Source organism: Myotis daubentonii, chromosome X (assembly GCF_963259705.1).
Source record: "Myotis daubentonii chromosome X, mMyoDau2.1, whole genome shotgun sequence".
NCBI lineage: Eukaryota > Metazoa > Chordata > Mammalia > Chiroptera > Vespertilionidae > Myotis > Myotis daubentonii.
Genome location: NC_081861.1, coordinates 86,413,924 through 86,485,362, shown reverse-complemented (window position 1 = coordinate 86,485,362; position 71,439 = coordinate 86,413,924). Strand labels below are relative to the sequence as shown.

At 44.7% G+C, this 71,439-nt stretch overlaps 3 protein-coding genes and 1 pseudogene across 3 annotated transcripts; 1 reads left to right on the top strand and 3 right to left on the bottom strand.

The window, feature by feature from the left end:
* Nucleotides 1-26,847: 26,847 nt before the first annotated feature.
* On the bottom strand, nucleotides 26,848-27,374 carry LOC132225090 (succinate dehydrogenase cytochrome b560 subunit, mitochondrial-like). The gene has a single exon (XM_059680303.1). The coding sequence runs from the start codon at nucleotides 27,264-27,266 to the stop codon at nucleotides 26,892-26,894; it is 375 nt and encodes a 124-aa protein (XP_059536286.1). The 5' UTR covers nucleotides 27,267-27,374; the 3' UTR covers nucleotides 26,848-26,891.
* Nucleotides 27,375-32,810: 5,436 nt separating this feature from the next.
* LOC132223545 (receptor-type tyrosine-protein phosphatase S-like) lies at nucleotides 32,811-41,991 on the top strand. The gene is given in 8 exon segments (XM_059678671.1): nucleotides 32,811-32,902; nucleotides 36,477-36,778; nucleotides 36,781-38,010; nucleotides 38,557-38,712; nucleotides 38,715-39,533; nucleotides 39,536-40,341; nucleotides 40,343-41,249; nucleotides 41,252-41,991. Coding segments are annotated over 8 exon segments (4,533 nt in total). The 3' UTR covers nucleotides 41,473-41,991.
* A 3,275-nt stretch (nucleotides 41,992-45,266) lies between these two features.
* On the bottom strand, nucleotides 45,267-46,032 carry LOC132223363 (ferritin heavy chain-like; annotated as a pseudogene).
* Nucleotides 46,033-50,568: 4,536 nt separating this feature from the next.
* On the bottom strand, nucleotides 50,569-56,200 carry LOC132223544 (lactosylceramide 4-alpha-galactosyltransferase-like). Its single transcript, XM_059678670.1, has 3 exons — nucleotides 56,182-56,200; nucleotides 55,103-55,514; nucleotides 50,569-52,303 (listed from the first exon to the last, which is right to left on the bottom strand). The coding sequence occupies exons 1-3, from the start codon at nucleotides 56,198-56,200 to the stop codon at nucleotides 51,292-51,294; spliced, it is 1,443 nt and encodes a 480-aa protein (XP_059534653.1). The 3' UTR covers nucleotides 50,569-51,291.
* Nucleotides 56,201-71,439: the final 15,239 nt, after the last annotated feature.

Below are 71,439 nucleotides of genomic sequence, written 5' to 3'. Positions count from 1 at the left end.
TGTAATCTATAGTAACATAAAGATAGTAGTAGCAGTTAAGAACATTAACTGCCCCAAGGAGTCTGTTTTAATGCAAACTGAGGATCCCTGGGTTCCAAAGTAAGATAAGAACAGTAGTGGCATATAAGCACATTAACTGTCTGAAGAATCCTCTGTGGTAATGCAGTTAGGAAGGGGAAAGAGGTTAACAGAAGGGAGTTATTGGGGATTGTAATTTTGCACATGATTGCAAATGCAAGTATGGATAATATATTAACTAAAAAGAAGAACCCTTGAGTAATGGGACCACGTTATACCTACCAAATGAGATACCCTGGACTTTTTTATTTTTTTAAAATATATTTTATTGATTTTTTTTTTTTTTTTTTTTTTTTTTTTTTTACAGAGAGGATGGGAGAGGGATAGAGAGCTAGAAACATCGATGAGAGAGAAACATCGATCAGCTACCTCCTGCACACCCCCGACTGGGGATGTACCCGGAACCAAGGTACATGCCCTTGACCGGAATCGAACCTGGGACCCTTCAGTCCGCAGGCCGACGCTCTCCACTGAGCCAAACCGGTTAGGGCTACCCTGGACCTTTTAAATGGACAGTACTCCAGGTAACTATGACTGTGCAAATTGTCCCAGAGCTGAGTTCTTGAACAATATTCACTCCTAGACAGTGTGATGGGGTAGGATTCCTTTTTGTTTTGTTTGTTTTGTTGTTGTTTTTTGTACAGGACTAAAATATTTGGGTTTTTTCTGCATCCACGATTAATGCAAAGGTGTTTTTGCCTGGAATATAATATGATGGGCAGAATTATGGATAATCAAAATTTCACTCAGTGCAAAGACTTTAGGTGGTCAGCACGGTATACGATTTAGGGAGCAGGGCTGAAGGGGATAGCTGGGGCTGGGGCTGGGGCTGGGGCTGGGGCTGGGGCTGGGGCTGGGGTTTGGGCAGGGCTGGCAGGTAAGGGGTAAGGGCTGGGGCTAGATGTAGGGGTTGTGAGAGCAGGGGTGGGGAGGAACTGGGGACTGTGGAGGCAGAGCACCACAATATTTGTTATGTGTGCATTTAGTACTCCAAGATAAGTTTGAATAGAGGAAACAAGTCCACAGCAAGTCATGTTATCTGTCTGATAGGTTAGACAGTCAATTAGTGCAGCATTAAAGATGGGAACAAAGCAAGGCCTGAAGTGGAATGGACCTTCAAATATTTTTTATATTCAGTCATAAAGTTAACTTTTTAATTAACTTTTTATATGCTAGAAGACTTGAAAAATCCAAGCTGAAGTAGGTTATTAAGTCAATCTCAAAGTAAAAAAGATTAATGAAAAATGTTATCGCCAAATTATTTGACTTTGGATATGAATAAGTATGCCATTTTTATAAAAAAGCAATTGAAAACTTTAAGGGCCCCCAAAAGAAGCTCATTAAATCTAATTGAAATGAAGTCTACAAACAATGCCATAATAGTCATTTGAGGCTTAAATATCACCCTAGCAAACTACATAATTGAACTATTTATGGCTGACATCCAAGAAATAAGTAGAAATCAAAATCCAACCCCAGCATTAGCCACAGGGTAGGTGTTCCTCTTGAAGAAGGGAGGGATTCCTCTTCTGCCACCTGTTGGCCAAAGATCCATTTTGGTCCTTGCCACGACTCACCGCCATGTTGAACTCACCGCCATATTTACACGTGGCAGGCATGGAGCCCTGGCGCGGCGGGAGAGCAAAGAGGCAATGCTGGAGGGGAGGGAGCAGGTTAGAGGGGAGGGAGCTGGAAAGGCCAAATGACCTTGGAAAGACCTTGAGCACCGCCGACTGGGAGCAGCTGTTATGTAAGTGGCCCCTCAGCTTCTTCCTCCTGAAAAGATGGCAGCCAGGAGCCATGCTAGATTGGTCTAATTCTATACTCCATTAATTGGCTGCACCCAATTGTACCACCCTGTCTGATTGGGTGGGTCGGGCGGCAAAGATCACGCCATGTTTCACTTTTTGCAGCAAGCCGGAAGTGTGCGCCATATTTAACAATGCGGCAGCCCCACCAGGAGCAAAGCCCGCGCAAACACCAGGATGTCCTCAACCACAAGAGAAGTCCTCCCTTATATGCCCCTGCGGCAAAACCTGTCCGGAAATGCTTGCTGCGAAGACAAAGGCCCGCCATGACCGGTCCGGCAATACTTGCCGCAAACACAAAAGTCCGCCATGTTTAACACTGCGTCAGGTCCTTGAGCCGCCATCTTACACCATGTAATAGAATATTTCCAACGCCATGCTGTGCATTAGAACAAAGACACTACCATGATGTGGCCTTCCGCAAAATTGGAGCCGCCATCTTGGACACTAACAAAGCAGACAGCCATGCTGAGCAATACCGAAAGTCAAGCCGCCATTTTGACCCCTCCCTGTAAGTCTTCTCGATCTCATTTTCAACTAGCCTCCGGTAATGCGGCACAGGATAATCCTATTCTTCTACCTCCGGAGACCACAATGCATGCAAATTAGGTCATTCAAAATACTTAGCTCAAGCCTCTTGCCTTTCTATACCAAGCACAACCAACTACCATCAGCTGAACTCCGAAGCAAACCTCGAGTCGTCCGGCCGCCATAGCCGCCATAGCCGCCATATTTCCTCCCCAGCCGAACAAACCCCTTAGCCTAACTGCAGTCATCTGCCAGCCAAAGCTGTAGGTTCACTCACACAACACCAAAGATTAGCAGCAAAAATTTGTAGACATTCCAGATAGTATAACAAACCCCAGAAAACAACAAAATTTCGAGCGATTAAAAAAAAAAATCTAAGCAGGTATCCGCGGCCCCGATGGACAAGAAAAAAATTAAAGCAGGTATCCGAAGCCCCGATGGGCAATAAAAAGAAGAAGAAGAAAAAAAAAAAAAAAAAGCAGGTATCCTAGGCCCCGGTGGGCCAGTGGTTTGGGGAAAAGGAGGACACAGCAGGTATCCGAGGCCCCGATGGGCTAAGGGGGTGGGGGAAATTAAAAGCAGGTATCCGCGGCCCCGATGGGCACATTTTTTAAAGTAAATAAATAAAATCAGGTATCCGCAACCCTGATGGGCAAAATATAGAAAAGTGGAGGAAATAGAGAACTAAATCATAAAACAGAGGACTCGACCAAAAATTGTTGCAAACAAAAATTTTTTCAAAATGAAAAATGTCGTAAAAATATCCCAAATACCTAAAAAATATGGAGGTCTCAATAAAATGCTGGAAGAAAGTTTAGAATTTTCAAAATATTTTATAGAATTTTGGTGAGTATTCTAAAAGAAATGCGCCATAAAGAGTGGTTGAGAGCTGGAAAATGTTCCAGAAAGAACCACATGGCTGAAGACATCTTCATTAGCAAGACTCCATTCCACCTCAGGAGAAGAAGAAATATGGCGGTGGCAGCAAATTGCAGGGCTTTAAAAAGCAAGGGGGTGGAGACTGGCTGCAGAGGGAGTGGAAAAGGCGTGTCTTAAAAGATTGAAAGCTAGACATCTTTGTGGTTTAGCTGGCTTAAAATTTAGAAAAAGGAGATTTCAAGAAAATAGCAACATATCTGAAAGTATACTGGACTGTAAATAGGCTTCATTTCTAGTCCAGGAACCATAACTTCAATGGGTCTCCATGGGTTATCTAAAATGGGGACCTTAAGTAAATAAAATTACTGATGCTAAAATTCTCCACAAACAACATAACAAAAGAAAACAATTTAGTTTAGTTTGGTTTTGAAAAGGGAGGAAGGACAGGTAGAGCTTTGATATGTTAATAAAGTATCCAAATGTATATAACTCCCCGATCAAACTTTTGAACCAAAGAAGGTAGGAAGGATCTCTAAGGTCAGAACCTTCTTCAAGGGACTTTCTCTTCAATTATCTTATAAGTCAGATGGTGAGCAACAGAGAGAAAGGAAAAAAAGAAATTATTTGACCCCTAAATAATCATGGAGCACTATTTGTAACCTGTATTTCACAACTCCTAGAAAGTCAAAAGATACATTGCCCTACTACTGTCAACTGCAAAGTAATACTATCAGACAAGCATACCCTCCAGTCTCCAGATAAACAAGTATGCAAATTTTCATCCTTAAAAGATACATTCCATCTTATATATGCTCTTCATTCACACACAAAAAAGTAATCTTCCTTATTCCAAATGAGGAATATTTTGTTACAAAGTGATACCCTGGAGAAGACGATGCTTAACACAAAGATAATTTAATAGTAAGATTTCATTCTGAAAGATAATTTTCCCTAGGAGCCTTCCTGGACACCCCCAAAATTAAACTATATGAGCAGAAGCCTACAAATAAGGACTACTATAAGATCTCACCCTAATTTAAGTTTTCACAAAGTCCTATGAAATGAATGCGGGGGGGGGGGGCATTCGTTCATTGTATAGATTGGTACATTGAGATTGAGGGATGTTGACTTCAATTTGGTTTAAAAACCTAATAGCAACACGAGGATCCCAGGATAGAGATCCTTGGACTCAGAAAACTTTGGTTGCACTTTAGTGAAATAACTCTGTTGATGAGACTACCTTGTGTGTCAGATCTCTCTAGTGAGAATTCTGGGATTTGTGTGGAGTTTAAAATTACTGTAATAATCATGGTATATTTGAATGGTACCTATGAAAGGTAGTAGCTACAACAACTTTGATATCACTCAGTCATCAGGAAAGAAAAGGATTATAAATAAGTAGTATTCCCTTAACATCTGGAATCTCAGTCTGGACTAACCGGGAGGACCTAGAAAGCAAACCAACTACCACCAGCAGCAATACTATCAGGCCACCTGACAAATCTTAAACTCCTTCTCTATAGGCCATGAAATAATGGTATCATTAGGAATCTGTCTCCATTACAGAATTTAACCTTTTTCAGCTTATTGTGTCTTTAACGCAAGCTATCAATTGTTAAAGTAACTAGGTCTGTCAAATACAGTTCTGTCCAAAACAATTTTCTACAATTGTGGAAATATCCCGTATTTTTTAGACCTTGACTTATGGAAATTTTCTTACCACTCAAAATGCATCAACTACAAAAAGGTGACTTTAAACTAAAATATTTTGTTCCATAAAAACACCCTAAAAGGTGAAAAGACAAGCTATATACTAGTTGCCCTGGGGTTCAGCATCCAGGCCCTGGTTCTGGGAGAGTGGTCTGGCTAGCAGACCATTTCCATTGATTGTCACAGTAATTTCTTTCATGAGATTCAGTGAGATCAAGCTGCCGAAATGGTGATATCGTGATGATTTTGGGTGACTCTCGCTCACGTCGGACACAGACTCTACCAGTAGTCAGCAAACTCGTTAGTCAACAGAGCCAAATATCAACAGTACAACGACTGAAATTTCTTTTGAGAGCCAAATTTTTTAAACTTAAACTATATAGGTAGGTACATTGTTATTAACTTAATTAGGGTACTCCTAAGGCTCAAGGGGCCAAAGAGCCGCATGTGACTCCCGAGCCTCAGTTTGCCGACCACAGCCGAGTCTAGGCTATCAAGGTCTACTGCAGATACCTAGGCTAAAACAACTGCAGAGGCAAGAAAGCTAAAGTTTTTAGATACAAACAGGTTCCAAAGAGTAGTTGCATTGGAAGTAGCAACAGTGTTGCTACCTTTTATATTAGTCAGGTAGGGTTCATTTGACAAAAATCAAAACAAAACAAAACACGAAAACATAAACAAATGTTTTTTGGACCTGAAAAGGGACATTATGAAGAATTTTCACAAGAACTGCTGAATAAACAAATATGTAAATACCTCTTCTGTTCCCTTTATTGCTACATTACTATACCTTACATGAGCCCATGAATTTTGTAATATATTTAAATCAGATTACTTAAATAAAAAGGGACTCCAAAAAATATTTGCCTAGTACCCTGCATCATACCTTGGAGCATCCCTGCTCTTTCCTGCCATTTATCACCTTCAGGCTTTACTTAACCTAAACGCAATGCATGACATATAGCAGGAACTATATGGGAGGAAGAAATCATGTTCTCTTTTATTTTACTTACAGGTTGATAAATTTGTTAAACTATGCTTCCTCTCCAAAAAAAAAAAAAAAAAAAAAAAAAAAAAAAAAAAAAAAAGCAGAAATGAACTGATTTAACCACCAGATGGCAGCATGAAATTATCAAAGAAACAGCCAGCCTGCAGGGAAGAAGCCAAGATCGTACAGGAAGAAAACCCAATCAGGGTCTTAGTTGAAGGGGAAAATGCCTCATTTATACCAGTTCAGTATCAGAAGGAAGAAATAAGGAAAAGTACTCAACTTCCTTTAATTTGAACACCCCCCACCCCTGTGGAAGTTTGACCTTGGCTTTTATGAATGCCATTTAAAGAGGGCTTTGATAAAGCATTCAAAATCAAATTAGCAGGTTAATGGGGGCAATTATCAGTGAAAAGCAGTTAAAGTAACAAAGACATATTATAGAAAAAGAATACTTGGGGAAGGGCTCTTTACAAACATAAGAACAGCTTGCAGTGGGAGAAAGAGCCTTATTGTGTGTAACTTGATATAAATATCTATATAAATAAGGGTGCCTGAATACTCTAAGTTGTCCAAAGATGGAACAGACTGCTTCCAAAACTGGTGAGATGCCAATCACTGAAGGTATGTAAGCCCATAGTGGATTTTGTGAGGATAATATGGAGATAATGGATGAGTCATGGCAATACGTTTCCTTGCATGAATTCAACAAAACCAGTTTCCAATTGTGGTTCTATTAACCAAGACTTTTACTGGAATGTCATGTCTGAGAGAGACATGCCCAGACTCTGGATGTCACCAGAAAGCTTTAAGGAATAAAAACTGACTTTGAAGGCAATGTAAGGGCCTTGGAGAAATACCCTGATACCTTGCTTGGTCACATGGTTCATGGCAGTCTTTCCAGGTAAGGAACGAAGGTTGCTTTCCTGAGAGATGGCAAGGAAAGAAACTCAAGACATCATTGGGGACCTCACCCAACTCTACAGGTATTGTAGGCAAACCTGATGGCAACTAGGTGGCTCAGCTGTTTTGCCCTGAGGGGTTAATTCAGGGGTCCTCAAACTTTTTAAACAGGGGGCCAGTTCACTGTCTCTCAGACCGTTGGAGGGCCGGACTATAGTTTAAAAAAAAACTATGAACAAATTCCTGTGCACACTGCACATATCTTATTTTGAAGTAAAAAAACAAAATGGGAACAAATACAATATTTGTATTTGCATGTGACCCGAGGGCCGTAGTTTGAGGACCCCTGGGTTAATTAAAGCTCAATCATGAAATACCAGCAAAGCAGGTGTTTTTTTTTTTTTAAGGCCTATATGATCAATTGCTATTCTTATTGTGTTCATGCAAATGATCAGGCCAAATTGAAACTAGATTTAATACAGTAAATAGATTGGTCTTAATTTGGCTCTTTAATAAAAATTAGGGTGGTTTTAGGGTGGAAATTGTGTTTCAGTAGACTCTATAATGCACCATTGTGAATATTAGACTCAAAGCTTTATTTTTCACCTATGAATTGAACTAGATCCTGAATTTATCTCTACCTTTTACCCCAATAATACTAAAATTTATAACACAGTATGTCTCCACCAGGTTATAAACCCTACTCTCACTTAGGGAATACCAACTCTAGATACCATTGCCACCGCCTTCCGTGTCCAGGCCTCATCGGCCCTCTGACAGAGAGCACATTCTAGCCTGGTTGAGAGTTGTAAGTCCTGGGACATGGGAGCTAACATCGGAATGAAGGCCATTCTCCTTTCCCAAGAACTGTCTAATATGGAAAGATTTACAACCTCGTGGCTGAAACAATCTAGTACCAGAGGTATCTGTCTTTTGCAACCCCCAGCCTCTATTGCCTGTAATCTGGTCCCAGAGGTGCCTGGAGGCACCCGCCCTCTGCAACCCCACCCCCTCCCCCAGTCCACATTGCCTGTAACCTGTCACCATAATACCTTGCCCACTTTCCCATGTCTGTAATTCTTACTCTCCCACCTAATCTTTACCTCCTACCCAATATAAACAGCTGCCTTATGGGGAAGAGCAGAGCAGATTTTTGTGGATGATCTGCTGCTTTCCCATACTGCTGGCATTATTGTAATAAATGCTCATATATGATTCAACCCTGTCTCTACTTAATTGGCTCAAGTAGTGATAGGCAGCTCAGACCCCTTGGTTATCCAGTTACAAAAATTTAAAATATTATAAAGTAATATTGAATTCTATTCATTATATATATATATGTGTGTGTGTGTGTGTGTGTGTATGTATATACATATACATATATATGTCTGTAATTTACTTTGAAATGCATATAAGCATAAGATGAGTTAATAGATTGATAAATGGTTATATGATTAAAAATAAGTATAATGGCATGTTAACTGTAGAAGATTTGAGGTGGGTCTTCACTGTACTATTCTTTCATTCTTGCTGCAGGTTTGAAAATTTTTATAATCAAAATGTAATGTTGGGGGCAGGTGACATCGCTGCGAATAAAGGAAGAGGGAACTCCAAGGATTCATCATCCACTGAACCAACCATTAAACTGAAGAAAATGGTCAGAGTCAACTTTTTCAGAACTCTAGAATCTAATTATAAAACAACTACAAAAAGCAGAGGAGTGCTTAATGAAGAAAGACTGCTAAAATACAGTAAGAGAGCATTGTGGCATTTTTGCTTACCATGCCCCTTTCCTAGCTGAACTGGTGCTGTGTGGATGGCAGCCTGCACTCTTACTGTGGTTTACTGGTGCCAGAGGGGACAATTATAGGTGTTGTTTTGCAATTTAACAAAATTTACAGACATTACTACAACAAAACAGACACAGTACTATTATGATCAACTGAAGGCAAAAAATTTAGATATTCTAGATGAATTGGACAAATTCCAAGAAACATAAACTACCAAATCTGGCTCAAGAAGAAATAGAAAACCTGAACAAACCTATACCAAATAAGGAGATTAAATCAGCAGCATAAAACCTCTTAACAAAGAAAAATCCAGTACCAGATGGTTTCACTCGTGAAATCTACCAAAGGTTTGAAAAATAAATAACACCAATAGTTTTCAAGCTCTTCCATAAAATAAAAGAGTAGGAAACATCTCCTAACTCATTCTATGACACCAAAGCCAAACAAATATACTACAAATAAAAGAAAGCTACAGAGTAGTATTCCATCTGTACATAGATGCAAAAATTCTCAACAAAAACTAGCAAACCACATCCAGCAGCACATTAAAAGGGATATAAGAGGGTTTCCAAAATGGCAGCAGAGTAAGTGGAAGCTACACTGACACACTCCCAGGACCAAACTGGAATTACAATTAAAATACAGAAACACCACCTTGAATAATTACCTGAAGACTCCCTGGACAGAACCCTGATAACTGAGGATGGAAAGTAGAGACTGCATAGAGACTGGTAGGAGGGGCAGAGATGCAAAAGGGCTGGCCGGGCCCACACAGACAACAGCTGAAGTTCTGGAGAGATATCTCAGCTATGGGAAGTTGCCACTGAGAACTGTGGGGTCTAAACCCCAAGCTGGGCTTCCCAGCAGAGAGCACCAGAACTGAGAAGGGTACACACATAACATATGGCTGTGAAAAGCAACAGGATTGCTGTCTACCAGGGAGAGATGGCTGGGAATGTAGGCACCCTCTTAACAGGCCAGTACACATAATTTTGTGTGCAGCCCCAAACCCTCACATCTTTGTGTTTCCTGAACAGATAGACTACCCACAGTTTTGGGACCATACCAATCCCTTCAACCCAACTGATGGCATCCTTCTTAGTGAAATTCCTTTGCCTTCCCTCTTACAATTTACCCCTCATCCCCCACCAGCTAGACTTCTCATTGTGTGGTGAGGAAAGGTGACCCCGGGATTCCATTGCTCTCTATCTCCCTACCACAAACACATACTCACAAGGCAATTTCTACCTGGCTTCCTCCCAGCACCACAATCTTAATGTTCCTGCTAAGTGGACTATCCAGGATGTGATACTCTGGAATAGGCATCAGGTGAAAGCTGGTAGAAAACTAGGACATGGCTTAGGTGGATATGGGCCACATGGCTGCTGAACAAAAGGGGCCAAGAGCCAAAAATCTCTGAGATTTTGTTGCTGCTACTGCCACTTCTTTCCTCAAGTGTCAATTTTTTGCTTTCATCTTCTGTATCCAATCCCTCTACCCTGCTTACAGCATCAGGGGATCAAGGATATATTTAATGGTTTCCTCCTGCAAGGGTAACCCTCTTCTCTGATTGATGGCAAAGTTGCAAGGAATAAACTTTTTATCAATGGAAAGCTGACTGCTCCAAGTCTGAGCCAAGTCAAAGTTAAGTTGGGCTGTTCCCAGGATCAGAGACAGGAGGGAGATCTGACATGGGTAACAAGAAATGAACTATTATTTGTGAAGAAGCCCAGGCTAGTTTCCTTGAAGATAAAATAATATGTGGAAAGAGAGACCCAGGTGACAGCCAACACTAATTTCCAGGCATGATGAGGCCATCTGAGAACATCTAGTAATCACTAAAGCTGTTAGTAGTAATCAACCACTAAAAAAAAGAAAAGAAAAAGAAATGGAACTATCAGTACTCCGTCTTCCTCACCCCAAGTTTAAATACAGAATGTCTCAGTTGAAGGGTATTTAGGGATTAGAGTCCAAGTCCTTTATAGTTAGCTAAGGAAACTGAGGCTCAAAGACTTACCATCCCTTGCTGGGCAGGATATTCAGGAATAGGCATGTGAGAAGTCAGGGTCAGAGTTAGGGTAAATTCTTGGTTTCCAGTTTTCCTATCCAATATGGTTCTCACTACCCCTGCCAGGCTCCACTTTCTTTAAGTAGCAAACTTGCAGAGTTGGAAAGGAATTAGGCTGGGTGGGTGACAGTTAGCCAAGAAAGAGACAAATGAGCAACTAAGTACCTTTTTAGGGTTACCTTCTTGGTAATTGGACAAGCCTTTAGAGGTTTAGCATTCAGATTTAGTGGTGCCTCAATTTGTAAACAAAAATGTCATATGGAATATGCATTCTCTAGTTGACATAGTCCTTACTAGACTATTTTTTGTCTGCTGCTTAACTCAATTACTCCTCTGGCCCCTAGGAGATATTTGATTGCCCAACTATGGTTATTTGAAGGCAGAGGCTAGACCAAATTTAGTATCTTTATCTCCAAATGGGAAATGGTAGGGAGAAGACATTGGGAATTCCCATTCACGTACCTCAAGGCATCATTCTGTGACTGCTTTTCACAACATTTAAAGACTATTCTTACCCTGGCCAGTAAGGCTCAGTTGATTGCATGTTGTCCCATGCACCAAAAGGTTGCTGGTTTGATTCCCAGTCAGGGTACCTGCCCAGATTGTAGGCTCAATCCCCCATAGGGGGAGTGCAGGAGGCAGCTGATCAATGTTTCACTCTCACATCCATTTTTCTCTCTCCCTCTCCGATACTCTCTCACTCTAAAAATCAATTTAAAAATCTTTTAAACAAAGGACTACCCTTAAACTTCAGTAAAAATTAATCTCATCTGGATATAAATGTGTGCGTGTGTGTGTGTGTGTGTGTGTGTGTGTGTGTGTGTGTGTGTAGAGGCTTCCAGGAAAGAGAATGGAGGAGACAGAGAATGATTTGTTTATTAACAACTACCCTCTCATGAACCTGGAGTATATTATGCTAAGTGAAAAAAGCCTGCCTGGCCAGCATTGGTTGAGAGTCGGCCTATAGACCAGAAAGTCATGGTTCAATTCCAGTCAGGGCACATGCCCAGGTTGTGAGCTTGATCCCAAGTGTGGGGTGTGCAGGAGGCAACCAATCAATGATTCTCTCTCATCATTGATGTTTCTATCTCGCTTCCTTTCCCTTCATCTCTGAAATCAATAAAAATATATTTAAAAAGAAAAAGAGGGAGAACCAAGATGGCGGCATAGGTTAACGCCGGAGTTTGCTGCTTTGAACAACTACTTCAAAAGTGAAACTAAAAGACGGAACGGACATCACGCAGAACCACAGGAACGCTGGCTGAGTGGAAGTCCTACAACTAGGAGGAAAGAGAAACGCATACGGACACTCAGAGGAGGCGCAGTGCTGAAGTCAAATTCTGAGGTGCAGAGTGTGCGGAGCAGGCTGGTGGTGGAGGGTTCGGTTGGCGTTTTCAATCGGGAGGGAGTCGCAGACTCTGAGCTCCAGATACAGGCGAGTCTTTAGGGACCCAGACTCAAGCGGGAGAGGCGGGACTGTCTGGCTTCGGTCAGAGTGAGTGCAGCTTTCTCTCCGAGCTTTGCAGCGGGTGCTGGAACTCAGAGAGGCAGAGCCCCTGGGGACAGGACTGAGAGCCGCCATAACTGCTCTCTCCGTCCCATGCTGTTGATCCTGTTCAACCCGCCCTGCCCAAGCCCTGCACAGAGGCATTTGCCAGATAGCCTCAGGCAAAGGCAAGATTAGCACCTCCCTAGAGGACAGAAGTTCTCTCACTGCTGACACAGCTGATTCTCATAGCCACTTGGCCTGGAGGTCAAACCCTCCCTGGGATTAGCAACAACAATCAAGGTTTAACTATAAGACTGTGAACAAAGACCACTAGGGGGTGCACCAAGGAAGCATAACAAAATGCGGAGACAAAGAAACAAGACAAAAATGTCAATGGAAGATATAGAGTTCAGAACCACACTTTTAAGGTCTCTCAAGAACTGTTTAGAAGCTGCCGATAAACTTAATGAGATCTACAAGAAAACTAATGAGAACCTCGATGTTATGTTGGGGAACCAACTAGAAATTAAGCATACACGGACTGAAACAACGAATATTATACAGACTCCCGACAGCAGACCAGAGGAGCGCAAGAATCAAGTCAATGATTTGAAATTCGAGGAAGCAAAAAACACCCAACCGGAAAAGCAAAATGAAAAAAGAATCCAAAAATGCGAGGATAGTGTAAGGAGCCTCTGGGACAGCTTCAAGCGTAACAACATCAGAATTATAGGGGTGCCAGAAGATGAGAGAGACCAAGATATTGAAAACCTATTCGAAGAATAATGACAGAAAACTTCCCCCACCTGGTGAAAGAAATGGACTTACAGGTCCAAGAAGCGCGGAGAACCCCAAACAAAAGGAATCCAAAGAGGACCACACCAAGACACATCATAATTAAAATGCCAAGAGCAAAAGATAAAGAGAGAATCTTAAAAACAGCAAGAGAAAGAAACTCAGTTACCTACAAGGGAATACCCATAGGACTGTCAGCTGATTTCTCAACAGAAACTTTGCAGGCCAGAAGGGAATGGCAAGAAATATTCAAAGTGATGAATACCAAGAACCTACAACCAAGATTACTTTATCCAGCAAAGCTATCATTCAGAATTGAAGGTCAGATAAAGAGCTTCACAGATAAGGAAAAGCTAAAGGAGTTCATCACCACCAAACCAGGATTATATGAAATGCTGAAAGGTATCCTTTAAGACGAGGAAGAGGAAGAAAAAGGTAAAGATACAAATTATGAACAACAAATATGCATCTATCAACAAGTGAATCTAAGAATCAAGTGAATAAATAATCTGATGAACAGAATGAACTGGTGATTATAATAGAATCAGGGACATAGAAAGGGAATGGACTCACTATTCTTGGGGGGGAAAGGGGTGTGGTAGATGCAGGAAGAGACTGGACAAAAAATGGTGCACCTATGGATGAGGACAGTGGGTGGGGAGTGAGGGCGGAGGGTGGGGCGGGAACTGGGAGGAGGGGAGATATGGGGGGGGAAAAGAGGAACAAATGTAATAATCTGAACAATAAAGATTTAATTTAAAAAAATAAAAAGAAAAATAAAAAGAAAAAGAAGCCAGACACAGAAGGACAACTACTACATAATACCACTTATATGAAGAATTTAAAATAGTCAGACTCATAGAGAGTAGAATGTTGGTTGGCAGGGGCTGAGGAAGGATGAAATGGGGAGGTCTTAGTCAAAGCGTGCAAAGTTTCAATTATGCAATATGAGTAAGTCCCAGAGATCTATTGTGAAACATAGTGCTCATAGTTAACAATACTGTATTGTATTTGCTAAGAGGGTAGATTTTATGTTAGATGTTCTTGTCACACATACAAAATAATAAATAAGTGGATTGGAGGAAAGATTTGGAAGTGATGGCTATGTTTATGGCATTGATTGTGCTGATGGCTTCACAGGGGTATATTTATCTCCAAACTCATCAAGTTGTATACATTAAATATGTACAGCTTTTTTGTGTTTTAATCATACCTCAATAAAATGTTTTTTAAAATTTGGTAAATAAAGGGGGGAGGGGAACTGTCTTATTTCCTCCATGAATTCCTTCCTGAGTTTCTTGTGGTAATGGTGGCAGTCAAAGGACAGACCTATAACCTGAACCACAGTTTGACACAATAACAAACTCTAATTATGTGTTACTTTAGTTTGGCATTTTATAATTTTTTCCATGTATAAATCATTTCACTTATTTAAACTGCTACATAACCCTATGAGTTAGGTGGAGCAAGGAGGAGGAAACATGTTCAGAGAGGTATTTGTTCAAGGTCACACATAAGTGAGTATCTAACAGGTTCCTAGCCCTACTCCCGACATCCGGTCCTAGACTTTCTTATACACTAAGTTGATATTCTTCTGCAAGTGTTTCATTTCTGAGTATGCCTTGTCTTTGCAATGAGTCTCTGATTTTTTAAAAATTCATTTCAGAAAGGAAGGGAGAGATAGAAACATCAATGATGAGAGAGAATCATTGATCGGCTGCCTCCTGCACTCTCCTTACTGGGAATGGACCCTGAAACACAGGCATGTGCCCTGATCGGAAATCAAACCATGACCTCCTGGCTCATAGCTTGATGCTCAACACTTAGCCACACTGGCTGGGCAAGTCTATGAAATTTTGAAGAGCAAGGATCATGTATTACTCATCTTTATATCCTTTAAAGCAGCAACCACAGAGTCTTAGATGAGGTATTCAATAATTGTTTGTGGTTGATTCAGTAGCCAAAACATCCACTCTGTCCTGCTCCCAATACTGGACACTATTTCTTTGTAACTTCTAGGTGTCCGTGTTTAACCTTTCATTTTAATAAGTCTTTGTTGGGTATGGATATATATTTTCAGGGCACTGTGCTAGGCTCTGATATAGAAAATAAAGCTGTAAGAAAGATAGTGACTATACTCACAAAGCTAAGATTTTCTTAGAATTACCTAAAGGCAGGAGGAATAGAGGGGAAGGGGAAGGCCCTGGGATTCTGTCCTCTCTCTTTTATGCCAAGTATCAGGTTGGACCCATTTCTGTGAGTTACTATGATAGCAGAACAAGTTTTAAATTTCTATTAAAATCATTGTCCTTCTATAAATGAGCTTTTTAAAGATTTATGCTTTGCCTTTCCACAGGGATAGAAGTGGGGGTTCAGAGAAGACATGGTATCTAAAAAATATATAAACATTTTAAAAAATAAATTTTAAAAATTCAGAATGGGCAAATCCACAGGAACAGAAAGAATACTAGTGATTGCTTAGGGATGATGGGGTGGGGATGGGGGGCAGAGGGGAAAGAAACAAAAATGGTAAGACATGGTCTCAAGTCAGTGGTATAACTTCCTAAGGACAACCTAGCCAGATTTACTATAGAAATAGGCTTTATTCATCCGAGAGGAAAATTTGACCTATCTAAAATAGCTACCAAGAGGACTGACCAATGTGGCTCAGCAGTAGAGCAGCAACCCAGGAGGTAGCTGGTTCAATTCCCAGTCAGGGGACATGCCCAGGTTGCTGGCTAAATCCCCAGTGGGGCATGCAGGAGGCAGCCGATTGATGATTCTCTCTAATCATTGATGTTTCTAACTCTCTCTCCCTCTCCCTTCCCCTCTGAAATAAAAATATACTTTTAAAAAATAGATTTTTGCCAAAACCGTTTTGGCTCAGTGGATAGAGCGTCGGCCTGCAGACTGAAAGGTCCCAGGTTCGATTCCGGTCAAGGGCATGTACCTGGGTTGCGGGCACATCCCCAGTAGGAGATGTGCTGGAGGCAGCTGATCGATGTTTCTCTCTCATCGATGTTTCTAACTCTCTATCTCTCTCCCTTCCTCTCTGTAAAAAATCAATAAAATATATTTTAAAAAAATAGATTTTTAAGCCCATTCTGATCTAGATGAAAAGAAAAGACTAAAGTGAATGAAAAGCAGGTTTCAGCCCTAGCCAATTTTGCTCAGAGAATAGAGCATTGACTCATGGACTAAAGGGGCCCAGGTTCAATTCTGGTCAAAGGCACGTACCTTGGTTGCAGGCTTGATCCCCAGGACATGTGTCTCTCTCACATTGATGTTTCTCCCTCTCTGTCTCTCCCCCTTCCTTCCACTCTCTCTAAAAAGAAAAAAATCAATGGAAAAATATCCTTGGATGAGGATTAACAATAAAAAAAAGCAGGTTTCATACAAAGCAGTTGTATTCCAAGGGCAAAATGGGTGGTACTGATTGTCAACAGTATAGTTCAGAAAAAGGGAAAGATTTCTCTGTAATAAGTTTTCAGGACTAGGTTCTTGAACGATGGGTAAAATTTAGAGTCATGAAGAAAAGGGGTGCAAACACAGTCCAGGCAAAAGTATAAATACACAGAATGGGTATGATGGGATATTGTGTAAACTAGTTTTAGGTGAAGTAGAGAAAGAGAGTAGTAAGAGATGAGGCTACAGCAGACATAGGCATACAAGGATGGTTTGACTTCTAGGCCAAAGAGCTTGAACTTTATTCAGGAAACAATAGCAGCTATTTGGTATTTATAGCCTCAATTTCACTGCTATTTCTATATTTCCTAGCTCCTCTACTGGACTCTAAGCTACTTTAAGGCAAAACTGGTATCCTTCATTTTTATAACTCCACAGTGCTAAAAGTGTAAATGATATATGAAGGAGGAGTTGGCAGTAGGTTTACAGACTGAATTCCTGATTTTGTTTGTGGCCATATGTTAAATTAGGTATGTGAGACAGAAAAGGTCCCACTAGCCACTTGAAAATTCAGTGTAAGTGAAAAACAACTGAAAACATGAGTTGAACTTGATGGAAAGACAGACAGGCAGATGGAGAGACAGAAATGGGAAAATGTTCCCTTGTTTTTTATGCAATCAAGGTCTTTTCAGGGAATGACAAGTGTCCTTGAGAAATTCAAGATCTGCTCTCAAGGCCCTATCTAAAAGTGATGAGAGATCTTCTGACTTGGGCATTTGTAAGTCACTTGTAGGTTAAAGAGTGTTCCTGCAACCTGTAAACAATAATATAAACAGAGCCACTTTAAAATAAAGTTGGAGCTGCCATTCCACAGGAACTGCCCTGGACGGTCTTACATGTCAAAACTTTGGAATGCAGCACATTTTCCCTCCAGGGAGCATGCCCATGGTTGATGCTATTCCCTTCCCCGTCTCCTTCCCCAACAGGCACATATGCCCCAACCTCTAAGGGACTCCATGAGACTTGCAACCAGGAGGGCAATGGGCAGTGGCAGCTTCTCCTAGGCTAATGCCCTGAGCCTGTCTCCAAGGCTCCCATTTCTCTGACTTGTCAGTGAGTCAAAGCAGCCCAGGCTAGGATTTCCTGTTGTTTCTTCTATGCCCTTCTTTATTTCACTGTCATATGTATATTTTTTCTGCCATCGTGGACCCAATACCCTTTGGTTCACTGCTGTATAGCCCTTCCCTTTGTATAACCTCAACGCCTGGCCCCTTTTCTTCAAATAAATTCAATTTTTCTTTATTCACTGTCTGAGATGGCTATTTAGCCTGCCCATTCACTACTGACTTTAACCTTTCAGAAATGATTTAAACTGTCTTTAAAGCTCTATCGACTAAATACATTTTACCCTTACCAAAAAACAGACTAACATAAGTGAATAAAGCTTTTAAAGGTGACCAATCCAAGGAGGAGCAGTGCTAACAAGAGAGAAAATCCAGGAAGCTTCCAAAGAGGAACCCCCACACCCAAAAGACTTCCTATAGCATGTCTGTGCCCAGGAAAGATCCTGGGTGGGTAGCCACAAAAATTTCATGGAAAGTAGTTCCAGGTGATTATTTTCTGTTCCCTCTCATGTAAAATATCCACAGACAAATATAATCTTTAAAAAAACAAAAACTTTGGAATGCTAAAACAGGGCAAAGTAACCTTTGGACTTAGCCTAAGCATCTTGTGCCTTGCAAAAGAATGTTTTACAAAGATATCAAGAAAGTAGTTATTATGGCTACTGGAATAAAATTAAAAACATTGTTTAGAAATAACATCATTATGTTTTGTTATTTGCACCAATAGAAATGCCTTTCTTTTATTGGTGTTGCTCCCCTTCCCTTTCTCATAAACACCCATTGCCTTTCTCTCCTAACTGGGCTTCTGCCTGAATCAGTGCATCAGAATAGCTATAGTTACTGATCCCAAGAAATGCTTGTTGCCTCTCACTTTGAAAGGCCCTTTTATTTTTAGGTTAACAAACCTCTGAAATTATATTTTTTATTTACAAATGCTTAATGCTTGATTTATAAATAACACTTGTATGAAAGCATCTATTGTCATCTCTGCCCTTCCTCTCCTTAACTCTCACCCTCTTCTCCAAGGCCCCTGATGACACTGGCAGTTGAACCATTAAGAAGAAAATAAAATGAATTTGCAGAAAATCTGTGGGAGAAAAGGGCATAACTATGATACATAGGAACAACTTAGGAGACATGAAGAGGGTAGAATTAAGCTCCCAAATAGGTCTTGCCTGACCACATGCTGGTCCATTGTGCCAAAATAATCTTTTCTTTTAATTTGTTATTTTTTTAAATGTATTTTTATTGATTTCAGAGAAGAAGGGAAAGGGAAAGAGAGATAGAAACATCAATGATGAGAGAGAATCATTGATCAGCTGCCTCCTGCATGCCCCACACTGGAGACTGAGCCTGCAACTGGGGCATGTGCCCTGACTAGGAATCAAACCATGACCTCCTGGTTCACAGGTTGATGCTCAACCACTGAGCAACACCAGCTGGGCTGTTCTTTATTGACTTGAGAGGAGATAGATTCATTGTTCCACTTATTTATGCATTCATTGGTTACTTCTTGTGTGTGCCCTGACTGGGGATTGAACCCACAACCGTGGCATATTGGAACAACTCTCTGACCAACTGAGCTACCTGGCCAGGGCTGCCCCCAAATAATCTTTTACCAAATGGTCTAAATTATTCTCATTAATTTGTCCTACTGCCTGAAAAATAAACTATATGGGAACACATTTAGATTAATTAGCACCTCTTTTCTATGTGTACAAACAACTCTAGGAGGGCTGGAGAAGCTACCAGACCTTGACTTATTAGTGTTGATGTGCAAAATGAAGGCCGATTGCCTACAGGCTAATAATCACCTTACTTTTCCCTATGACACATAATTATTAGGATCTCTGGGGCTGGTAGTTTGGGTTCTGGTAAACAGGGCAGACCACTCTGTGAAGCCTAGCAGGCTATAGTAGTATGGTAGACAGAATTCCAAGATGGCCTTCTAACATTCCTGGATCTCTGTTGTACATATATCCTCTTCCATTATTCAGTCTAGCTACTGCAATGTGGATTGTGCAGATAAAATTAAGTTCCTAAAATACTTGACCATATAATAGGGAGATTATCTGGATGGACCTCATCTAATCAATGAACTCTTTAAAAGTAGAAAGTTTTCTCCAGCTAACGGCTGAACAGGTGGTCAGAGGTTTGAAGTACTAGTGGGATTGATGGCAGAGAAGGTTTTTGTTGTTGGTTTAAAAATGGAGGAGGATAGGCAGAAAGGAACATGATCAGTATCTTGGAGCTGAGAGTGGTTGACAGCTTGTAGGAAAATGGGAACCTCAGTCCTACATATGTAAGGCATTGAATTTTGTCAATAACCTGAGTGAGCCTGGGAGACCCTGAAGCCCAGATGAGAACTGCAGTTCTGGGCAATGCTTTCATTTTAATCTTGTAAGACCTGAGCAGAGGATCCAGCTTAACCTATACCAGACTCCTGACCCATGGGAACCGTGAGCTAACAAATTGTTGTTATTTTAAACCACTAAGTTTGTGTTATTTTGTTATATAGCAATCAAAACTAGTAGATATGTGATCTCTTAGGATAAGCAAGAGGGTTTTGGCACTCAAGAGTCTGGAGAGAGAGGCTATATAAAGCAAGGGGCTACAAAAAACAAATATACTTATTTGAATATTTTGCTGGTGGACTGGTTTTCTCTGCTCAAGAAATAGAAGATAACTCTCTTCCTTTCTTCCTTTCCATCCCATAAACAACAGAACCTTCTTTCTAAGATCCAAAGCTCAGATTGTTACATTGTAATTAACTAGTTATTAATGTTAATAATAGGAAAGGAACAGATAAAAGGCCAGATATTATAAGCATGACCATCTGGGCAGCTATACCAGGAAGCTGCAGTTTCCACTTCCCAAGGAACCACTACAAATCACTGGGGGAAGGAGTCTAACAAAGGTGAAGATAGATGCATGCACAGTAAAGTCAGTGTAATGTAGGGAAGGTACTTGCTTGTCAGTCTAACCTGGGAACAAAGATAATTGGTCAGAGGAGGTAGAACCACTGCAAGACCACAAAACTTTGGGAACACATAATCTCCAGACAAAGGAAATCTCCCCCTTGTTCATCTTGCTTCACTCCTGCTTCCTTGCACTCTCCCATAGCCATGTGGCAATAGAAGCTGCATGGCCCAAGGCAATGTGGAGCCTACACACAATGGACTGCATCTGTGAACACAAGCTAACCTAGCCAGATACTGGAGTGGACTGTGCAAATGTGGAACTGAAACTCTGGACACTGGCTTTAATCCTAGCTCTGCTGAAGACAAAATGGGATTTTTTCCATGGCAGGATGCAAGGAGATGGGATCTTGGAAACTGAGGAGTTTAAGTCCACATAAATAGAACTTTCCATGATACTTCATCCTCCCATGGGTTCCTCAAGAAATTCTCTTCCCCATGGAACCCCAAGAAGCCCACTTCCACTAGCAACAGATGGGGGCACAGAGAGCACCCCACCAATAACAAAATCAGTTCTATTATTTCCTTTTAAAAAATTCTTTATTGTTGAAAGTATTACATATGTCCACCTTTCCCCCAATTGTCCTCTCCCAGCCTGCCCCTGTCCTCCAGCCCCAGCCTTCACCGCCCCCCCACCACCATTGTCTGTGTCCACTGGTTATGCTTATATACACACAAATTCCTTGGTTGATGTCTTATTCCCCCCCACTACCCCGCCCACCCACCCCTGCCTTCCCTCTGAGATTTGACAGTCTGTATTTGTTTTGTTCATCAGTTTATGTTGTTCATTATATTTCACAAATGAGTGAGATCATGTGATACTTATCTTTCCCCGACTGGCTTATTTCGCTTAGCATAATGCTCTCCAGTTCCATCCATGCTGTTGCAAATTGTAAAGGTACTTTCTTTTGTACAGCAGCATAGTATTCCATTGTGTAGATGTACCACTGTTTTTTAATCCACTCATCTGCTGATGGGCACTTAGGCTGTTTCCAAATCTTAGCTATTGTAAATTAGGTTGCTATGAACATAGGGGTGCATATGTCCTTTTTGATTGGTGTTTCTCATTCCTTGGGATATATTTCTAGAAGTGGGATTACTGGTTCAAATGGGAGTTCCACTTTTATTTTTATTTTTTTGAGGAAACTTCATACTGTTCTCCACAGTGGCTGCACCAATCTGCATTCTCATCAGCAGTGCAAGAGGTTCCGTTTTCCCTGCATCATCGTGGGCACTTGTTGTTTGCTGATATTTTTGATGATAGCCATTCTGACAGGTCTGGGATGGTACCTCATTGTTGTTTTGATTTGCATCTCTCAGATGATTAGTGACTTTGAGCATGTTTTCATATATCCCTTGGCCTTCTGTATGTCCTCTTTCTTTTTTTCTTTTTTTTTTTAATTAAATCTTTATTGTTCAGATTATTACATTTGTTCCTGTTTTTTCCCCCCATAACTCCCCTCCTCCCAGTTCCCGCCCTACCCTCCGCCCTCACTCCCCACCCACTGTCCTCATCCATAGGTGCACGATTTTTGTCCAGTCTCTTCCCACATCTCCCACACCCCTTTCCCCCCCAAGAATAGTCAGTCCATTCCCTTTCTATGTCCCTGATTCTATTATAATCAACAGTTTATTCTGTTCATCAGATTATTTATTCACTTGATTCTTAGATTCACTTGTTGATAGATGCATATTTGTTGTTCATAATTTGTATCTTTACCTTTTTCTTCCTCTTCCTCTTCTTAAAGGATACCTTTCAGCATTTCATATAATACTGGTTTGGTGGTGATGAACTCCTTTAGCTTTTCCTTATCTGTGAAGCTCTTTATCTGACCTTCAATTCTGAATGATAGCTTTGCTGGATAAAGTAATCTTGGTTGTAGGTTCTTGGTATTCATCACTTTGAATATTTCTTGCCACTCCCTTCTGGCCTGCAAAGTTTCTGTGGAGAAATCAGCTGACAGTCGTATGGGTATTCCCTTGTAGGTAACTGAGTTTCTTTCTCTTGCTGTTTTTAAGATTCTCTCTTTATCTTTTGCTCTTGGCATTTTAATTATGATGTGTCTTGGTGTGGTCCTCTTTGGATTCCTTTTGTTTGGGGTTCTCCGCGCTTCTTGGACCTGTAAGTCCATTTCTTTCACCAGGTGGGGGAAGTTTTCTGTCATTATTTCTTCAAATAGGTTTTCAATATCTTGCTCTCTCTCATCTTCTGGCACCCCTATAATTCTGATGTTGGTGCGCTTGAAGCTGTCCCAGAGGCTCCTTACACTATCCTCGCATTTATGGATTCTTTTTTCATTTTGCTTTTCCGGTTGGATGTTTTTTGCTTCCTCGCATTTCAAATCATTGACTTGATTCTTGCGCTCCTCTGGTCTGCTGTCGGGCGTCTGTATAATATTCGTTATTTCAGTCCGTGTGTGCTTAATTTCTAGTTGGTTCCCCAATATAAGATCGAGGGTCTTATTAGTTTTCGTGTAGATCTCATTAAGTTTATCGGCAGCTTCTAAACAGTTCTTGAGAGACCTTAAAAGTGTGGTTCTGAACTCTATTTCTTCCATTGACAATTTTGTCCTGTTTCTTTGTCTCCGCATTTTGTTACGCTTCCTTGGTGCACCCCCTAGTGGTCTTTGTTCGCAGTCTTATAGATAAATCTTTGATGTAGCTAATTCCAGGGAGGGTTTGACCTCCAGGCCAAGTGGCTATGAGATTCAGCTGTGTCAGCAGTGAGAGAACTTCTGTCCTCTAGGGAGGTGCTAACCTAGCCTTTGCCTGAGGCTATCTGGCAAATGCCTCTGTGCAGGGCTTGGGCAGGGCGGGTCGAACAGGATCAACAGCGTGGGCCGGAGAGAGCAGTTATGGCGGCTCTCAGTCCTGTCCCAAGGGGCTCTGCCTCTCTGAGTCCCAGCACCCGCTGCAAAGCTCGGAGAGAAAGCTGCACTGGCTCTGACCGAAGCCAGACAGACCCGCTTCTGCCGTTTGAGTCTGGGTCCCTAAAGACTCGCCCGGATCTGGAGCTCAGAGTCTGCGACTCCCTCCGGATTGAAAACAACAACCGCGCCCTCCGCCGCCAGCCTGCTCCGCGCACTCCGCACCTCAGAATTTGACTTCAGCACTGCGCCTCCTCTGAGTGTCCATATATGTTTCTCTTTCCTCCTAGTTGTAGGACTTCCACTCAGCCAGCGCCCCTGTGGTTCTGGGAGATGTCCCTTCCATTTTTTGGTTTCACTTTTGAAGTAGTTGTTCAAAGCAGCAAACTCCGGCGTTAACCTATGCCGCCATCTTGGTTCTCCTATGTCCTCTTTCAAAAAGTGTCTATTTCAGTCCTTTGCCCACTTTTTGATTGGATTGTTTATCTTCCTTTTGTTAAATTGTATGAGTTCCCTATAAATTTTGGAGATTAAACCCTTATCAGAGATAACATTGGCAAATATGTTCTCCTGTGCAGTGGATTTTCTTGTTTTGTTGATGGTTTCTTTTGCTGTGCAGAAGCTTTTTATTTTGATGTAGTTCCATTTGTTTATTTTCTACTTAGTTTCCATTGCCCTAGGAGCTGTATCGGTAAAGATATTGCTACGACAAATATCTGCTTTTTGCTGCCTATGGCTTCTTCTGAGATTTTTATGGTTTCCTTTCTTACTTGTAAATCCTTTATCCATTTTGAGTTTATTTTTGTGTATGGTGTAAGTTTGTAGTCTAATTTCATTTTTTGCATGTGTATGTCCAATTTTCCCAACACCATTTATTGAAGAGACTGTCTTGACTCCATTGTATGCTCTTGCCTCCTTTGTCAAATATCAATTGAGCATACTGGTTTGGGTCAATTTATGGGTAGTCTGTTCTGTTCCATTGGTCTGTGTCCATTCTTGCGCCAGTACCATATTGTTTTGAGAACAATGGCTTAGTAGTTTAACTTGATATCTGGTATTGTGATTCCCTCCAACTTTGTTCTTTTTTCTCAAGATTGCTGCAGCTATTTGGGGACTTTTTAAAATTTCATATAAATTTTTGGAGTGTTTGTTCTAGGTCTGTGAAATATGCCATTGGTATTTTAATATGCATTGAATGTACAGATTGCTTTGGGTAGTTTGGACATTTTAATGATGTTGATGCTACCATCAATGAACACGGTATATTCTTCCACTTGTTTATGTATTCCTCTATCTCTTTTTTCCAAAGTCTTGTTTATCCTTTCAAAGAACCTACTCTTGGTTTTATTGATCTTTTGTATTGTTGTTGTTGTTGTTGTTTTTGTTTTGTTTGTTTTTTTATTTTGAAAATAAACATCACTGTTGACTCTTTTACTGATTTTGATTTTCCATCCTGTCTCTTATCACCAAGAACCAGAAGGGTTGGGGAAAGGGGAAAACATGACAAAGGCTTGGGGGACACATTTGTACAAGGACCAAGTTGGTTACATTCCAGAAATGGCCAAGAGAAGTTGGTTGGAATCACAGCACCCACTCCCACACCCTTATTTTTCCTCCTGAGCACCCCAAATACAACGCCGAGGTCAGCACTCTCACTGTGCACTGCGCAGCGTGCTCATCTAGAATCTGGGGCCACTATTTGGAGAGTAGCCTCTTTGGTCTAAGTTGCTATAAACCATGTTACTGGCCAGCAGGTAGCTGGCTCTAATGGCTGCTTTGCAGAACAGATGTATTGTGAGCCAGCAGGTGCTGGCTCAGATACTAGCTCCTACGCTGGAGGCTGCTCTGTGGGAAGGATGTATTGTTCAACAGCTGGGGTGCGGCTGCCTGCTTCTGGACTTCTTTGAAGAACTGTTTTGTCGGATGGCTCCTTGTTAGCCATGGCTAATTGGGCTACAATAAAGACTCTCTTCTATGCCCACGACTTCTCATGTTGTCTCCCTCCAATACCCTGCATCCCAGCAGGTTCCATCCCTGGCAGAGGAGTTCGGACCCAAGTTGGTGTCGTGGAACAGGAGGGAGTACTCCCAACAGTCCTTCCTTCTTGGAGGTTCCTACATGGCAGTACATCTCTGCTGCTTGTACTGAGTCCCTGAAAATCTTCCCAGTTGCAAAAAAAACTGTTTCTCTCCTGAGAGTGGTCAAATTGGGGGAGGGAAATGCCTGCGACCAGAGGGGAAGGGGGAAGTTGGCTCCTCCTCACCACCATTCTCTTGGTTCCTCTAGATTTCAAGGAAGAGTCAAAGACAAAATTAGTATTTTATTTTATTTTTTATTTTTTTAATATATATTTTATTGATTTTTTACAGAGAGGAAGGGAGAGGAATAGAGAGTTAGAAACATCAATGAGAGAGAAACATCGATCAGCTGCCTCCTACACACCTCCCACTGGGGATGTGCCCACAACCAAGGTACATGCCCTTGACCGTAATCGAACCTGGGACCTTTCAGTCCACAGGCTGATGCTCTATCCACTGAGCCAAACCGGTTACGGCCAAAATTAGTATTTTAATTAATTTCAGAAAAAGATATCACATGAATGTCGATTAGAAAACATGACTTGTTTTTGTGTAATTGCAAGGAAAAGAAATAACCCTTAACAGGTTCAGCAATACTTTTCTGGATCTTCCCTTTTATCAAAATCTATATATCTTCTCCCCAAAGCACCTGCTTCAAAACCCAACTCATGCTCTCTCTCTACCTCTGGCCGAGACAGGCTAACCCCCCACCATGTGGGTGCTAAGGACCCTGAGTCTGATCAGTGAACAGAACGGTCCTTTAAGCCACAACCCACAGGTAGTGGCACCCAGAGCCCCACTCCCAGTTCTCATGGGAGAGGCCACAGAGCTGGCTTTGTTTCCACCGTCTCAGGAAGAGGAGCCAAGAGCTGACTCTCAGCACAAATCAAGGCCCAATATGGAGAGAGTAAGGGCTCCTAGGCCCCGAGCAGGCTGCAAGCAGGGGCAGGAAGAAGGAGCTGCATAAGCACCCCATCTTTAGAAACAAGGGGACCCTGGGACCCTTCCCACAGCTGAGCTCCAGGGACAGCGCAAGCACACAGGTCTGAACAGGCGAGAGCTGAGGAAATCAGGGAACTAATCATCTGGGGCAGTGGTTCTCAACCTTCTTAATGCCACGACCCTTTAATACAGTTCCTCATGTTGTGGTGACCCCCAATTTCATTGTTACAAATTGAACATAATTAAAGCATAGCGATTAATCACAAAAACAATATGCAATTATATATGTGTTTTCCAATGGTCTTAGGCACACACAGGACATTTTCAGAGATAGACCACATATTGGGATACAGACAAAGTCTCTTTAAATTTAAGAAGGGGTTGCTACCCACAGGTTGAGAACTGCTGATCTGGAGGAAGAGGAGCTGGGGCAGATCTCTTCACATGGCTGGCAGCCCAACTTAGGACAGTACTCTGAGGACCAAGACAGCCACTCTGGACTGATACAGCTGCGGGACCTTCAGGCCTTTTCCCAGGTCCCACATCAAGTGTCGGATCCTGTTCCAGGTGTGATACATGAGTAAGAAGGTGAAAGCAAACTTGGCTGAGTGGGTCAGCACCGGTCCCAGACACAGGGACTTCCCCAGTTCCAGATGAGACTCAAAGTTCCCAGGGAGCAACAGGGCCAACAAGCCAAAAAGAGAGACCCCTGCACTCAAGGCAACACCAGTGTCGCGGTGGCCAATGGACATCGCCATGGGAAGAGACCAACTGTAGATAGTGATATGAGACAGAGGGCGGTTTGAACCAGTGTTCTTATTCCAGAATCTCTCCATCTCTTCCTTGGCTGAGGTTCCCAAAGGAACAGCATTTCTGATACAGAGCTGAGGACTGAGGTGGCCGCAGAGGCAATAATGGCTGACAGGTCTCAACAAGAGCACAACTATCTTTTGTTTGTTTTTTGTCTCTATGTCATTTATTTCCGCTCTGATCTTTATTATTTCCTTCCTTCTGCTTACTCTTGGTTTTTCTTGTTGCTCTCTTTCGAATTCTTTAAGTTGTAGGGTTAGATAATTTTTTACCAGTTTTTCTGGTAAGCCTGTAGTGCTATGAACTTCCCTCTCAGGACTGCTTTCACTATGTCCCATTGATTTTGAATTGTTGTGTTTTCATTGTCATTTTTTCCCAGGATGTTTTTTATTTCTTCTTTGATCTCTTTGGTAACCCAATCATTGTTTAATAGCATGCTGTTTAGCTTCCAGTGTTTGATTTTTTTAAAAATATATTTTATTGATTTTTTACAGAGAGGAAGGGAGAGAGATAGAGAGCCAGAAACATCAATGAGAGAGAAACATCGATCAGCTGCCTCCTGCACATCTCCCACTGGGGATGTGCCCGCAACCCAGGTACATGCCCTTGACCGGAAACGAACCTGGGACCTTTCAGTCCGCAGGCCGACGCTCTATCCACTGAGCCAAACTGGTTTCTGCCAGTGTTTGATTTTTAAATTATTTTTATTGTAGTTGATTTCTCATTTTTGCTATTGTGATCTGAGAAGATTGAAATTGCTCGATATAATTTCAATTTTCTTAAATTTGAAGAGACTCTGTCTATATCCCAATATGTGGTCTATCTCTGAAAATGTCCTGTGTGCATGCACCTGAGGAGAATGTATATTCTGTAGCTTTGGGGTGAAATGTTCTGAAGATGTAATGTAGTTTCATCTGATCTAGTGAGTCATTTAGGATTGCTGGGTTTTTTTATTGATCTTTTTTTGTCTAGAAGATTTATTCAGTGATGCCAATGATTTATTAAAGTCCCCTACTATGATTGTATTGCTGTTGATCTCTCCCTTGGTATCTCCCAGAAGTTTTATTATATATTTGGATGCTCCTGTATTGGGTGCATATAAGTTTACCAGAGTTTATCCTCTTGTTGTATTGATCCCTTTAGTATTACGAAGTGACTTTTCTTATCTTTTGTTATGGCCTTCCCTTTGAAGTCTATTTTGTCAGATATAAGTATTGCTACCCCAGCTTTTTTTTTTTTTTCCATTTCCATTTGCCTGCAAAATTTTTTCTATCCCTTAATTTTCTGTCTGTGTGAGTCTGTTGTTCTGAGGTGGGTCTCCTGTAGACAGCATATATATGGGTTTTGTTTTCTTATTCATTTGGCTTCCCTATGTCTTTTGATTGGAGCATTTAATCTATTTACATTTAAGGTTATTATTGACTAGAGGCCTGGTGCATGAAAATTCATGCACTTGGGGGGATCCCTCAGCCTGGCCTATGCCTTCTTGCAGTCCAGGAGCCCTCAGGGGATGTCTGACTAATGGGGAGCCAGCCTAAGACACAGTCTGGCCTCCCTCTGGGGGAAACAACCAGGCAGGCCGATCAGGGGATGGTGCGGGCCAGCAAGTGGCCAGCCCAGCGCCCCCCCCCCCCACTGCTGCCGGTGGCCTCCCTCTGCGGGAGTGTCAGCCAGCCCTGCCCCGCCCCCTCTCCCCCAATCGCTCCTCTGCCGCAGAGGGTCGCCGCCACCCTCCGATCACCATCCCCTCCCTCTGCCCGCTGGCACATGCCTTGGCTGGCCTGGTGCTGCCTGCTTGCCAGTCACGCCCCACACTGACTGGTCATTCCACCATTCAGTCTATTTGCATATTACACTTTTATTATATAGGATAAGTACTTGTTTGTTGCCATTTTTACTCTTTATGCCTGTGTTCCTTCCTCCCTTTCTATTTCTTCTTTATAACAGTCCCTTTAGCATATCTTGCATTCTTGGCTTGGTGGTAGTAAACTCCCTTAGGCTTTTTTGTCTGTGAAGCTCCTGATTTCACCTTCAATTTTGAATGATAGTCTTGTTGGGTAGAGTATTCTTGGATTTAGTCCCCTGCTTTGTATCACTTTGTATACTTCATTCCATTCCATTCTGGCCTCTCATGTTTCTATTGAGAAATCAATTGACAGTCTAATGGGAGATTCCTTGTAGATAACCTTCCGTCTATCTCTTGGATCCTTTAAGATTCTTTGTCTTTTATCTTTGCCAATTTAATATGATGTATCTTGGTGTGGGTTGTTTTGTATTCATCTTGTTTGGGAGTCTCTGTTTGTGTGGTGTTTTTCTTTCCTAAATCAGGCAAGTTTTCTGTCATTATTACTTCAAATAGATTTTCTAATCCTTGCTCCTCTTCTTGTCCTTCTGGCTCCCATATTATATGGATGTTGCTTCATTTCATGTTGTCCCAAAGCTCCCTTAAGCTCTCCTCCTGCTTTCTAATTTTTTTTTTCTCCAATTCCTGTCTTCTAACTAGCTGATTTGGTCCTCTGCTTCTTCTAGTGTACTGTTGAAACCTTCCATTGTGTTCTTTATTGTAGTTATATCATTCTTCATTTCCTCTTGATTCTTACATAGGTTGTTGATTTTCTCCTCCAGGTGGTTTAGAAACTTTATGACCCTTACTCTGATTTTTTCTCAGAAATATTGCTTGCCTCCTTTTCTTTTCTTTTTTTAAAAATATTTTTTTTAATTTATTTCAGAGAGGAAGGGAGAGGGCGAGGGAGATAGAAACATCAGTGATGGGAGAGAATCATTGATAGGCTGCTTCCTGCACGCCCCACACTGGGGATCGAGCCAGCAACCCGGGCGTGTGCCCCGACCAAGAATCAAACCGTGACCTGGTTCATAGGTCGATGCTCAACTACTGAGTCACACTGGTCTGGCACCTCCTCTTCATTTAGTTCCTTTTCTGATGATTCCTCCTTTTCTTTCCTTTGGGGTTGATTCTTTGTCTCCCCATTTTTGCTGTCTCTTTCTGGCCCTGGGCTCCCTGCTTGGGGTCCGAGGAGTTGAAGCCCCTAGTGGTCCAATGATCTGGGACTCGCTAGCCCAGGGGCTTGGTCTTCTTTGAGTTTCACACCTTTATTGTCTCTGCTCTGAGTTGTACCCGCTTCCGCCATGATTCTGGTCCCTTAGTTGTTCACTTCAGATTCTTGGGATCGGCGGGGGCGCATGCACAGTTCCTCTGGTGTGTGACTCCCTGTGAGGGCCCAGAGCCCTCTGGCATTCAATTCACTGTGTGGCCCCAGCACCCAAGGCAGGATGGTACCCTAGGTCTCTCTGGGAGCACTTGTAGCATGATCCTGTGACCTGTGGCTGGGCACACCAGGTTGCACCAGCAGCTCTGACCTAGGCTGGGGGTAGGGTACACACCAGGTGACAGGTCTGTGGTGGGTGCAGAGTGGGCACGGGCCTGAGGCTCTGTCTGGGTGGGGGTGGTGCGTGCACCAGTCTGTGCCTCTGTACTGGGACCAGGGATGGAGTAGGTTGCACTCACAGCACTGGGACCTGAAGTGTGAGATCCTGGAATGCTGGGTTTGGGCTCCGGCAAGGAGGTGCAGCTCAGGAGTTTCTCTCTGGCTTGCACTCACTACAGACATCTGGGACCCTGTCACGATACCGTTCTGCTCACTGCCAGGGCACAATGGTGGTTCCAGGCAGGTTATGGCTGGCCAGCAGCTCCCTGAGTAGGTCTGGGGGTGGTGTCCAAGGTTGGTCTGGATGTTGGTGTGGCAGTACTCCTGGCCTCCATTGTTCCCCTCTACAAGATGGCATGGGTTCCCATTCTCCAGGTGTTCTCTGCCCTTCTTTATTGAAAATTGTCTCCTCAGATGTGCCTAATTTGTTAATTCTGGGTTGACATTCTCTGATTTAGTTGCTTTTTCAGTCCCAGGAGAAGGTGCACAGTACCTCTGCCTATTTGGCCACTATTTTCTTCCTTTCCTCAGTCCTATTATTTCTATGCTTTAGTTTTTACAAAAGTTAAATAGATTTCTACAGTTTGACCTGAGAGCTTAACTACCATGTATAATGTTTCTATAGGAGAATGCATTCTGAGTTGCCAAGGACTTCAAAACAAATTTTTAGAACAAAACCCATTTAATAGAATATAAAGTCTTAAGCCAAATGGCTACGTATCTGTAGAGTTCCAGACATCTGAGTGCTGGTATTTGGGAGGGTGAAGGAGAGAAAAGGAACTAATCTTTTACTGAGGGCACATATCCTATCTAATAAAGATGGAATATGCCGGGGTCCAGTCTCAGCGGTCCAGGGGTTCCCAAAGGTGTGGATGGTGTCAGCAAAGAATGAAGGACATGAAGACAGCATTCAGATGATCAGCATAATTAGGTTCTTTTCTATTGCCCTGTTACAACTGTATTTATACTATTTGATTCTATAACCATGCCTCTATAGTTACATCATGGTATGTTTTGGGTCCTCCTTTGACCTTTTACAGTTTCTTGTTTTATGTTTACAGTTTCTTACCTGACTTTTGCTAAAAATCTTATTTCTATTTAGCTCTACTGATTTTAATCTTATCTATTGTCTATGTTTCTACATTCTATTCTAAAGGTTAGTCTCTGTGTTCCATTATAAGGGCTAGTTTGTTATTTCTATTCTAAGGTTACTATTCTATTGCTCCACTATTGAGCTATAAGGAAAAAACTGAAGGAGGTTTTCCTATTCTATGGCCTAAGTCAGTGGTCGGCAAACTGAGGCTCGCGAGCCCCATGTGGATCTTTGGCCCCTTGAATGTGGCCTTAGGAGTACCCTAATTAAGTTAATAACAATGAACCTACCTATATAGTTTAAGTTTAAAAAATTTGGCTCTCAAAAGAAATTTCAATCATTGTACTGTTGATATTTGGCTCTGTTGACTAATGAGTTTGCCGACCACTGGCCTAAGTAAAGGTTATGTAGCTTAAGCGTGATTGTTCTTAGCTATGGTGATTAACTACCTGCCTGGCACTTGGTTTAAGTCTTTCTGCTTGCATAGCTCACATAAGATTTTTAGATAAGGAGCCTGCCTGCATTGTTTGCAGCGGTATTTCTTTAACTGTTTGATAGTTGTCCTTTTAGCCATACTGGTGGTCTTCCTTGGGACTGCCCTGCGTCGATGGGTTTTTAAGGGTATAGGCTTTGGTACTTTCTCTGGTGGGTAAACCCCTGGGGATGTGGGCCTAGCAAGTCCTAAATTTATTGCTAACAGTCTTAGTCTAAGTTCCTCATAAGTGGTACATGGTATTTCTGTAAAACTAGGGGGTTTTACTGATTCATTCCCTTCCCTAGTCCTGTTAATCCCTAACTCTAGGGAAACATTCCCAGCTGGGGAAACAACCTTTCCCAGGGAGGTGGCCCTGGTAAGAACACATAGCGCTAAGAAGGGGAGCAAACGTATTAAAAACAGTACGCCATATACACCAGGTCCCTTGGAACATATGCTGTGCGGATGTTTCTTCCCTGCAGCAACTGTGTCAAGCAGCAAGGATGGAACGTCTTTAGGCATCAATATGCAAATTGATCATCACACTGTCACAAAGATGGTGGCACCCATATGTTCCAATTCTATGGGAACATATGCACAGGTGACCCAGAGCGCCTCATTTGGATATACCAATACAGACGTCAAAGGGTACTTATTATTAATTAATTAGGCAGAGCTTAAACTAAAACTAAGAAGAGAGGAGACACAGAAAACAAAATGCAAGAATCACACAGGTTTATTTACCAGAGAGGTGATGGGTTTCAGTCCTTGGCAGGCCACCCGGAGACACTCACTGACAGAGACACACAGAGGTCGTCAGGTACGCAGCTGCAGGTGCTCGGTCTCTTGACATGAAGAGAGGCCTCTAACAGTCTGGGCTAAGAAGAAAAGCAGGAATTGCAGTTTCCAGGGGAAGGAGAACATCTTGTTTGTGGAGGTCAGACAGGCGTCTAACTGCTGCTGTGAGAGTCCTTCTTTTTATACCCGACGGGTGGGCTTCTTCAGTGTCTCATATCAGTGTGCTCCGGGGGTGCCTTCTGGGCTTATCAGGATAAACACGCAGGGAGTTACAGGTTGTTTACCAGGGGGGCATAGGCATGGAGTTACAAGTTATTTATCAGGGTCACACATACACACACAAGCTAGTTCCTCCTCTAAGTAAAGTTAAAATTCCCTCTAATACAAAATGAAATTTGCTTATGCTAACTTATACTAATACAAAATGGAGTTTGCTTATGCTAACTTATATTAACTAAACTTATTACTATAACACCACAGCCACAAGATGGTGGTGCCCAGTCCCCTCAGCCCCACCGAGTCCCCTAGTCCTTTCAACCCGCCGGGGGGAGCGGCCAAAGCCCCCCAGTCCTCTCAGTCCCGCCTGGGGTGGGGCTGGGGGGAAACAGCAGGCAAGCGGCCGAAGTCCCCCAGTTCTTTCAGCCCAAACTGATTACTATGGCAAGTGGACTGAGAAGGTTTTCAGCAAGTGTGAAAAGCAAGCCTTGGCAGGATTGAGGGAGTGCCAATGGGCTCAAGGCCACTGCCACCCGGGGAGGCCCTCGGAATTCGGTTCTGAAACCACAGGGACCCGCTCCAGTGTGGGCTGGGGAGGAAGCACCGCTGCCGCCCGCTCAGCGTCAGGTCCCTGGTTAAGGAAGCGGGTCCAAGTCGCAGCCACAGAGCCTGGCAGGGCTGTCTCACCCCAGACCATCCTGGCTGAGCTCTGGCGGGGGCATCTGGGATCACTGTCTGCCCCCGGGCCACCTGCAGACATCGGTGGAGTGGGCGCAGGTTGAACATTTTTAATGAAAATGGGACACCTGCACCCCGCGTTGCCACACCCCGTCCCTGGCAAGGATAGGGCAGCAGGACTGGGGCTCAGCCTGGGGACCTCATTAGGCGGCACCGGGACTTGGGAGGGGCTGGGAGCAGAGGGACCCAGTCTCCGTGCTGACTGCAGGACGGACCCGAGGTGCCTCCAGTCACTGTCACCCACCCAGCGCTGGGCCTTGGGCCCTCACTCCGGAGCTCAGCCATTGGAGGCACCAGCCCCAGGAATGTTTTTCATGTTATCTGGCTGGAAGTACAGGAGGCAGGTGAATTAGAGTCATGAATGTAATTTAATTTCTCCAAACTCAGAGCTATTTTCTTTCCAAATACATCAGGGGCCAGGAAACGTTCAAAGAACTGGGGAACCATTCCCAAATCAGGAAGGGAAGCCACAGGGTGTATACTATTGCTACAAATACAGTATTTCCTATTACTTACAACATATACAATGTAATGTATTAGATGCCTTCCTATCGCATGAAGTATGTATTCTCATAGAGTAATACTGGTACATATGTTATAGTTATGGTGGTATGTCATATCCTATCTATACTAATAAAAGGATAATATGCTAATTAGACCAAGAGACCTTCCAGACATCTTCCAGACAAAGCCATGGTGGCGGGGCCAAGGCAAAGGCAGAGGCAGATAGGGGTGATCAGGCCAGGAAGGGAGGGCAGTTGGGGATTATCAGGCTGGTGGGGGGGGCAGTTGGGGGTTAGCAAGCCGGCAGCGCAGGGGGGGGGCGCAGTTGGGGCTGAGCAGGCTGGTAATGGGGGGCAGTTGGGCATGAGCAGGCTGGCAGACAGAGTGGTTAGGGGTGGACAAGCAGGCAGGCAGGTGAGCAGTTAGGAGCCAGATTGGAGAGGGTCCAGGCTGGGCTACAGGACCCCCCCCCCACCCTGTGCACAAATTTAGTGCACTGGGCCACTAGTAGTATATATGGATCTAGGTCCTAGTTGCCTATGTTTAAATCCTAGCTCTGTCGCTAGCCAGCTGTGTGACTTTTGGCAAGTTGCTAACCTCTTAGTGCCTTCTGTTTTCCATGTATAAAATTGGATAATTCTACCAATCTCCTAGAGTTGCTGCACAAATAAAAGGGCAGACACACGTAATGCTCTTAGACTAATACCTGGTACACCATATAAATTTTAGTTACAACTATTATAAATGCCTAGAAACTTTCTTATAGTCTTTTTTGCCTCTCTGCTTCCTTAGCCCTACCCATTAGTTTATTAGTTAATCTCTAAAGCTTCAGCTATTTTAGAATCCAGGCATTTACAGTCTTGGAATATTTGGGCCATCCTTTAACCATTCCACCCAGAGATTCTCCAGTCTATAGGTTAGACAAAGTTAGGATGTTCTTTTTAATCTAGGCCAAATCATATATACCACAAAAGAAGTCAAATATATTTTTGTGTGGACACCAAAGAAAGCAATTCTCATTTGTTCATTTGTTTGTTTTATATGGAAGAGTATAAAGTTGAGGAGAGTAAACTTGGGTTTGAGTTTTAAAACTTCAGATTCGAAGATATGCCTAGAATCTAAATTCAACGTATGAAGGTCATTTAAATGGGAAACTTGAAATTTCAGTGAGGTTTTTATGAATTTAGAATTTTGCTTTTCACTCTTCAATCAAATTTTTCAAACCTAATTCAGATTGCATATCATATTTGATTGAAAGTACAGCACTGTGGTTTTGCAAAAACAAATAGCCATCCTTGATACAGAAGGCAAAAGATAACTTAAAAAGTTTATTAAAGAGGCCCTTTCTAAACATTTTTATGAGATAAATGCAAGAAAATCAGAAACATGTTTTGGATTTCCCTGAAATTACTCAGTAACAGAGAGCTTCAGTTCACATATAAATAGACTAAGGTTTTTAAATTAGAGGTGATCAATAATGCCATTATTATCCTACTTGGCTAAAGCAAGAGGCTAGCAAAGAACTCACGAAGAACTCTAGTATATCTTCATAGAATATGTAGTTAACATTTGGCTAAGGACCTCCTCACTCATGCCTCCATCATTCTTTTTAAGTATTCGTTGCACTTTTAGAAATATTCAAGAGAGCAGATTTTGAAGGATGAGAGAGAGGATTAAAAAATGTAGTGTTAGGCCTATAGTGCAATATAATCCTTAACGGCCATTTGCAAGCTTTCCACCACAGGAGAACAATAGACCAGGAAAAACCCGTTGGACATCAGAACTTACCAGTGGTTCTCAACCTTGGCTGCACATTAGAATCACCTGGGAATCTTTTTTAAATCCTGATTTCTGGGCCTCTTCCTTTGGAAATTCTGTTTCTTTGTTATGGGGTGGGGCCACAACATTAGTAACAAAGAAACAGAATTTCCGGAGGATGCGGCCCAGAAATCAGGACTTTAAAAAGATTCCCGGGTGATTCTAATGTGGAGCCCAACGGGCTGATCCGGGGCTACAGGATCTACTACACCATGGAGCCCGAGCACCCCGTGGGCAACTGGCAGAAGCACAACGTGGACGGCCGCCTGCTGACCACGGTGGGCAGCCTGCTGGAGGATGAGACCTACACCGTGCACATGCTGGCCTTCACCTCCGTGGGCGACGGGCCCCTCTCGGACCCCATCCAGGTCAAGACGCAGCAGGGAGTGCCAGGCCAGCCCATGAACTTCCGGGCCGATGCCAAGTCTGAGACGAGCATCGGGCTCTCATGGAGCCCCCACAGCAGAAGAGCATCGTCAAGTATGAGCTCCTGTTCCGGGAAGGCGACCACGGCAGAGAGGTCGGGAGGACCTTCGACCCCGCCACAGCGTTCGTGGTAGACAACCTCAAGCCCAACACGGAGTATGCCTTCCGCCTGGCGGCACGCTCCCCACAGGGCCTGGGCGCCTTCACCTCGGTGGTGCGGCAGCGCACCCTGCAGTTCAAACTGTCTGCCTCCCCTCAAGATGTTAAGTGTGTCAGCACACGCTCCACGGCCATTTTGTTAAGTTGGCGCCCGCCACCGCTGGAAACACACAATGGGGCCCTGCTGGAAACACACAACGGGGCCCTGGTGAGCTATAGCGTCCGCTACCGACCGCTGGGCTCAGAGGACCCGCAACCCAAGGAGATGAACGGCATCCCCCCCCCGACCTCCACTCAGATCCTGCTGGAGGCACTGGACAAGTGGACGGAGTACCGCATCACGACTGTTGCTCATACAGAGGTGGGACCAGGGCCCGAGAGCTCGCCCGTGGTCAGCCGTACCCGGAAGGTGGAGGCGGAGGCGCTCAACGCCACGGCCATCCGCGTGCTGTGGCGCTCACCCTTGCCAGGCCTGCAGCATGGCCAGATCCACGGCTACCAAGTCCACTACGTGCGCATGGAGGGCGCCGAGGCCCGGGGGCCACCGCGAATCAAGGACATCATGCTGGCTGATGTCTAGGAGATGGTCATCACAAACCTGCAGCCTGAGACCACCTACTCCATCACTGTAGCTGCCAACACTATGAAAGGCGATGGCGCTCGCAGCAAACCCAAGGTGGTAGTGACCAAAGGAGCAGTGCTGGGCCGCCCCACCCTGTCGGTGTAGCAGACCCCCAAGGGCAGCCTGCTGGCACGCTGGGAGCCCCCAGCTGGCACCACTGAGGACCAGGTACTGGGCTACCGCCTGCAGTTCGGCCGAGAGGACTCGTCACCCCTGGCCACGCTGGAGTTCCTGCCCACCGAAAACCACTACACGGCGTCAGGCGTGCACAAGGGGGCTACGTATGTCTTCCGGCTGGCAGCCCGCAGCCGAGGTGGCCTGGGCGAGGAGGCGGCGGAGGTCCTGAGCATCCCAGAGGACACACCCCGCGGCCATCCGCAGATCCTCGAGGTGGCTGGCAACGCCTCTGCTGGCACCGTCCTGCTGCGCTGGCTGCGGCTGGTGCCTGCGGAGCGCAACGGGGCCATCGTCAAGTGTCGAGTAAGACTCCCTCCACGTTCTGCGTGGAGTAGAGTTCGGTATCTGAAAGAGGAACCGCACAACAAATGAGAGAAAAAGACACGAGATAATTTTGCAATATTGGAGGACCAGGCGGGCAAGTCCCGAAGGACTTCCACCCATGCTCAGGCTGCTCCAATCTTTTATTGATCTGGAGTAGCCCTTAGGGTAAGGAAGTTTCAATGACACACAGATCAGCAGACAATTTCCAGGAATAGACAAAGTATCTGATTAACTCATCAATAGATTTCCGAGTGTAGGCAGAGTATCTGATTAGCTCATCAATAGATTTCCGAGTGTATCTGATTAACAATAATCAACAAGGATCTACATAAGTATCTAAGGAATTAAGGGAACTAAGGTGGGGATGCTTCAACTATTATTATCTAAATTAACTGAGTGGTTCCTAGATTAACTGGGTGGTGCACAGCCCTGACCTTTGCTAGGACTTTTAAGGGCTACTAGCTTTTGGGGGGCCTCTGTCTAAACTCAGCTAGTGAAGACAATGAATGGACTCCGGCAGTCAAGTACACGGTGGCGGTCCGGGAGGCCGGTGCCCTGGGCCCCGCCCGGGAGACTGAGCTGCTGGCAGCGCCCGAGCCAGGTGCTGAGAACGTGCTCACCCTGCAGGGCCTCAAGCCCGACACGGCCTATGACCTCCAAGTGCGGGCCCACACGCGCCAGGCCCCGGCCCATACAGCCCCCCTGTCCGCTACCGGACGTTCCTGCGGGACCAAGTGTCACCCAAGAACTTCAAGGTGAAGATGATCATGAAGACGTCGGTCCTGCTCAGCTGGGAGTTCCCTGACAACTACAACTCTCCCACACCCTACAAGATCCAGTACAATGGGCTCACACTGGAAGTGGATGGCCGCACCACCAAAAAGCTCATCACGCACCTCAAGCCCAACACCTTCTACAACTTCGTGCTGACCAACCGCGGCAGCAGCCTGGGCGGCCTCCAGCAGACGGTCACGGCCTGGACTGCCTTCAACCTGCTCAGCGGTAAGCCCAGCGTGGCCCCCAAGACCAGTACCGACGGCTTCATCATGGTGTATCTTCCCGACGGCCAGAGCCCCGTGCCCGTCCAGAACTACTTCATTGTGATGGTGCCGCTGCGCAAGTCTCGCGATGGCCAGTTCCTGACCCCACTGGGCAGCCCGGAGGACATGGACCTGGAGGAGCTCATCCAGGTCATCTCCCCGCTGCAGAGGCGCAGCCTGCGGCACTCACGCCAGCTCGAGGCGCCTCGGCCCTACATCGTGGCTCGCTTCTCCGTGCTGCCCCCCACCTTCCAGCCCGGGGACCAGAAGCAGTACGGCGGCTTTGACAACAGAGGCCTGGAGCCTGGCCACAGCTACATTCTCTTCGTGCTTGCCGTGCTGCAGAAGAGCAAGCCCACATTCGCTGCCAGTCCCTTCTTAGACCCCTTCCAGTTGGAAAACCCGGACCCCCAGCCCATCGTGGACAGCGAGGAGGGGCTCATCTGGGTGATCAGGCCGTTCTGGCTATGGTCTTCATCATCTGCATCGTTATTGCCATCCTGCTCTACAAGAACAAACCTGACAGTAAACGCAAGGACTCGGAGCCCCGCACCAAATGCCTGCTGAACAACGCCGACCTTGCCCCCCACCATCCCAAGGACCCCGTGGAAATGAGGCACATTAACTTCCAGACACCAGGCATGCTTAGCCACCCACCGATCCCCATCTCAGACATGGCGGAGCACACGGAGCGCCTCAAGGCTAATGACAGCCTCAAGCTCTCCCAGGAGTACGAGTCCATTGACCCAGGCCAGCAGTTCACGTGGGAGCATTCCAACCTGGAAGTGAACAAGCCCAAGAACCGCTAGGCCAACGTCATTGCCTATGACCACTCCCACGTCATCCTCCAGCCCATCGAAGGCATTGTGGGCAGCGATTACATCAATGCCAACTATGTGGACGGCTACCAACGGCAGAATGCGTACATCGCCATGCAGGGGCTGCTGCCCGTGACCTTCGGAGACTTCTGGCGCATGGTGTGGGAGCAGCGCTCGGCCACCATTGTCATGATGACCTGGCTAGAGGAGAAATCGCGGGTCAAATGTGATCAGTACTGGCCCAACAGGGGCACGGAGACCTACGGCTTCATCCAGGTAACGCTGCTGGACACCACCGAGCTGGCCACATTCTGCGTGCGGACCTTCTCCCTGCACAAGAACAGCTCCAGCGAGAAGCCTGAAATCCGCCAGTTCCAGTTCACAGCGTGGCTGGACCACGGGGTGCCCGAGTACCCAACCCCATTCCTGGCTTTCCTACAGAGAGTCAAGAGTCAAGACCTGCAACGCCCCCGATGCCGGCCCCGTTGTGGTCCACTGCAGTGTCAGGGTGGGCCGCACGGGCTGCTTCATCGTCATCGACGCCATGCTGGAGCGCCTCAAGCCAGAGAAGACGGTGGACGTGTACAGCCACGTGACACTCATGCGGTCCCAGCACAACTACATGGTGCAGACCGAGGACCAGTACAGCTTCATCCACGAGGCCCTGCTGGAGGCCGTGGGCTGCGGCAACACGGAGGTGCCCGCCCACAGCCTCTACACCTACATCCAGAAGCTGGCCCAGGTGGAGCCCGGCGAGCACTTCACCGGCATGGAGCTCGAGTTCAAGCGACTAGCCAACTCCAAAGCCCACACATCTCGCTTCATCAATGCCAGTCTGCCTTGTAACAAGTTCAAGAACCGCCTGGTCAACATCATGCCGTACAAGAGCACGCGGGTCTGCCTGCAGCCCATCCGGGGCATGGAGGGCTCCGACTACATCAATGCCAGCTTCATCGATGGCTACAGGCAGCAGAGGGCCTACATCGCCATGCAGGGGCCGCTGGCGGAGACCACGTAGGACTTCTGGCGCATGCTGTGGGAGAACAACTCCACCATCATGGTGATGCTCACCAAGCTGCGGGAGATGGGCCGGGAAAAATGTCACCAGTACTGGCCGGCCGAACGCTCTGCTCGCTACCAGTACTTTGTGGTGGATCCAGTAGCGGAGTACAACATGCCACAGTACATCCTGCGGGAATTCAAGATCACGGACGCCCGGGACAGCCAGTCGCGGACCGTCCGGCAGTTCCAGTTCACGGACTGGCCGGAGCAGGGCGTGCCCAAGTCGGGGGAGGGCTTCATTGACTTCATCCGCTAAGTGCACAAGACCAAGGAGCATTTCGGCCAGGACGGCCCATCTCTGTCCACTGCAGTGCCGGAGTGGGCAGGACCGGCATCTTCATCACGTTCAGCATCGTGCTGGAGCGGATGCGGTATGAAGGCGTGGTGGACATCTTCCAGACGGTGAAGATGCTGCGGACCCAGAGGCTGGCCATGATGCAAACGGAGGACGAGTACCAGTTCTGTTACCAGGTCGCCCTGGAGTACCTGGGAAGCTTTGACCACTATGCAACCTAAAGCCATGGTCGCCTGGCCGAACTCCAAGGTTCCAGACACCTCTGCCCGAGCCGGGTGGGGCCCGGGAGGCCTGGACCCCCCTGGCGGCAGCGTTTCTACACGGTCTCTGGGAAAGACGCGGCCCCCAGCAACCTCCCTGGCACCGGCTGCCGCATTCAAATACTTACCACATTCCTCGTTTCCTTCTGATTCCAAAATGAGCAATTCCGGGGTGGGGGGTGGGGGGGTGAGCAAATGGCGGTTCTTCCCAGAACCAGAGGAGGGCAGGGGCCATGAACTTGACCCCTCGTCCCCCCCCCCCGCCCCCAGATAGCCTTCCAGCCCTGCACTCTGGGGGCGCCGGGCTGGGAGGGCAGAATTCAGCTTTCTTTTCTCCCTGAAACTGTCCAGTGACATTTTCTTTTTTTTAAATAGCATATTTTTTTTTCCAATTTTTTTTAAAAAGAAGAAACAAACTGAAAAAAAAGTGACTTGCAGTCAATGAATTTAAAAAGAAAAACCTTGCTTATTCCTGTTACACACACACAAAAATGTAGTGTTAGGCCTATAGTGCAATATAATCCTTAACGGCCATTTGCAAGCTTTCCACCACAGGAGAACAATAGATCAGGAAAAACTCGTTGGACATCAGGACTTACCAGTGGTTCTCAACCTTGGCTGCACATTAGAATCACCTGGTAATCTTTTTTAAAATCCTGATTTCTGGGCCTCATCCTTTGGAAATTCTGTTTCTTTGTTATGGGGCGGGGCCACAACATTAGTAACAAAGAAACAGAATTTCCGGAGGATGAGGCCCAGAAATCAGGACTTTAAAAAGATTCCCAGGTGATTCTAATGTGCAGCCAAGGTTGAGAACCACTGACTTAGACCATACAAGGAATGAAAATTGACCTGAAGGCACCTGATTGCACACCTGCATTCTATCTGCATTCCAAGCCCACCAGCTCAGCCCTCAAACACACTGACAAGTTTCCTGCCAGTGACTGCATATAAGGATGAAACTCAAGCTCCTGGGGGCTGCCATCATCAACCCAAAATCCCCTTGGCTCGGTGCTGTGCAGACCTTCCCTTTGGATATCCCATCCCACATCCTCTTCCCTTAAATAAATTCAATTTTCTTAAATCACCCTCTGAGATGGCTATTTAGCCTACCTGCGCACCACCATGCTAACCCACCATGTTCATCTTGTAAACGTAAAAACATTGAAACCTGTAAAGAATTTTTGTGTGTTTATTTGAGCCAAACTGTCGACACATGCTGGGAAGCAGAACCTCAACCGATTGAGATAATGCTCCAGAGAACAGCAGGTATTCATCTATTTTTATAAATTGCAATCAAAGGAGCAGACATAGGTGGGTTACATAAAATCCAATGGTGATAGATTAGAGAGGTGGGAGGAAGCAAAGCAGGAAAACCCTTGGGATTGGATAAAAAGTAAAATGATAGACACATACTTAGGTGGGTGCAGTTTAGTTAATAGTCAACAATTAACATAATAACAATAACAATGAAGGACCCCAAGGGGTCTGGAAAAAGGGAAGTTACAAGTTACCCAGACATTTCAAGTATATGTTATCATAGACACAAAAAGACAGATAGGCTCAGTTAAGGTAAAGGTTGACCTTGTCAGTGAAGATACTGGCCTAGGACATAAGTACCCACCATAACTGCTTTTAGATAAAGTTTAATTTTAGACCATCCTTTGTGGTTACTTTAGGTCTCTGAGTTTGCAAGACTGCCATGCAGGCCTCCCCTGAGCTTGTCAGGATAACATGTGGCCCCTTTTGTCCACAACCTTTCATGTAGGTCATCCAGTTATACCTTTCATAGCTCCAGCCAAAGAGAATAGACACAGGTCCCTGTGTGTGACAAGTTGCAGTATGTAGTGAAAAGATGAAATCTGGATTCTGCTGCTGACCATCATTTTCAAAGCTCAATGGGTCGTTGTGAAGACTCAATGAGATTATTGGTGAAAAGGTGCTTAGTAAACTAAACCACTGTGCATACTCAATACTTTCCCTCCTCTGTGCACTATTTCATGCCTTCAATACAAAATCAGGTCTTTAGTATTATATCTCAATTGCCAGTTGTTAAGTCATTGAAGGCATGGAGCATGTCTGCCTTTTTCACTGCTATAACCCTGCACCTTGTGCAGAGTCTGACACAGAGTTTGCTTTTGTGGCACTTTTCTCATCCTTAGTGCCTTCTCTGTTGCAGAGCCCTAGTGCCTCATACTTCCCCCTTAAAAATGCCCTGGGGAAAAGAACAAATAACTTCATTTACAAGACATCAATGGTGAACAATACTTACTGGGCTATTCTCTGCCCCTCTTCCTCTTGGGGAATTAACATTCTAATAGGAGTGAAAACCTAAGGGACAATTTTTAATGGTTAGAATTTCAGTAATCAATGGCGTGTGGGGAATGCCTGATTTTATTCAAGAAGCTTTTGGAAGTCACTGATTCCCAGAACCAGGATTAGGGTCAAGTCTGGCACTTACCTTGGTTACAAAATTCAAGAAAGCATCAAAGAGTCAGTAATCAAAATAAATAATATTTTAATGTAATTACTTATTCTACAACTTTATTGAGTTATAATCTACATGTCATAAACCTCACTTATTTAAAGTGCACAATACAATGGTTTTCAGCTATTTACAGAATTGTGTGACCATCACCAAAATCTATTTTTAGAACATTTTCATCACAGCATAAAGAAACATTGTATCCATTAGTAGTCAGTTCCCATTCCTGTCAATCCCTTTCTTTCTCTTTTTAATGCTGCTTTTTTAAAAAATTAAATCTTTATTGTTCAGATTATTACAGTTGTTCCTCTTTTTCCCCCCATAGCTCCCCTCCACTCGATTCCCACCCCACCCTCTGCCCTTACGCCCCCCCCCCCACTGTCCTCATTCATAGGTGTACGATTTTTGTCCAGTCTCTTCCCACACCCCCAAACCCCTTTCCCCCTGAGAATAGTCAGTCCACTCCCTTTCTATGCCCCTGATTCTATTATATTCACCAGTTTGTTCTGTTCATCACATTATTTATTCACTTGATTTTTAGATTTACTTGTTGATAGATGTGTATTTGTTGTTCATAATTTATATCTTTACCTTTTTCTTCTTCCTCTTCTTAAAGGATACCTTTCAGCATTTCATATAATACTGGTTTGGTGGTGATGAACTCCTTTAGCTTTTCCTTACCTGTGAAGCTCTTTATCTGGCCTTCAATTCTGAATGATAGCTTTGCTGGGTAAAGTAATCTTGGTTGTAGGTTCTTGGCATTCATCATTTTGAATATTTCTTGCCACTCCCTTCTGGCCTGCATAGTTTCTGTTGAGAAATCAGCTGACAATCGTATGGGTACTCCCCTGTAGGAAACTGACTGTCTCTTGCTGCTTTTAAGATTCTCTCTTTATCTTTTGCTCTTGGCATTTTAATTATGATGTGTCTTGGTGTGGTCCTCTTTGGATTCCTTTTGTTTGGGGTTCTCTGTGCATCCTGGACTGTAAGTCTCTTTCACCAGGTAGGGGAAGTTTTCTGTCATTATTTCTTCAAATAGGTTTTCAATATCTTGCTCTCTCTCTTCTTCTGGAACCCCCATAATTCTGATGTTGGTATGCTTGAAGTTGTCCCAGAGGCTCCTTATACTATCTTCATATTTTTGGATTCTTTTTTCTTTTTGTTTTCCTGGTTGGGTGTTTTTTCCTTCTTCATGTTTCAAATCATTGACTTGATTCTTGCAATCGTCTAGTCTGCTGTTGGAACTCTGTATAATATTCTTTTGGGGGGGGGGTACCAAATTACTTTATTGGAAGGAACGGTACAAATGACAGACATGAGTGGATGATTTGGTACAAGTTATAGAAAAGGTAAAGGTAGCTCCAACATGCAGTACTGCTTGGGGGACCAGGAAGTCTCCCCGAGGCCACGGGAGGCAGCCAAGGCTTAACTCTCGTCACTGTCCCCCAGGGTGTGCTTGTCAAAGAGGTACTTGGCCATCCCCGTGTCAGGGGCCCCCAACCTGTGCAAGTTGGTGACGTGGTCGCCCAGTTCTTTGATGGATTTCACCTGCTCATTCAGGTAGTGAGTCTCAATGAAGTCACACAAATGAGGGTCATTTTTCTCAGTGGCCAGTTTGTGCAAGTCCAGTAGTGACTGATTCACACTTTTTTCCAAGTGCAGCGCACACTCCATTGCATTCAGCCCATTCTCCCAGTCGTTGCGGTCTGGTTTCTTGATGTCCTGGAGGAAGATGCAGCCACCCCGCTGGTTCTGCAGCTTCATCAGCTTCTCCGCGTGCTCCCTCTCCTCATGCTATTGGTGAAGAAAGTATTTGGCAAAGTTCTTCAAAGCCACATTGTCATGGTCAAAGTAGTAAGACATGGACAGGTAGACGTAGGACGCGTACAGCTCCAGGTTGATCTGGTGGTTGATGGAGGCCTCCGAGTCCTGGTGGTAGTTCTGGCGCACCTGCGAGGCGGGCGCGGTGGACACGGCGGCAGCGGCGCTGGAGTGGAGGCAGGGGCCTTGGGTGGTCGGAGGTCCGAGGCGCTGCAAGGAGGAGGCGGGAGGCAGTGGCGGTGGCAGCGGGTTCACTCCAAGCACTGTTGAAGCAGGAAACCTCGGCCGCTCTCCACGGAGACCTGGAAATCTGTATAATATTCTTTATTTCAGTCAGTGTATGCTTAATTTCTAGTTGGTCCTTTTTCATAACCTCGAGGGTCTCACTAGATTTATTGAGGTTCTCACTAAATTTACCGGCAGTTTCTAGAAAATTCTTGAAAAACCTTATAAGTGTGGATTTTGAACTCTATATACAGTAGTTTGCTTTACTCCATTTCTGTCATTTGTGACCTGTTTCTTTGTCTCCGCATTTTTAATGCTTCCCTGTGTTGATAGAGTGGCTTTGTGTGCTAGGTGTCCTATAGGGCCCAGTGGCTCAGCCACGCAATTAACTGAGGTGGACACTCTTGGTGCACCCCTTTGTGGGCTTTGTGCACAGTCTTGTTGTAGTTAAGCCTTGATTGTTGTAGGTATCACTGGGAGGGATTGACCTCCAAGCCAATTGGCTGTGAGAATCAGCTATGTCTGCAGTGGAAGAACTTCTGTGCTGGAGACACCCTTCTGGGGCAAGACTTGCTTCAGTGGGGCTTTGGTGCTCACTGAGTCTGCCCCCTGAGTGTGTCCCTTATGGATCTGAGGAGTTGTCATCTGGATGGTCCCACTCTGACCACTGGGTACACTGGCTCTTGGATCTCTAGGGAGGTGCTAATTTAGCCTCTGCCTGAGGCTACCCAGCAGGAGCTATGGAGAGATCTTAGGTTCCTCTTCTTTGTTTGGAGTTTGGAGGTGCCCAGATGAGGCCCAGCTGTGAAGCAATGCAAGCTTCTGTGGGGCCTTGGGCCTTCTTTTGGATGTTCTGGGTCTCTCGGTCCCAGCTGCAGTTTGTTAGGTAATTTTCAGATTGCAAAGGGCCAGACCATTCATATGCAAAAGCCTCTGTGCACAGCTTGGGTGGGGCGGGGTCTCAGGGGATCAACAGGGCAGAGCAAGCAGCTATGGCTGCTCCTCAGTCCTACCCTAAGAGGCCCCGGGTCTCAGTGTCCCGGTAATCGCTGCAAGCACCTCTGAGAAAAAGCTGCTCTCGAGTTCCGACTGATGCCAGACAGTCCAGTTTCTCTCTGTATGAGTCTGGGTCCCCAGAGATTCGCCTGGAACTGGAGTTTAGAGCAGTCGGGAGCCTTAGGCTCCCTCCCGATTGAGAAAGACAACCGTGTCCTCAGTTGCAAGCCCTTTCCATGTGCTCCTCTGTACCTCTGCACTTTACTTCCGCACCTCCTCTGAGTTTCAGTGTGCTTTTCTCTTTCCTTCTAGTTGTAGAATTTCCATTCAGCCAGCCTTCCTGTGGTTCTGGATGATGTCCGTTTTGTCTTTTAGTTGTATTTTTGAAGTGGTTGTGCGAGGCAGCAATTTCTGGTGTTTACCTATGCCGTCACCTTGGTTATCCTTCCCTGTCAATCCCTTTCATCCCAGTTCTAGGCAACCACAAATCTATTTTCTGTCTCTATACATTTGTCTATTCTAGACATTTTATGTAAGGGAAATTATACCATATGTGGGTTTTTTTTATTGGCTTAATTTAGTGTAATGTTTTCTAGGTTCATTCATTATATGGATATACTACATTTTGTTTATCCATTCATCAGTTGGTTGAGTAGTTTCCACATTTTGACTATTATAAATAATGTTGTTATCAACAAGTTTTTGTATGGACATGTTTTCAATTCCCATGAGCATATATTTAGGATATTTAGGAGTGGAACTGTTAGGTCATACAGTAAGTCTGGATTTAGCTTTTTGAGAACCTGACAAACTATTCCTCATTTTACATTCATATCATCAGTATAAGAGGGTTCAAATTTTTCCACATTCTTGCCAATGCTTTTAAGTCTTTTTTATTACAGCCATTCTAATGGGTATGAAATTATAAATGCAATTTTAGAAAATTAACACAAAAATCCATGAAGAACAAATATTTAAAATATTGTTGTGCTGAGCCATAATAGACCCTGAGGCAAAAAAAAAACCCCAACATGTGTTCCCATTGTCAATGTAAGAAACATTCAAACCGAAAGGATAAAGGAGGGGAGAAACTAAGATGGCGGCATAGATAAACACCGGGAAATTGTCGCCTCACACAACAATTGAAGAATGCCGCAAGGGTCAGAGCAAACATCGTCCAGAACAACAGGAAGGCTGGCTGACTGTAATTTCTACAACTAGAAGAAAACAGGGGCACGCTGAGAGCCAGAGGAGCTGCAGAGGTGAAGTGCAGAGGTACGGTGGCGGCTCGCGCGCGCGGAAAGGGGGTGGCGCCTGAGGATGCGGCTGTCTTTTTTAATCACAAGCTCCCGACTGCTCTGAACTCCGGTTCCAGCGGGTCTCTGGGGACCCAGGGCTCATACGGGGAGAGGCTGGTCTGTCAGGTGGCAGCGGGCGAACTTGAGGGCGGCTTTCCCTCAGAGGTGCTTGCAGCCGTTACCGGGACACTGAGACGCGCGGCTCCGGGCGCGGAGAATCACCATAGCTGCTTTCACCGCCCTTTGACTCCCTGAGACCCCGCCCCACCCAGGCTGCGGCAGAGGCTTTTGCATGTGAATGTACCTAACTGCAGCCCAGCCAGGCAGACCCGGAACTTCCAAGAGAAGGCCCAAGGCCCTGCAGCGGCTTGCATTGCTTCACAGCTGAGCCTCTTCGTGGCTCCTGCTGTGTGGCCTCAGGCAGGGGCTGAATTAGCACCTCCTTAGATCCAGGAGCCACTGTACCCAGTGGTCAGAGGGGGACCATTCTCCCACTTCAGACACAGCTGATTCCCACAGCCAATTGGCCTGGAGGTCAATTCCTCCCAGTGATCCTACAACAACCAAGGCACCAAGAGTGCACCAAGAGTGTCTACCCCAGGTAACTGGGGAGGCTGAGCCACTGGGCCCTACAGGACACCTGGCGCGCAGGACCACTCTAGCAACACAGGGAAGCAGCCAAAATGCGGAGACAAAGAAAAAGGTCACAAATGGCAGAAACGGAGGAAAGCAAACGACTGGATATAGAGTTCAAGGCCACGTTTATAAGGTTTTTCAAGAATTTTATGGAAACCGCCGATAAATTTAATGAATCCCTCAAGGAGTATAGTGAGACCATGGAGGACATGAAAAAGGACCAACTAGAAATTAAGCATACACTGACTGAAATAAAGAATAATTTACAGAGATCCAACAGCAGACAAGAGGATCCCAAGAATCAAGTCAAAGATTTGAAATACAAAGAAACAAAAAATACCCAACTGAAAAAGAAAAGAGATTCCAAAAATATGAAGATAGTGTAAGGAACCTCTGGGACAACTTCAAGCGTACCAACATCAGAATTATAGGGGTACCAGAAGGAGAGAGAGGGCAAGATATTGAAAACCTTTTTGAAGAAATAATGACAGAAAACTTCCCCCACCTGGTGAAAGAAATGGACTTACAAGTCCAGGAAGCGCAGAGAACCCCAAACAAAAGGAATCCAAAGAGGACCACACCAAGACACATCATCATTAAAATGCCAAGAGCAAAAGATAAAGAGAGAATCTTAAAAGCAGCAAGAGAAAGACAGTCAGTGACCTACAAGGGAGTACCCATTTGACTGTCAGCTGATTTCTCAACAGAAACCATGCAGGCCAGAAGAGAGTGGCAAGAAATATTCAAAGAGATGAATAGCAAGAACCTGCAACCAAGATTACTTTATCCAGCAAAGCTATCATTCAGAATGGAAGGTCAGATAAAGAGCTTCACGGATAAGAAAAAGCTAAAGGAGGTCATCACCACCAAACCAGCATTATATGAAATGCTGAAAGTTATTCTTTAAGAAGAGGAAGAAGAAAAAGGAACTCTTACCATTTGCCACAGCATGGATGGAGCTGGAGAGCGGATAAATACCACCGGATCTCACTCATTTGTGGAATATAATGAACAACATAAACTGATGAACAAGGACTGATCCAGAGACGGAGAGGCATTGATTGGACTGTCGGGCCTTGGAGGGAAGGTAGGGGAGGGTGGGGGCAAGGGGGAAAGATCAACCAAAGGACTTATATGCAAGCATATAGGCCTAACCAATGGACACGGACAACGGGGGGGTGAGGGGATGAGCGGGGGGGGGGGGTAGAGGGTACACATATGTAATATCTTAATCAATAAAAAATATTAAAAAAAAATAAAGGATAAAGGAGGTCGAAAAAAAAAAAAAAAGAAAAAAGAAACATTCAAACCTGTGAAGAATTTTTGTGAGTATATTTGAGCCAAACTGTGGACCATTGCTGGGAAGCAAAATCTAAAGGGGAATTGAGATTATGATCCAGAGAATGGCAGTGTTTTGTTGGGGTCCAACCCCAGCAGGTCCAGGGGTTCCCAAAGGTGTGGACGGAGTCGGTGAAGAAGAAATGACACGGAGACAGCGTTCAGTTGATCAGCAGCCTAGCCAGGTTCTAGCCAGGCTCGGTCTTTATTGTCCTGTTACATCTGTATTTATACCAGTTGATTTTATTTTATTTTTTTGGGGGGCGATCACTTATGTTATATTTATTGCTTGCCTGTGTTTATGACCAGCAGGGTGGGAGTGTTTCCTTTAAAATGCTTTGCCCGAGCCAAAAATACCCCACCCCCTGTGCCCCTGGAGTGGGCAGCTGTCCCCTTGCAACATCTGTGGAAAGAATACAGGATGGGCGGCAGGCAGGGCCTCCCTCCACATGCTCCCCAGGCCTCTGCCAGCCTCGGCCTCTCTGAAAACAAAAACACAAAACCAGGAAGTAGCAAAGCGCCGCCCGGCTCCGGCTAGGGCCCGCCAGGCTGGGTTTGCACACTGCTCTCCCACACGGCCGCCTCTCCTTCCCCTCAGGCCACCTTCCTCCCCCTTTCCCTGGACTCCTCTCAGGCTGCTCCCCTCACGGCACCTCGGCCCAACCGGCCTGTCTTCCCTGGGATGCCTGGAGGAAGATGCTGTGATGTTCACAGCGCCCACGTGCTATCCAACAGGCCTGGGGTGCCCCTCACCCCTGCCCCGCTCTCTCCAGCTGATTCTGGCCGGGGCCCTTCCCCACCACTTGTCGCCTGGACCCTGAGACAGCACTCCGGCCGAGGGGTGTCCCACCAGCCCCACGCTGGCTTGGAGGGAGCACACCTCGGGGCTTGCAGCAAGTCCTGCAATAACCCTTCACCCCTCATCTCGCCCCCTCCCCCCAGGAAGGGAGGCTGGGGCCCTTCTCCAGCCGGGCAGGCCCCTCACAAGTACATCTTCATGGCCTCGTGCATCGTGGGGCAGTAGCGGGCGTTCAGCTGGGCCAGCAGCGCCCGGGACGTGGCCTCGAGGCGTGTGCCCTGGCTCTTCTTGTTCCACACGTGGACGGCGTAGGTGGCGTTGAGCAGCCAGGGCAGCTCCTCAGGGCTGTTCTCCTCGAAGTACTTCTTCCAGTCTCGCCAGGGGATGGGGTAGAAGGCCTCGCAGGGCAGGGCGCGCACGCCGCGGCAGGCATGGCTCTCGCCCAGGCTGCGGATGGAGCACCACTTCTTGAAGACCCGCGTGAGGAGCTGCGGGCCCTGGTGGCCCCAGATCCAGCCGATGTAGTGGGCCACGAAGTCCCGCATGCACAGCGCCACGAACTCATGGTGGCGCTCGAAGGCCAGGAAGGCGCCGTTGAGGACGTAGCAGGACTGGGTGCCCAGCGTGTTGGTCAGGTTCCCCAGGTTCTTGAGGACGATGAAGTCCGTGTCCAGGTAGATGCCCCCGAACTTCCACATGAGCGCCAGCCGGGCGGCGTCTGACAGCACGGGCAGTGGGTAGGGCTCCCAGCGCCCCTGCCTGGCCGAGTGCCAGGTGGCCAGCGGCGTGGCCCGGAACAGCTCCTGCAGGTCCAGCAGCAGCACCCGCACGTTGGGGAAGCAGCGCAGCAGTGACAGGCCCAGGTGGCGCGGGAGGGAGCCGTTGCGGCCACGCAGCCCCTTCATCAGCACCGTCACCTGCCACTCGGGGTGCGCCCGGGCGGCCGAATCCACCGAGCACATGAACAGGAAGTTGGGGTTGGTCCGGTCGGAGGTCTCCAGGAAGAAGATGTTGCCCGGAGGTGGGGTGCCGGAGGGCCACCTGGGGGGCTCCAGGCGGGGGCAGGGGATGTCGACCGGCAGGTTAGAGAGCTGTGCTGGGCTCCCGGGCTCCCCCGCGATGTGCCAGTAGATCATGACGGAGACCAAGCACATGAAGTTGAAGCTGATGAGGAAGAGGGTGCAGCCCCACTGGCTCGGTTATACCAGTTGATTTTAATCCTAACCATTCCATTCCAAAGATTAGGGCGTTTATCTCTATTCCAAGGTTACTTTATTGTTCTATTAAGCTACAAGGAAGTAACTGAAGGAGATTATCCTAAGTAAAGATTAAGCGTGATTGTTCGGAAAGTGATTAACTACCCGCCTGGCACTTAGTTAAGGGGTTTTACGGATTTATTCCCTTCCTTAGTCCTGTTAATCCCTAACTCCAGGGAAAAATCCCCACCTGGGGAAACAACCTTTCCTGGAGTGGTGACCTTGGTTAAAACACATAGCACTAAGAAGGGGAGCAAATATATTAAGAACAGTATGACATATATGCCAGGTCCCTTGAAACATATGCTGTGCAGATGTTTCTTCCCTGCAGCCACTGTGTCAAGCAGCAACAATGGACCGGCTTCTGGCAGTGTTTCACCATATTTTATACATTACAATGAGGAGGAATATAGGGGGCAACCGGTCACACCAGTGACCAGTGTTCTAGTGCACCGTCTTATTAGCCTATAATTAAGTCACTGCCCCTTCCTTAGGCAACAGTCTGTTTTCCTGGGTGCTCCCAGTTTGCAGGGGCCATGGGCATCTTGGCCAGAGTGGGAGTTGCTGGTGCCACCCAGGCCAGGCATTTAGATACAATCTAACTTCCCCATTCTAACTGACTCAGGAGGGGCTGTGAAAGCCCACCACAAAAGCCTGGTCGTTAGTAAACAAAGAAACTTAGGAATATATAAGGGGTGATCTCATTGTATTAGTTATTCAGGCTTTGGGTCTTCGAATACCCTGAGCCAGCAGTGCTGCTTTAAATAAACGGTTTTTCCTGAATCTTTGAGTACTCATTGTGTATTTTCCGGTCGCCTGGTAAATTCTGCAACAACAATCAAAAGAGAAGACATAGTGGGTTACATGAAATTCATTGGTGATTGATTAAGGAAGCAGGGAGAAAGCAAAGGGGGGATCTTTGGGATTGTATAAAAAAATAAAATGATAGATATATACATCTTTTACATAGGCTGGTACAGGAATGTTAATAGTCAACAATTAACAGGATAAAAATAACAATGAAAGGATTTGTAGTCTCTGCTCTGGTGCATTGGTTGTGCCCTGAGTGATCCAGACAAAGGGGCCTTACCCTGACATTCCAAAGGTATGTTATTTTAGATGCAAAAGAAAATAGGCTTAATTAGGGTGAAAATTGACCTTTGTCAGGGGAGATTGTAGCTGAGGACATGACTACCCAAAAGTTTTCATTTCAGAGCATCTTTTGTGGTTATTTTAGGTGTCTGTTTGCAAGGCAGCCATGCAGGCCTTCCCTGAGCTTGTCAGATTAGCATGTGGCCTCTTTTTGGTCAATAATTAATGCAAAGGATATCTTGATGACCAGTCTTTTGTTTGGATAAAGAGGTTCCACAGGTATGAACTTTTGTTATGGGGTGAGGCCACATTAGTAACAAAGAAATAGAATTTCTGGAGGATGAGGCCCAAAAATCAGGATTTTAAAAAGATTCCCAGGTGATTCTAATGTGCAGCCAAGGTTGAGAAGTACTGCTCTAGACAAAAGAACTGCCCCAGCAATCAGCTTGGGTCTCCTCCCTGCAGCAGGGAGCTTTTTGTAATAAAACTTTGCTTTCACTTAGCTCTTTGTCCTTGGAACTCATTCTTCGATTTCATGAGACAATGAACTTGGACCCAAACAGAAATTTTGGATATCAATTACAATTACCATTTAAAATTCCAGAGGCCAGAAGGACAGTAAGAGTTTCATTTTTTTTATATAGCCATTGTAGCTTCTATTGGAATTAATATAGTTCGTAGTCTTTGTTAGACTAGGGGGTAAGCACATTATGATAATTAGGTTTTGGCATTTATATATAAAATTAGAGGCCCGGTGCACAAAAATTTGTGCACTCGGGGGTGGGGGGGTCCCTCAGCTCGTCCTGCGCCCATTTGCAGTCTAGGACCCCTTGGGGGATGTCCACCTGCCCCGACCCGCGGGGCATGCAACATGGGTACCGTGACAATTCCTGTAAGGGAATGAGAGGATAGGAGACGCGAAGAAATGGAGGCAAGACAGGATTCTGATCAAGCCTCAAATTTTATTCTTACTGCGGCAGGATATATACTGTTTTAGGGACGGGGGGGGGGGGGGGGGGAGGGTGGAGAAGCCTATTAGCTTATCAGCAGGGTTGTAGCAGGCTCCGATGTGGCAGTAGTTGCTTCAGGGAATAGGATGGTTATCTTTAGCTGCTGGCCAAATCGCAGGACACACGTAGTTTCTGGTAATTAGGAGTTTCTGGAGGAACCAGAAACTTAAAATTCTTAAGATGGCTTTGTCTAAGCCAATATCTCTAATGGCTCCTGACAATTCCTCCCTTTTTCCTTATTAAGGGGCGGGCTTTAACCGACTGGGGGAGTAGGGACCTGGTTCCTCCCGTGGGATGGTGGGGTCCCACCGCCAGGGGCTCTTGGTATCTTTTGGGGAGGAGAGGCAGAGCCGATAGTTATGTATGGATACCAAACTCTATGCAAACCAGGTGTGCTCACAGGGAAATCCAGAGGCGGTCGAAAATTTTTGTGACCTTCCCTTGCAGTGCTTTGCCGTGCACCCAGATCGGTGCCCAGGCCTTTCTCCTTCTATGGGGAGTAGGCAAGCATCCCTCTGGCGTCATGCTGTCCCCGCAGGGAGTTTTAGCAGTCATTATAATCACATTCACGGTCTAACATGGCTAGACGATGGTAGTGTACCTGAATGGGTTTGGCCAGGACGCTATCAACCTACTGTTTTACAAAGTCTGTTAATTTTCTAAAAGCCCAGGGGCCGAAAGCTAGGATTAGGAGAAGGCTTATAAGGGGGCCGAGAATAGGAAGCAGGTAGGGCAGAAGTCCGTTCAGTCTGCTCCAAAAGGGGTTCTCAAATAATTCTCTCCGTCTCTTCACTAGATCTTCTTGTAACTTCTTTATCTTGTCTCGGATGATCCTGGATTTGTTGGCATAGAAGCAGCAGCGTTCCTGTAGCGCTAAGCATATTCCTCCCTGTTCTGCTGTGAGCAAATCTAACCCTCTTCTATTTTGTAGTACTACTTCAGCTAATGAATCTATCTGATCTTGGAGATCATTGATAGTGCCTGAGAGAGCTTGGACATCATCAATTAGCTGGTTAGATAATTTATTATAGGTATGCAATGCTGTTCCTAAAAAAAGGTGAAGAGAGGTCTATACAGAATGCTTAAGTGCCTTCCCCAGGAGGGAATAAATCCCTTCACATTCTCAAAATATCCAAGGTAAATATTAATTTGTAAGTTTGTTTGGGATAAATGCACAATATACTGTTATAAAGCATCAAATATTATGAATAAAACTTGTAGAATGATACCATGTAAGAATATCCTTTGCTCTAGGTCATGACAATTCAATTTTAAATTGGCTGTCTCCAGGTTTGGAATGAGGAACCTAGTTTGCAAAAAAATACAATTTACAGAAACAGAGACAGCATGCCATCCAAACTACAGTTTTGGGTAAACACATTAGAGTCCTTGGGTAACCCAGGTTAAACTTAGGCATGTTATCTAAATTACAGTTTTGGGTCTCCAGAACACTGAGTTGACATATTAACTGGAGCCCTCTAACCTTGGGATAGCTGTGCTGTCCTTCCCAGGTAAAGGAAAAATGTGCCTTTTAAGATCAGTATGAAACTATAGTTTTTACCTGAAATGATTGTTACCATACTTCACTTTACCATGCCCCAGGTGGTCTCTGGGCTGTTCCTTTTATTCTGACACCAATGTAGCTCCATAGGTGTCTTTCCATTAGCATCACAAGTGAAAAGATTTAGAGTAATTAAAGCTAGGTGCAGCCTACCTGTAGGTGATTTCTCCATCATCCCCCTTTTTTGTTTTTCAAGTTGGGATTTTTAAAAGCTGATGAGACTCTGAAGCCTCTTTTAATAAAGCAAGCAATTGATCAGCATGTGCCTTTCCCTTAGTTATTGGGCTAGGTAATATGCTGTGAGCCCTGATTTGGGTGATATAAAAAGGGTATTTTCTCTGCTGCACAATCTGTTGAACTTGCTTAAATAGTAAGAATAAACTTTGGTCACTAAACCATTTCAACTGGGCAGTTTCAATTCTACTTACTAGGCCTGAAGCTTAAGAGGAATCAGAAATTATGTTAATAGGCTGTTGGAAATCTTGTAATGCAGCCTTAATAGCTTTTTTTTTTTTAATTAAATCTTTATTGTTCAGATTATTACATTTGTTCCTTCCCCCCCCCCATAACTCCCCTCCTCCCAGTTCCCGCCCCACCCTCCGCCCTCACTCCCCACCCACTGTCCTCATCCATAGGTGCACGATTTTTGTCCAGTCTCTTCCCACATCTCCCACACCCCTTTCCCCCTCAATAGTCAGTCCATTCCCTTTCTATGTCCCTGATTCTATTATAATCAACAGTTCATTCTGTTCATCAGATTATTTATTCACTTGATTCTTAGATTCACTTGTTGATAGATGCATATTTGTTGTTCATAATTTGTATCTTTACCTTTTTCTTCCTCTTCCTCGTCTTAAAGGATACCTTTCAGCATTTCATATAATCCTGGTTTGGTGGTGATGAACTCCTTTAGCTTTTCCTTATCTGTGAAGCTCTTTATCTGACCTTCAATTCTGAATGATAGCTTTGCTGGATAAAGTAATCTTGGTTGTAGGTTCTTGGTATTCATCACTTTGAATATTTCTTGCCACTCCCTTCTGGCCTGCAAAGTTTCTGTGGAGAAATCAGCTGACAGTCGTATGGGTATTCCCTTGTAGGTAACTGAGTTTCTTTCTCTTGCTGTTTTTAAGATTCTCTCTTTATCTTTTGCTCTTGGCATTTTAATGATGATGTGTCTTGGTGTGGTCCTCTTTGGATTCCTTTTGTTTGGGGTTCTCCGCGCTTCTTGGACCTGTAAGTCCATTTCTTTCACCAGGTGGGGGAAGTTTTCTGTCATTATTTCTTCAAATAGGTTTTCAATATCTTGCTCTCTCTCATCTTCTGGCACCCCTATAATTCTGATGTTGGTAAGCTTGAAGCTGTCCCAGAGGCTCCTTACACTATCCTCGCATTTTTGGATTCTTTTTTCATTTTGCTTTTCCGGTTGGATGTTTTTTGCTTCCTCGCATTTCAAATCATTGACTTGATTCTTGCGCGCCTCTGGTTTGCTGTCGGGCGTCTGTATAATATTCATTATTTCAGTCCGTGTGTGCTTAATTTCTAGTTGGTTCCCCAATATAAGATCGAGGGTCTTATTAGTTTTCGTGTAGATCTCATTAAGTTTATCGGCAGCTTCTAAACAGTTCTTGAGAGACCTTAAAAGTGTGGTTCTGAACTCTATTTCTTCCATTGACAATTTTGTCCTGTTTCTTTGTCTCCGCATTTTGTTATGCTTCCTTGGTGCACCCCCTAGTGGTCTTTGTTCGCAGTCTTATAGATAAATCTTTGTTGTAGCTAATTCCAGGGAGGGTTTGACCTCCAGGCCAAGTGGCTATGAGAATCAGCTGTCTCAGCAGTGAGAGAACTTCTGTTCTCTAGGAAGGTGCTAATCTGGCGTTTGCCTGAGGCTATCCGGCAAATGCCTCTGTGCAGGGCTTGGGCGGGGCGGGTCGCACAGGATCAACAGGGTGGGCCGGAGAGAGCAGTTATGGTGGCTCTCAGTCCTGTCCCCAGGGGCTCTGCCTCTCCGAGTCCCAGCACCCGCTGCAAAGCTGGGAGAGAAAGCTGCACTCGCTCTGACCGAAGCCAGACAGTCCCGCCTCTCCCGTTTGAGTCTGGGTCCCTAAGGACTCGCCTGTATCTGGAGCTCAGAGTTTGCAACTCCCTCCGGATTGAAAACAACAACCGCGCCCTCCGCCGCCAGCCTGCTCCGCGCACTCCGCACCTCAGAATTTGACTTCAGCACTGCGCCTCCTCTGAGTGTCCGTATGCGTTTCTCTTTCCTCCTAGTTGTAGGACTTCCACTCAGCCAGCGTTCCTGTGGTTCTGGGTGATGTCCGTTCCGTGTTTTAGTTTCACTTTTGAAGTAGTTGTTCAAAGCAGCAAACTCCGGCGTTAACCTATGCCGCCATCTTGGTTCTCTCAGCCTTAATAGCTTTTTTTTTTTTTAATTAAATCTTTATTGTTCAGATTATTACATTTGTTCCTTTTTTCCCCCCCCCATAACTCCCCTCCTCCCAGTTCCCGCCCCACCCTCCGCCCTCACTCCCCACCCACTGTCCTCATCCATAGGTGCACGATTTTTGTCCAGTCTCTTCCCACATCTCCCACACCCCTTTCCCCCCAAGAATAGTCAGTCCATTCCCTTTCTATGTCCCTGATTCTATTATAATCAACAGTTCATTCTGTTCATCAGATTATTTATTCACTTGATTCTTAGATTCACTTGTTGATAGATGCATGTTTGTTGTTCATAATTTGTATCTTTACCTTTTTCTTCCTCTTCCTCTTCTTAAAGGATACCTTTCAGCATTTCATATAATCCTGGTTTGGTGGTGATGAACTCCTTTAGCTTTTCCTTATCTGTGAAGCTCTTTATCTGACCTTCAATTCTGAATGATAGCTTTGCTGGATAAAGTAATCTTGGTTGTAGGTTCTTGGTATTCATCACTTTGAATATTTCTTGCCACTCCCTTCTGGCCTGCAAAGTTTCTGTTGAGAAATCAGCTGACAGTCGTATGGGTATTCCCTTGTAGGTAACTGAGTTTCTTTCTCTTGCTGTTTTTAAGATTCTCTCTTTATCTTTTGCTCTTGGCATTTTAATGATGATGTGTCTTGGTGTGGTCCTCTTTGGATTCCTTTTGTTTGGGGTTCTCCGCGCTTCTTGGACCTGTAAGTCCATTTCTTTCACCAGGTGGGGGAAGTTTTCTGTCATTATTTCTTCAAATAGGTTTTCAATATCTTGCTCTCTCTCATCTTCTGGCACCCCTATAATTCTGATGTTGGTACGCTTGAAGCTGTCCCAGAGGCTCCTTACACTATCCTCGCATTTTTGGATTCTTTTTTCATTTTGCTTTTCTGGTTGGATGTTTTTTGCTTCCTCGCATTTCAAATCATTGACTTGATTCTTGCGCTCCTCTGGTCTGCTGTCGGGTGTCTGTATAATATTCGTTATTTCAGTCCGTGTATGCTTAATTTCTAGTTGGTTCCCCAATATAAGATCGAGGGTCTTATTAGTTTTCGTGTAGAGCTCATTAAGTTTATCGGCAGCTTCTAAACAGTTCTTGAGAGACCTTAAAAGTGTGGTTCTGAACTCTATTTCTTCCATTGACAATTTTGTCCTGTTTCTTTGTCTCCGCATTTTGTTATGCTTCCTTGGTGCACCCCCTAGTGGTCTTTGTTCGCAGTCTTATAGATAAATCTTGATTGTTGTAGCTAATTCCAGGGAGGGTTTGACCTCCAGGCCAAGTGGCTATGAGAATCAGCTGTGTCAGTAGTGAGAGAACTTCTGTCCTCTAGGGAGGTGCTAATCTAGCCTTTGCCTGAGGCTATCCGGCAAATGCCTCTGTGCAGGGCTTGGGCGGGGCGGGTCGAACAGGATCAACAGGGTGGGCCAGAGAGAGCAGTTATGGCGGCTCTCAGTCCTGTCCCCAGGGGCTCTGCCTCTCTGAGTCCCAGCACCCGCTGCAAAGCTCGGAGAGAAAGCTGCACTCGCTCTGACCGAAGCCAGACAGTCCCGCTTCTCCCGTTTGAGTCTGGGTCCCTAAAGACTCGCCCGGATCTGGTGCTCAGAGTTTGCGACTCCCTCCGGATTGAAAACAACAACCGCGCCCTCCGCCGCCAGCCTGCTCCGCGCACTCCGCACCTCAGAATTTGACTTCAGCACTGCGCCTCCTCTGAGTGTCCGTGTGCGTTTCTCTTTCCTCCTAGTTGTAGGACTTCCACTCAGCCAGCGTTCCTGTGGTTCTGGGTGATGTCCCTTCCGTTTTTTGGTTACACTTTTGAAGTAGTTGTTCAAAGCAGCAAACTCCGGCGTTAACCTATGCCGCCATCTTGGTTCTCTCAGCCTTAATAGCTTTTAATTCAATTCTTTGCACAGAAGTATGACTGGTCAGTATGACTTGGTCAGAATTTATAGTATGATAGGCAGCTTTCCCATTTGATGACCCATCAGTAAAAACAGTTAAAGCTTCAGGAATTGGTTCCTGTCTAATATTTTTTGATATAATGATGGAGGTCTTATATAAAAATTGTAGTAGTTTACATTTTAATAGGTGACAGCTAAGTTCCCCTGAATATCCACTTAGCCCAATTTGCCAATTTTAAGTCAGTTTGAAATAACATTTATTCTTTTAACTTTACTTGTCCTGGACAGTAAATGACATTAATTAAATTTCTGTTATTAGTCTTTAAGTAAATTTACATAAACTTTGTTTAAGGAGGCAAAACACAAATTATTTAATTTAGCTTATGAGGCCCAATATATTGATTTTTAATTTTAGTTAGACATCTGAAGGAAACCTCTTTTTATTTCCTTCCAGACAGTTTTCTTTCTCACACAAGCAACAAATGTAAGGAACATGGTTGCCTTTTGAGATTTTAACAAATGCTGTTGCAAAGCTATATATTTCAAGTGATTTTTCATTTATGGTGACTAATTATTGTCAGATTTAGTATTTTAACAACAATCTGTAAATGTTAGCAATTATATTTTTAAAGAATATACCCTTTGGCTTATATGCATAGACAGAGGAATCATGGGAAGCCTTCAGTAACTTTTTTTAGAAGAATTTTACTTTACTAGGATTCAATTGCTTACAAAGGTTAGTAAATTTAGTAAAGTTTTATTTTGATACACGAGATGCAAACGCTGCTTCACCTCCAGCCTAATTTAAAATGCAGTAGTGAGGAGCTTTTGTTATTTCAAATTACATCTTAAAATTTCACTGCTGTATTTTAAGAAATATTAAAGAAAATAACTTGTTTTGCCCTTTCTCAGAGGCAAAAACTTAAAATATATTTATTAATTTTTATTTGATAAAGCTTTCCATGTGATTTCAAGTATAGTTTTGAAATCCAACTTGAAAGACCATTAAATATATATATATATAATTTAAAAATTATATACTTCTTATAATTATTAACAGATATCAATTGAATTTAAACTGGTTTTAAAATATCAGCTGGGATCACAGAAATTGGATTACTGCTATCAGTCCCTTTTAAATACTTTGACATAAGCTATTTAACTTTTGTTTAGGGAGGGAACATATAACCTTTAATTGTCCTTAGTTTAAGGAAAGCAGGGTTTTTTAGATTTAAGAGATTAGAAACACTTTCTGCCCCATCTGCATTTCTGTAGTGAAATTCTGCCTTAAATCTCCACCCCTGAAATTCCATCCTGCCTCAGTGAGAAGACATTCCCTTTGTAATTGGCTAAATCAGAAGGCAGGGCCTTTGCTGTTTCAAGATGGCGGCCCCCAGGGGCGCGGCAGGCCATGCGGCCAACATGGCAGCTGCCAAATCATGCAGCCCAACATTGTGGCTGTCTACACTGTTCTCTGACAGAAAACATGATTTCCTTATTCTCACAATAAACAAGGGAAGAGGAAACCAAAATTCCTAAAAGATAGATGGCCAACATTATATTGTAGACAAGCAGACATCCCATTAGCTGTTTATACCTTTTATAATTATTTTAAAGAATATCAATCAAATTTAAACTGGTTTTTGTATTAAAAATTTCAGTTGAGATGACAAAATTAATCCTCTTTTTTAAATCAGACCAAGAAGTAACATATTTTGAATTCCTAATCATTTAAGAGAAAACACATTTTATTTTTTCAAAAACAAGTTAAACATTAGATATTTAATTAATTTCTCCCCGATTCAATTTGCACTTTGAATTTTCAGAGCTTACAAGTCAAATATTAGCAGTTCTTTGATTAACTACACTTTTATATTATATTTTTAAGAATAAATACTAAAATCTAATAATTAACTTTAAACCATGTTTTTTCTGCCCTGCACAGGGAAACTGAGAAGCAAACTTGCAGGTATTAAAAAAATGACTACTGGCGGAAAGCTGATTTCAAAGGAGGCACCTTTTTTTTTTTTTTAAATTGCTTTAAGTATTACAAAGGGTATTACATATGTGTCCATTTCCCCCCCCCCCCCCCCCGCCCTAGACAGTCCCCTAGCCTCCACTATCCCCCGGTGTCTTATGTCCATTGGTTATGCTTATATGCATGCATACAAGTCCTTTGGTTGATCTCTTACCCCCCTACCTCCTGCACCCACCCTTCCCGGCCTTCCTGCTGCAGTTTGACAATCTGTTTGAGGCAGCTCTGCCTCTGTATCTATTATTGTTCAAAAGTTTATAATGGTCTCTATTATCCATGAATGAGTGAGATCATGTGGTATTTTTCCTTCATTGACTGGCTTATTTCACTTAGCATAATGCTCTCCAGTTCCATCCATGCCGTTGCAAATGGTAAGAGTTCCTTCCTTTTTACAGCAGCATAGTATTCCATCGTGTAGATGTACCACAGTTTTCTAATCCATTCATCTACTGATGGGCACTTAGGCTATTTCCAGATCTTAGCTATGGTGAATTGTGCTGCTATGAACATAGGGGTGCATATATCCTTTCTGATTGGTGTTTCTGGTTTCTTGGGATATATTCCTAGAAGTGGGATCACAGGGTCAAATGGGAGTTCCATTTTCAGTTTTTTGAGGAAACTCAAAGGAGGCACCTTTGGTCGCTTGACCTTTTCTAGGAAGGTGGGCTAGCAAAAGGTAGCCATTGAAATGCCAATTAACATTCCTAAAGATGGCTGCTGGCGGGAATTGGATTACCTACATGCTAAGGGAAGGGCATGTCTACCCCTCCCTCCATAAAAAAAAAAGGCGTAGCTTTAAACTTTAATGGCAAGAAAAGAGACTTTAAAAACTTTCAGAGCTTTAAATCTTAGGTAGAAAATTAAATACTTAGCATTCTTCAAATCAATACTTTTACATTTAAGGATACATTTCAAACAAAATATAAGGCATTTTCAATTAATAGATTAACTTCTAACATCTTGACTTTATACTAGGCATACTCAGAGCATCATTTCAGTATTATGTCACTTCAAGATACCTAGGTGTAAACTCCAAGTTCTTAAATTTCACAACAGCTTTGGAAAACCACACTTGAGGCTGGCAAGGCAGGCTTGGCCCAGCCTTTGATTTTAAAAGGACCATAATTTTTTCCTCTGGGGAGGGTCAAGAAACAAGGTTTAGCTACATTGTTTCCTGCCCCTTGCTTGCCAGTGGGAAGTTTCAAAGTTGGCCAGGGGGGCGGGGAGGCGGGGGAGGAACTGTTTTCCCTGGAAGAACAGGTTTGGCCTACCCTGGACCAATCAGATGTAAATTGACCACATTCTTTAAGAATCTGCTACAGGCGGGAAGCAGCCCCTTTCTCCATCAGAAAGGCGTGGCTAGCCTTTTTAATTAACAAAGGGCTGGTTTTTTACCGGGCTACTTAGATTTTTATAATTAAGATATTTTTAATAATTCTTGGGGTTCGAATCCAATTATTTTAATGCATTTACTTTAGCAAATTTTTGTAACAGAGACAATTATACTGATATTCCTTTTCGAGGTCTTAAAGTTAGCTTTGGAATAGGCTTCATTATGGAAAAATACCAATCTTGTTTCTAGAATTTCTACCCTGGGTCAAATTCGCCATTTTATTTAGGAAATAATCAGTCTTGGGTTTTATTCTGCTCATTTGCAAAGAGATTCTAGCTTAAAACTCTATCTAAATGTCCAAAATCGGAACTTGCGCGCATCAGTTTCAAGCCAGGTTTTCTCTTTACACGTGGACAGAAATCCCAGACGCATTTTAAATTTTGTAAAACTTTTCAATTACGAGAAGGAGACTTTAAATTAGAATACTGGGGAGGATGTGTCCATATTGGATTGCCATGTGCTCCCTTTTTCTTTCCACCACATCCTGCTTTGGGGGAAGTTTCAGCAAATGACTCAGATGGCATATTTGTTCCCAAAGTCATGCTTAATAGAAAAACAGATTTTAAAATGTAATACTACTTCGCTTTCCAAAGTAATAGCTAGCACCCAAGGTGACCTTGGCTAGACTTTGCACTTCCCGACATGTTCTCAGGTAATTCTTAAACAGAACATTAAGTAATCTCATTGCAGGAGAGCTTATTGCTATGCGCTCTGCTGCCACCTTTGAATCTCTCCGAACCAGAGAGAGATTCGGCAGCGGGGTTTCATTTCTTATTACAGATAGATTTTCAAGAAAAACAAAGGTTATATTCTATAATAACATGCAAAAACTGTAAAAGATTTCCTTCTAAATTTTTAACACTTTAAACATGCAAATCAAAAGTCTATAATAAACCATGAGCAAAGGTCAGTGACAAAAGTGAAAAAATTCCTTAAATCTTTCTTTTTAACCCGAAATCCTCGTGCCTTGAGGGACTCCCTGAGTCCCCTGACAAATAACTCATGAGAGCTCAAAGCCTGACCCATATTTCCGCCTCTTCCACGTAAGCCTCCGGGACGTATAAACCCCGTACCAGGTCAGCTCAGGAGTCCACGAGGAGACGAACCACCAAGGAAGATCAACGAACCTCAACCTCACAAAGGAGGCCCCTGTTCACGTGTCATAGGTCGGGATGTATAAGCCCCATGCCAGGAGAACGACCACTAAGATGAAGTGAACTCAGGGTTTTCGGATGAAGATCAACCAAGGGGAACAAAACCAGGGAACAAGCCTGAGTGATTCGGAGTTCTCTCAGTCGAACTCGGGTACCCTTCACTCTTCCCCGAGACAACAAGAGAGTGCTCGAAGTGAACTAGAGGCAGGAGAATAAGGGAGGGCAATGATGAAGGATGATGCCTATCCACAATTCCAATGCGTTCACTTACCTTAACAACAGGTCTGACTCATAGGGTGGGTGGGCCGAGCGGCGACCAAGAAAACAGGCTGACTCACAGGGCGATCCCAGTGGCGCCTAAGAAGAGGTCCGGCCGGACACTTGAGTGAACGTTCCCAACAGGAACCGAAGTACGGAGGCCACGTTGGGAGCCAATTATGCCCCAACCCGCAGGGCATGCAACATGGGTACCGTGACGATTCCTGTAAGGGAATGAGAGGATAGGAGACGCGAAGAAATGGAGGCAAGACAGGATTCTGATCAAGCCTCAAATTTTATTCTTACCGCGGCAGGATATATACTGTTTTAGGGACAGGGGGTGGGGGGGGGGGGGGTGGAGAAGCCTATTAGCTTATCAGCAGGGTTGTAGCAGGCTCCGATGTGGCGGTAGTTGCTTCAGGGTATAGGATGGTTATCTTTAGCTGCTGGCCAAATCGCAGGACACACGTAGTTTCTGGTCATTAGGAGTTTCTGGAGGAACCAGAAACTTATAATTCTTAAGATGGCTTTGTCTAAGCCAATATCTCTAATGGCTCCCAACATCCACCTGTTGACTTAGGCCCACTCCCCGGGGAATCAGGCCTAAGTTTGCAGTCAAACATCCTTCTGGCAGCCAGGGAGCCCTCGGGGGATGTTCGACTAAAGGCTTAGGCCCCCAAGGGATTGGGCCTAAACTGTTAGTTGGACGTTCTTAGTGCTGCCACGGAGGTGGGAGAGGCTCCTGCCACCACCTCTGCACTGGCCAGCCATGAGCCAGCTTCTGGCTGAGTGGCAATACTCCTCTGTCTGACCTAAGCCCTAGAGATTAGTGCTTCATTTTACAACTTTTTCTCAGTTTGTAGCCAGCAGCAAACTCAGACCATACAGTTGGGTATGCAAGAAATGTTACTTTCTTTATTGTTTAGTAACCAAACCTAACTTCAACTTCAGCCCCCATTCTGCCAAGTGAAAAAACAAAAACAAAATATTATTTAACTTAGGTTCCCCACCCCCTTCTCTGGAGTTGTACTTCCATGTCAGACAGTTTATATCTCAGGCATAAGTGCCAAAGAACACCTGGATCAAGGACATCTGGACCTCAGTCTTCTGCCTGGGCTGGCCCCCACCCAGCTGCCCTTGACCCTCACCTCATAGCTGTGTGGCTGCTCTCAGATCCTCTGTCTCCTGCTGCCTTAGGGAGTGACTCAGTGGGAGGGTCAGGTCACAGTCCTTTTTATATGGCTGCCAACATACACTCAGTGTTCCTTCCCTCTAGTTCTCCTTCTCCTCCTCACCCCAGTCCAGGCACTTCTATGTGCAGGGCAGGGGAGGGTGGGAGGCAGGGGTGTCTCTGACCCAGTACACAGGCTTCTAGATCCACTGCTTCCCCAGGAGGACTTCCACGCTCTGGACCTCAACACCCAGAACCTGTCCCCTCTCAGCTGCAGGTCTTTGCCCACAGTGGTCAAGTCTGTTTAGAGCAGTGGTTCTCAACCTTGGCTGCACATTAGAATCACCTGGGAATCTTTTTAAAATCCTGATTTCTGGGCCTCATCCTCTGGAAATTCTGTTTCTTTGTTACTAATGTTGTGGCCTCACCCCATAACAAAGAAACAGAATTTCCGGAGGATGAGGCCCAGAAATCAGGATTTTAAGATGCCCAGGTGATTCTAATGTGCAGCCAAGGTTGAGAACTACTGGTTTAGAGGCTCGAAGTCAAGAAGTGCCTCTTTGTTCTCTGCTTTCTGGAGGCGGTCAGCGTGGAACATTCCTGCCTGGACTGGGGAGGGGTCTCTGGGTGTTAAGAATACCAGGAGGGGGAGCACAGACTCCTCTGAGAGCTCTGAGAGGGGAAAGGCAGCACCCCCTCACCTCTAACCCCAGGACATTTCTTTAGAAGCAGAAGCCTCGTCCCATGCAGGGGCCTGTGCTGGCTGCCTCAGTTTCTCAGAGACAAAGAATTTGATGAATGTCTTTCCCCACTGCAGTAGCTGCTTCATTTGTTCGTTCTTGAATTTTTCATTTTTCATTAGCTGCTAAATTGCCCCTGTGACTGCAAACCTGTTATGCCTGACTCAGCCAGCATGGGGCTATGGGAGCTGTGCAGGGACAGGGGAAGGGGAAGGGGTGCCCGGCCTGCAGGGAGGGTTAGTGGTGCCTGCCAGGCTGTCTCAGAGGATGTGGCTTAGGTTAGGTCCTGTTCTTTGGCAACTTTAGGAGGGGAGGCCGTGTCCACCGCTCCCCACTTTGACTCAGGGGCAGAAGTTCTCCTTGCTCTCTGGCCTCATAACTCAGTGGATCATGGTGGGATGCGGCAGGCAGGCAGCTTTTGCGGCTGCACACGGGCGCCGGCCTGTGGCCAGGGACCTGTATTCCTGGATCCCCGGAACCGGGTCCCGGGCCACAGGCAGGCGGCTTCTGCAGCTGCACACGAGGGCCTGGATGGCGGCTGGCGCCAGCTCATGCTGTCTCGCCCTGCCTGCAGTATGCAAATTAGCCACCATCTTTGTTGGCGGTTAATTTGCATATTGTGCTGATTATCCTATGTGAGGCGTAGCGAAGGTACAGTCAATTAGCATGTTTGTCTATTACTAGCTAGGACTAGAGGCCCGGGGCATGGATTCGTGCACATGGAAAGGAACTTAATTAGAATAAATATTTTAGAGGCTGGGGAGGGACTGTGGGAGGGTTCCAGGGCATGTCCGGCCTGTCTTACCCAATCCCAGTTGGCCAGACCCCAGCAGAAAGCTAACCTACCAGTTGGAGCATCTGCCCCCTGGTGGTCAGTGTGCATCATAGCAACTGGTAGAATGGTCGAATGGTTGGACACTTAGCATATTAAGCTTCTATATATAGAGACTAGAAGCCCAGTGCACGGATTCGTGCACTGGTGGGGTCCCTTGGACTGGCCTGCAGGGATCAGGCTAAAACTAGCTCTCTGACATTTCCCCGAGGAGTCCTAGATTGTGAGAGGGCACAGGCCAGGCCGAGGGACCCCACTGGTGCACAATCAGGGCCAGGGAGGAACTGTGGGAGGGTTCCAGAGCATGTCTGGCCCTTCATGCCCAGTCCCGATCAGCTGGACCCCAGCAGTAAGCTAACCTACTGGTTGGAACGTATGCCCCCTTGTAGTCAGTGAGCATCATAGCAACTGGTCGAATAGTCAAATGAATGATCAGACACTTAGCATATTTGGCTTTTATTACATAGGATTCCTTTCTTAACATTTCTTTTTTAGTAACTTTTTGCAATAGCATTTTTTTCTAAAGTTCAAAGGAGAAACCATAAAGAGTATTATTGATAATGCAAAAAGTTATCTTATACACCTTCAATAATTAACAGTTGTGCTATATACATAGGGTTTGAGAAAAGCCTAAAGAACAAGCATAAAAATAATTGTTAAGATTAGCAACATTAATTTGTAGGTATACAGGCCTTGTTGGTGTATCAGTATGGCTGTCTATTTCTGATGCTTGGGCTTTTCATCCTTGAAAAGTCTTTCATCTCCACTGTAGATAGAGGTGAGTGTCAGAGACAGGGACATATGTCCATTTGCAGTTAGGCACCTCATAAGGCCCCTTGCAACAATGTTGGACAGAGTCTTTAATTAATGTCTTTTTCAATGGACAAAAATCTCCCGGTTGTAAGTCGTAGTCATTGAACTTTTTGCCTCCCAGGAGCACACTGTGAAATGAATGTTACTAATTTTTATCAGTCCCTATAAACTGGTTAATAAGCCATTGATAATACTACAGAATGTCTCCTTTTAGTTTTTCTCACATTTGGAAAACAAACAAAAAAATTAATCAGTAATATTTAAAACAGAGTAACAATAATAATAATAATTCTCAGTTCATTTAGTCCCATAACCATTTTTTGTTTATCCTGTTATTTGCCAGTATTTTCATGAATTCACTTATTCCTTAGAGTTCTACAAATCTTCATTTAGTTCAAAGATATGACTTGCTTGGAAACCTATAATTTAAAATAAGTCAGAGTCCTTTTCATGGATCTTGCTAAAGATATAACATAGTTGCAAATGTATTAGAGTAAAACAATGACTATCAATAAGTGAAAAAACTGCCCTTGCCAGTTTGGCTCAGTGGGTAAAACATTGGCCCAGGTCCCAGGTTCGATGCCAGTCAAGGTCAGGTACCTCAGTTGTAGGCTTAATCCTCAGCCCTGGTCAGGGTGAGTGCTGGAGGCAACCAATCAATGTTGTCTCTCTCATATCAATGTTTCTCCCCCTTGCACTCTCTCTAAAAATAAATAAACACATGAAAAAACTTAAAGTGGCATAGTTATAGATTTGACTATTATGCAATTGATAAAAAAGTTACTTTTCTGTAAGATATAACATTCCAAGGAAACTATTTATTGATAAATAATCTACACTAATAAAAGAGAAAGATGCAAATTGACTGTACCATTGTGGCGCCCAACAGCCAATCAGGAGTGAGGATGCAAATTAACCCAACAAAGATGGCGGGTTAATTTGCATACACAGCCACCATTGCAATGACGCAGGCATTCCACACAGCCCCAGCCACTCCAGGCCTCTGGGCAGTGTGGGAAGGCAGAAAGGCAGCTCCAGCCCAGAGCGAAGGTGGTACTGGCAGCCAGGGGAAGGAAGGCCCATTTTTGCACAAATCTTCATGCATCAGGCTACTAGTAATTACTATAAAATACAGTGTTAAGGGCAGAATAGAATATTGGGGACTAGCTATAATTATAAGAAATATTAATCATGCTTGCTTTGTTCTGATTAAAGAAACCACATTCTAACCTGGCTGGGAGGTGTAAGCCCTGGGACCTGGGAGCTCACCTTTAAATGTGGCCTATCCTCCTCATCCAAGAACTGCCTATTATCATGGGAAGATTAACAACCTTATTGCCCAAACAATGGAGTCCAATCTGCATTGCCTGTAGTCTGTAACCATTATACCCGTTTTTATTCCTTTTGCCTAATTCCCGTATAATCTTTGTCCTACCCAAAGAACAGCTGGCTTATGTTGGGTGGGGGGTACAGAGTAGATTTTCGTGGATGACCTGTTGCTCTCCCATACTGCAGGCAATATGGGAATAAACACTCATATATGATTTAACCCTAACTCTGCTAAATTGGCTCAAATACTGACAGGCAGCATGGACCCATTAGTTGTCTGCTTTCATATTCTGGTGACTCTGACAAGCAGCAAACTCCTCTGAGGTGAGTACTGGGGATTTTGATTGCTGCCTGGACTAGGGGCTCCCAGGGCTGAGGCCTGGACTCTTTTATTCGCAGTGCTGCCAGGAATTTTCCTGTTTTGAGCCCCAGCCGCAACCTCAGTAATCTCTGGAGTCTCACTTAAGACCTAAATTGAATCAACTGTTTTTGTATGACAGGAGAAGCATTTTCTGCCTCTCATCTGGGCTTCCTTGTAAGGCATAAGAACCATTTACTGTGTATGGCAAGGGAGGCATTTACTGCCTCTTATCTGGGGGAGCCTGATCAGCTCTGGGTGGCAAGAGACCTCCAGTGGTCTTTAACCTCTGGGACAAGAGACATTGCTCTGTTTCAGTGTTTTCTTTTTTGTTTGTTTGTTTTAATGCAGGGCATTCTGAGGTTTCAATGGCTGGACTGATAAGAAGCACAGTGTGGCACTCCTGTCTGTGGGTTGTGCATGCCTGTAAATATTGGATATGAGTGTCTCTGTTGATAGTTGTTTTGTGATTCTGTTTTTTGGTTCAGTTTGTTTAAAGATGGTTATATCCCACTTTGCTGGGGGACCCCAGCTTCTTGTCGCAGACTGAATCCCTGGGAGGGACTGCAGGAACTTCCCAGCAGCTGCCAAGAATTCGAATCTTGGGGACCTTCCCTGCTCTCCCTGTCAAGGCATCAGCCTCCTGAAACACTTCGCTAGTGAGAGTTTTGTCTGTAATGTAACTTTGGTTACAGATGTTCTTTCCTTGCTTTCTTAACTTTTGGGGACTTAGTTTTATGAATGCAGGGAATCCTCTGTTTCTGCTGCTGTTTGAGCTTTGCGCCACTCAGAACTAAAGATCATTTGCTGTGCTGGGTTAGTGTGAGATCAGATTCTAAGGATAATGTCCCAGTCCATCCTTTTGAGAGTACTCATTTATTTAATTTAGGGGTTGTTTTGTTTCTGTTTTGAAATAGGATAAGATCTATTCTTATATGCAAGATTTTGTGTTGTTACAGTCTACTCAGAAAGAAAAATATGGG

What these genes read in the sequence shown, in the direction of transcription:
- LOC132225090 (XM_059680303.1), bottom strand. Translation starts at nt 27,266, where the DNA reads ATGGAGAGATTCTGGAATAAGAACACTGGTTCAAACCGCCCTCTGTCT.
- LOC132223544 (XM_059678670.1), bottom strand. An exon ending in TTAACAGACTTTGTAAAACA is followed by an intron (nt 52,304 to 55,102) that starts GTAGGTTGATAG and finishes GGTATAACCGAG; the next exon opens with CCAGTGGGGCTGCACCCTCT.